The 72,089-nt window shown below is 37.8% G+C and overlaps 1 protein-coding gene across 1 annotated transcript; it reads right to left on the bottom strand.

The window, feature by feature from the left end:
• Positions 1-13,049: 13,049 nt before the first annotated feature.
• LOC125265236 (astrocytic phosphoprotein PEA-15) lies at positions 13,050-71,412 on the bottom strand. The gene is made up of 4 exons (XM_048185346.1): positions 71,166-71,412; positions 24,019-24,193; positions 17,887-18,042; positions 13,050-13,252 (listed from the first exon to the last, which is right to left on the bottom strand). The coding sequence occupies exons 2-4, from the start codon at positions 24,188-24,190 to the stop codon at positions 13,188-13,190; spliced, it is 393 nt and encodes a 130-aa protein (XP_048041303.1). The 5' UTR covers positions 24,191-24,193; positions 71,166-71,412; the 3' UTR covers positions 13,050-13,187.
• Between the last annotated feature and the right edge of the window lie 677 nt (positions 71,413-72,089).

Genomic DNA, 72,089 nt, shown 5'->3' with positions numbered 1-72,089 from the left:
AGACAATGACCCTAAGCACACAGCTAAAATAACGAATGAGTGGCTTCACAACAAATCCGTGACTGTTCTTGAATGGCCCAGCCAGAGCCCTGACTTAAACCCAATTGAGCATCTCTGGAGAGACCTAAAAATGGCTGTCCACCAACGTTTACCATCCAACCTGACAGAACTGGAAAGGATCTGCAAGGCGGAATGGCAGAGGATTCCCAAATCCAGGCGTGAAAAACTTGTTGCATCTTTCCCAAAAAGACTCATGGCTGTAATAGATCAAAAGGGTGCTTCTACTAAATACCGAGCAAAGGGTCTGAATACTTAGGACCATTTGATATTTCAGTTTTTCTTTTTTAATAAATCTGCAAAAATGTCAACAATTCTGTATTTTTCTGTCAATATGGGGTGCTGTGTGTACATTAATGAGAAAAAAAAATGAACTTAAATGATTTTAGCAAATGGCTGCAATATAACAAAGAGTGAACAATTTAAGGGGGTCTGAATACTTTCCGTACCCACTTTATGTTAAATATTGCCGTTTGGATGCTTTCATTGTGATTATACTGGTTGAGTTTAAAAAAGTTTACAAAACTGACAGGATATCTTTACTTGGGACATTTGGAAACAAAGCTTGCCTATTTCCAAATGTAATCGTGTGAATCTCTGATGATTATATTGTCCATGCTTTGAAAAAAATACACTCACTACAGACACACCCCAAAGCGGAGGTGTTATAGCGTTGCCAGCAGCACTGAGCGTTTTCCCACTGTAGTGGACACCTACCGTAAGACTTTTTGCACAGTATAAAGAAGTTTATTTGAAATCTTTGCAAATTTATTAAAAATAAAATAAGGGGAAAAAAATCACATGTAAATAAGTATTCACAGCCTTTGCTCAATACTTTATTGAAGCACCTTTGGCACCAATTACAGTTTCAAGTTTTTTTGATTATGATGCTACAAACTTGGCACACCTATTTTTGGGCAGGTTGGATGGGGAGTGTCGGTGCACAGCCATTTTCAGATCTCTCCAGAGATGTTCAATTGGGTTCAAGTCTGGGCTCTGGCTGGGCCACTCAAGGACATTCACAGAGATGTCCCGTAGCCACTCCATTGTTATCTTGGCTGTGTGCTTAGGGTCGTTGTCCTGTTGGAAGATGAACCTTCACTCCAGTCTGAGTTCCAGAGTGCTCTAGAGCAGCTTTTCATCAAGGATGCCTCTGTACATTGCTGCATTCCTCATTCCTTTGATCCTGACTAGTCTCCCAGTTCCTGCTGCTTTTCACGTGCCTTTTGGCAAACTCCAGGTGGGCTGTCATGTGCTTTTTACTGAGGAGTGGCTTCTGTCTGGCCACTCTATCTTACAGGCCTGATTGGTGGAGTGCTGCAGAGATGTTTGTTCTTCTGGAAGATTCTCCTCTCTCCACAGAGTAACCCTGGAGCTCTGTCAGAGTGACCATCGGGTTCTTAGTCATCTCCCTGACTAAGGCCCTTCTCCCCTGATCGCTCAGTTTGGCTGGGCGGTCTGCTCTAGGAAGAGTCCTGGTGTTTCCAACTTTCTTCCATTTATGGATGATGGAGACCACTGTGCTCAATGGGACCTTCAATGCTGCAGAAATTTTTCTGAACCCTTCCCCCAATCTGTGCCTCGATACAATCCTGTCTCGGAGGTCTACAGACAATCCTGTCTTGGAAGTCTTCATCCATAGACGTAATGGTTTTTATACTGTACAAACTGTATATTCTGTCCCCCTACACTAACCCTACCCCTAAACCTACCCATCACAGAAAACTGTCTGCATTTTTTGAATTTCAAATAAACACTGTTTAGTATGTTTTTAAAGCCATTTGGTTTATGGTTAATGAGGACACAGGAAGTATACAAGAACACACACACACACACACACACACACACACACACACACACACCAAATGTGGGATGTAGATTCGTCTGGTCCTACCTGAAGATGAAGGCAGAGGTGGAGCTTACCCCCCAGAAAGAATTGATACCCACCAGTTGAGGATTTTCTTAATTGGATTACCTAAAATTGAACAACCAAAAGAGTAGTATTAAATTTTATGATAAATTAAGACATTTATAAGTATATAAATATTAAATATTTATAAGCATTGACTGTTAAAGCTATGGCATGAGAGGCCGCATTAAGCCACTTAACACAGAAAGACCACAGAGGTCATGTAATATGAAAAGCCAAGATTGGCCAATTATGTGAAGGGCCACGATAGGTAAAGTTACATAAAACAATAATAGTCAGACTTACCTGATGGCCACGATAGGCTGAGCTATGTGAAGAACCACAGTAGGCCATGCAATGCAGAGTCATGAAAGGCCATGTAATGTGTCCTTCACGTCTATTGCGATCTCAAAATTCAGGCCAGTTGATAATACCTAGAATATCAAAATCAACCGTATATGGTAGATCCTTCTCCTATTTGGCACCTAAACTCTGGAACAATCTTCCTAGCATTGTTCGTGAAGCAGACACACTCTGTCAGTTTAAATCTAGACTAAAAACGCATCTCGTTAACCTGGCATACACATAACACATGATCCATTTATGTTTTCAGATCCATTAAAGGATTATTAGGCTGCATAAATTAGGTCAGCCGGAACCGGGAACACTTCTTATAACACCAGATGTACTCGTTACATCAGAAGAAGAATATTAGTCTCTCTGTTTCTCCCAAGGTTTACCATAGTCAGCCGGATCCGGGCCGTATCCAGGTGAGATCGAGGACCTGCGCCTTGACACAACCACAACGCAGCTCTGAAGTGTCGGCAGAGATTGAGTCAATTAGATCATCCACTGTGAAAGCCTCATCGACACGACAGCCAGTGGCACAATTCCTCAACAAACCGTCTGTACCGCCGTGATGAATACGATCCTCAACTGGATGGAACTGAAATAAATACTATTGGCACAAGGCACAAGACTCAGTACTAGGATTGCTGCTTTTCACTCTGTGCATGCTACCCTTGGGAGATATCATTAGGAAGCATGGCATTAGTTTTCACTATTACGCTGGTGATACTCAGCTCTATATTTCTTCGCGCCCTGACAAAACTTACCAATTCACAAAATTAACAGAATGCATAGCTGATATATAAAAAAAGGATGATCAGTAATTTCCTACTGCTAAATTCAGAAAAAAACAGAGATTCTAATTTTTAGACCAAAAACTTCTTCACGTAATAACCTAGAATACTATCTAACACTTGATGGCTGCTCTGTTAAGTCTTCAGTTAGGAACCTGGGTGTGCTCTTTGATACCAATCTTTCATTTGAATGTTTCTAGAATCTGTAAAACTGCATTCTTCCATCTTAAAAACATATCTAAACTATGACATATGCTCTCAATGAAAAATGCAGAACAGTTAGTTCATGCGTTCATGACCTCAAGGCTATTACTGTAACGCTCTACTGGGTGGTTGTTCCGCTCGCTTGATAAATAAACTACAGCTTGTACAAAATATAGCAGCTAGAGTTCTTACTAGAACTAGGAAGTATGACCATATTAGTAAAAATCATTTAGTGCTTTGTAAGTAATTAGTAAGATTTTAAAATCTATACAAAGCACTAAATGGTTTAGCTCCCCAGTACCTGAGCGAGCTCTTACGTCAGAGGAGAACTGTCCCCCTGACTAAGCCTGGTTTCTCCCATATACATTTTTAACACCTGTTTGCCACCTGATGTCACCTGTTGGAGTTTGGGTTCCTTGCCGCTGTTGCCTGTGGCTTGCTTAGTTGGGGACACTTGACATTTGATATTCAACAGTGTTTTGATTTGCCTGCACTGACACCATTGTATGCGAATTAAACTGAGCTGGATGATGACATCACTGTTTACTCCAGTGCTGATATAGATAAATTAACTAAATTAGTAACTATTGTTTCTTACATCGGAATGAATCTGAATTTACTTAAGATGGACAATGACACCATTTTCTTTAAAAGCTGTTGTGCAGCCAAGATTATATACCAGTTATCACTGTAAAGCTGCTTTGACACAATCTCCATTGTAAAAAGCGCTATATAAATAAAGGTGACTTGACTGACTTGACTAGGATGCAAGCCAAAATAAAATATCCAGTTACACTTTGTTGTTTCTGTCATGTAGTTCTTATCACACTGACATATGTTCAAGTGTTCGTTTTCCAGTAAGTCTGGTTTAAATTAGTACTTGATGCTTTTAAAATGGGATGTAACATCATGATTGACAGCTGTGCTTGCATTTGAGTCTGCGGAAGCAGGAGTATGGGTGGGACCTTGATACCGCGGCTCCACCTCAGGATCACTACTGCGCAGATTAAAAAATTAGATTAAAAGGCTTGTAGCCTGTAAAAAGACCAAGTCATGGGCATCTTTTTACCACCACTTCCAACAGCTTAATCTTTATACATTCCACTACAGATAACTCTTATACAGATAACATGTGCATCTGTTTTTGACATTAATCATTACTGCTTGTAAATGAATTAACAAACATTCCCTTCCCAGCACCCTTAGTAATGAGTGTATGAATTTGTAACTATTTATAAGAATTTTACATTTTGGCGAATTAGTGGCTATGAATTCTTATGATCTGCTTACTCCTTACTGACAGTTATGTTATGACGGATTAATACGAAATTGCCACCTCGTAAAATAGCTATGTTTTCTCATGAGATCATGTTGGAATTTCAGTTCTACCAGAAAGACTCGGGAGGCAACATAACAAAACACTGATAATTATTATTGAACAGCAAGCAGAATATAAAGTTAAATGTTCTTTGGCGTAGGCCCCGTCCGTAGCTCACGTCCTGAGGGTTGCAGCCTTTGCGTTTCCTGCCTGAAGCTGAAGGTCCCCGGGGAGTATGGACAGGGACCATCCTGGTGGTGGTGGGGAGGATGGAGGTGAAAGTTTGCGTCAGCATCTGCGAACTCAAACAAGTGTAAGTACCAATCTTTTATACTCCAAGTGTTAGATAATGATTGGTTAGATCTGAACTAATAAGTGACGTAACATTTGAGTCTTCCCGGCATAACTTGCGCTAGAGCTCCATATCTCTGATTTATTAGACATTCCATTTCTAGTGTCAATATTCATCTCAAAGGCAGATGCCCCAAAGTTTGGAACAATTAAGATCATTTTAATGTTTTAAAAGCTATAAACAGTAACATTGTGAAATATTATTACAATTTAAAATAACTGTTTTCTGTTATATATATTGTAAAATGTAATTGTCAGCGTTTGTGTAATTGTCACTTCGGTCTGTTTATTCTTGGTTTGGTGACAGAGCTCTGACACTCTTCTTGTCTACGTGAGTTGTTTTGTGTGCAGAGTGTGGTGTTCAGATCCTGGCAATGGTCTAGTTTGTTTTCGGTCCTGTGTCAGGATTTGGACATTTATGCTCAGTGCACTCTGTCTTGTGTGACCAGTGTGAACTCTGCATACAATGTTTCCTGTCACACATTATAAACATTAAGAAAATGTCTTTAAGATGTTTTTTTAGAATGTAAAATTACTTTTTCTAAGACATTTATCAGATGTTTGTACACAACAGATGATTTCAGTGGTCCATTCATACCTCGCTTAAAGTTGCAATATGTAAGATTTTCTGTCCGCTAGAGGTCGCTAGAGGCCTATTCAAAACAAAGCGTAGCTTGATGATGCCAAGTTTGAGCACGGAATCTTGGGACATGTGGTCTTCACCTCACAGCCGGTGGAAAAGAATCGGGATAGGACTCGGGAAGAAATCATGTTCATGGATGTGATTATTAACGTTACTGTAGTATGAAGCAGAGCAGGACCGAGTGTTGTGGGAGCTGAACAAGGCCGCTGGAGTGATTGCGCAACACACGCCTCACGAGCAGCGAAACTTTATTATGCCAGTCACCAGCACTGCTTCTGCTTTTCCAGTCATGAATATGAGGTAACACAGCTCTGTTTATCATATTAGATACATTTGAATGTGTTGAAAATTATGTTATAACGTTACTCTGTGCGTTCGCTCGGTGGCTGCTGTGAGGCAGATCGATTTTAGAATATCATATTAAATTCTGGATGGCTTGTGTTGATAAATGGCATGCAATTAATTTTAAAATGTATTGTACGATGAGGCATCTCTGAGGCATGGTAAAGCATGGTACTCACAACAAAAAATTAGATTTAAGCAATAAGACAAAACGTGTTGAGCTATACAAGAATAATTAGTTTTCTGTCTATAAATATATCAAAACAGTTGTTCCCTTGTCTATTAAAACAAGTAAATATTAAAGTGTCTTTGGTGTTTCCATGGTCTCTACAAAATAACCAAGGGTAACATGGGTATGATGCAATTGACAGGCGACTCCTCGCACGTCCCGGAGCATTGGTTAAAATTGCAATTTTCTCACGATTTACAAATAGTTGCAAACATTTGGGATATTGTAAGTACTCAAGTGAACAAAATATATAACACTGGCCTGGATACTTTTTTGATATTTTACTGCAAAATTCTTACATATTGAAACCATGATCAGCAGCAATTGGCTGGCGGCAAGACAACAATGTAATGTCATCATATTAAAAAAGAACATCACACCAGATGAAAAATAGGATTAATATCTAGACCTTTAAGGAAACAGCCAAGCGAACAAAATGACATAATAGTTATAACAGATAAATGAAATGTGTTCTGTTTTCTACATGATTCTGGATTATTTCCATTATTTTGTGATTTCAACATTATTTCAAAGTTGTAATTAGCAATTAATTTAATTTTACATGTGAAGCAGATTTGTTACATAACAGCATTAATTAATGTTCCCTTGCAAAAACGCATGCGTTCTCTCGCAAAGAGCTCAAAAAGTTTTGCGAGAGAATGCAATGTTTCTTGGTGGAAATAAAAACATTTGCGAGGAAAGGCAAAAGCATTGACTTCATATTTTTCCTCTCATCTCATTTTTTCTCCCAACCACCATGTCCCTTTAGAGGCTCTGTAGCCATCTGTGCTCATGGGCATTGCATGGTAACATATTAACATGAATTCTATACATTTGTAATGTTGTGCATTTTACATTATCATAACATTCTGCTGTGGCAAAAACTTTTCATTGTGAACTATATCTGAGTGTGGCAAATAACTGGCATGCGCAGATCTGTAGGTTAGCAAATATATTTTAATAATATAATATTTATATATTCATTTAAGCACAATGACAAAACGGCATCATTTTGGTTTAGCCAAATTTACTCCAATAGAGAAGCCACATTTGTAGGTATATTTAACAACATTTTCATACTGTCCATCACTTTGTTGTTTTCACTGCAATGTAGGAAAAAAGAAAGAAAGCAAAAAGAATATTGAAGAAATGCTAACAGCACACTGCCCATGGAGGTTTAACGTTTAATGTCAGAAGAGAAAAAGGAGATTCAAACACCAGCGATTTGCAAAGCGTTTCAAACCAAAGTGTTTTGTGAAGCGATAACTGGCTATGCTGACTTTGAAAAAGGAAAAACAGACAACTGCAACACATCAATAAATAAATATGCAATGACCAAAAAATGGCAAAACAAAGAAATCCTTCAGCAAGAGTCTAAAACCGACCAAAGTTCATTATCTATTTTCATTTACAAGCAGCTATTCTACCTGACTTCATCACAGCATGACAATCCCACTTCAGTTTACACGCCACTGCATCTCCAAAAGAACCGATCCGAGCACCTAAACACTAAACACAACTGCACAGCAAAACTTCTAGGGTGCAAACACTTCTTAAATTGTATGTAAGCTTCTTATCATGAGATTCCTAAATAATTTTGCATATTAAAGTCTGTGTTTTAAGCTTCTGAACAAACAAGAACTCAGTTGGCACTTTGTCATGGCAATGAGAGCATGCTTTAGTACTCAGTGTAAACGTTACAAGAATAGCTCTAATAGCTCTTATGCGCACAATCATTTTGCATGTGCTCTATATTTTAATGTGTTTCCCTGCTACAAATGTGCATTCTATTATCAATATATGACTCTCTATTTGTCTTTCTTTACACAGTTCCATTTCTGCAGTAACATTAACTTGTTCATCATCAGTTATTCAGCTCAAACATTCTTTACAAGGTCATTTACACTCAGACATTTTAGGAATGTGAAGTCAAGAAAGAAAGAAAAAAATAAAGAAAGTTGCAATGCTTTCACATTTAAACCAACACCACTTAATGAAGCATGTGTGGGTGAATCTCACGAAAACTGCCAAGAATATGTTTTGGGCCATATTTCACCCTAAAATAATAAAAATAAATAACTATTATTATTATTATTATTAATGCTGATTTTAATTCAGAAAATGAATCAATTCTGGTTACATGCATACAATTTTTACAATTTAAAAGAAGTCTTAATGGTCCTAAAATACATTTCATGTTTTTTTTTATAAAAAAAATTATATATTGTTTTTATTTTGGGTTAAAAATGTCTCTGACATTTCTCTGTGAGATCCACCGTAAGTTATATCATCATATTTCTCTTTCATCAGTTCTGTGATGATTAATGTTCCGGCATTCATTAAATCTCTGTACTACAATCCACTCCCTCAAGCTACACCATATTTCAACACCATCAAAATCACCCTCACAATCCTTTGACAATCTCAGTAACAGCATCAAATAAACTAATGATTAGTGTTGCAATCTCTACGCCTGCTCTACACAAACCGATTCCACATTTCTCAAGAGCTCTGTCTCACATTCTGATGAGGAATTAGATACACATGTAAATTAATGAACCTTAAAGGTTTTCTTGCATTTTCAGCCAGTGGCCTCTCATACAAACATTTCACAACATGACAAAGGCATGGCTACTACAACACAGTCAAAATTGTCATATTATGCTGATAGGCATTACAAAGAAAGAGAACAAGCAAGGAACAACACTACAATAAAAATACAAAAAATAAAGATTTGACAAAAATACATGTAAATGATGCTTTAAAGTTATTAAAAGAGAAGATTATAGAAAAGGATCTTGAGCCCAGTGCCCAATGTTAAAACCAACAGAACAGACCTTATCTGAGCCATCACGTACATGTACAATTATGAATAGACATCCCATTTTTGTCCAGTTAGTAAACATACATCAGTACACCAAAACAAGATACAATTGCATTAAATAAATTAATAATAAAACACTTTTATAAATCCACAATATTTTTATATGTACAACTTAAGAACAAAACATCAGTCCAAACATAAAAAAGAAGAAAGAAAATTGTTTTGCTAAAGATAACAAAGCCTATTTTTAGTTTTTTGTTTTTTTTTTAATGGTAAATAAGTACATCCTTCCCCTATTGTCCCCTATTATTGTAATGGAAAATAATAATAATAATAATAATAATAATAATAATAATAATAAAAACTCTATTACAGTAATGAGAAATCGTTCTATCTATACATATTGTGTGCGTGCTTGAAGATGACCAGGTTAAAACAAGAACTGGGAGTTTTAAATGTGCTTTGTTTTTTGTCACAATGTCAAAAATCTTAAAAGCCCTAAAAATAAGCTTTATTTTCTTTATGCAAATTATATTTTTTATTACATTTATTTTTAAGAGTACTTTTCTTGACAGTTCACCCAAAAGGTTTTCAACAAGTTTTATTTTTTTTGTTGTTGTTCATTTTTAGTTTGGCCAGATTTAGTGGCTTATGAGATAATTCTTGTTTTGGACACAATATCTAAAAGTAGGATAAAACACCTTGAGTTGTGTTTCTGTTATGCCAGTAGTGATGAATCTTTAGCATTACAAAGCTTTTGCAGCATTATCAAGGCTGATATGTTTTAATACTGTGACATCCAATTTGACAATCAAATGACATGAATTATGTGCATATGGCTATAGTGGTCTGTTAGTTCTTACAGTATTCTTTCATTTGGCCGTACACATAATACTCTTGAGAACTGCATGTAGTGGTCATTAACAGCATCCAAAATGTGTCTAACGTTGACGTGTGTGCACAGTGCCGAATATATTCTCTGCATAGAGGAAGGAAGTGGCATTAATCTAGAGAAAGACGCTGCAAAGAAAAGAGTTCTTATTCCATTGAGCTCTGCATCGTTTCCTGCTGGCAAAGGAAATTCATCTGAATACGCCTCTATTGTTCAAAAAAGAAACACGGAAGAGCAATAATTAATATGGCTTTTCCAATGTTCTCCAGTTGAGGCGCTGTTTCAAAAAAAACCCACTTGGTAAAATGATTTCAAGCGCAAAGCACAGTGCTTAACAGAGGCCCTTGATATAGACAAGTCTACCAATCAACAAAAGCTAACCTACAGGTACTCAAAGACATGAACACAATATGTGAGCGACAGAACCACATCAAGTGAAAACTGATGAAAACCACTGTAAATGGCGTGAGGACATCTGAAGCCCTTGGTGCTGGTCTAGGGACGTTATAAAAGTCTATGCTTGGTCGGTAAAACTAGCATAAGCATATAGAAAGCTGATCTAGAATCAGATATCACAGAGAATTCAGTCCACAGATGACATGAACGAGGATGCAAACAAACAGAACCAACCAACCACGACATCGCTGAACAACTGAACCAAACGAACGGAAAAACAAATCAATTCAAAGACTGATCATGGCGTGTCCAGTGAGACTGATTTGAGTGTTTGGCCGTGTCTGAGACACTAGATAGGGAGCATCACGCTAGTCACAATGTCACATACTGCAAAATTCACAAGATGACATTTGTACACAATTGAGAAACATCAATACAACAACAACAATAACAACATAAAAAAAATCTAATAAATAGAATGTACAATCTGTTTTTGACAGGATTTTTTGTGACTCGTCGCATAAATCAGGATTTTACACTTTGAAAAATGACAGAAATTAACATTCTGTCATTTACTCACCCTCAAATCTGTCTTTTATTATTTCTTGGAACAAAAAAGGAGAACTGTTGCATACAATGAAACACATCATGCCAGGTTTGAAGTCATTGATACTAAATGCTATTGGCTCTTGTACATCTGCAGACAGAATGCAAATGAGAGTTTTAGAAGACCACACACACACACACACACACACACACACACACATATTATATACACATATATATATATATATATATATATATATGGTAAGTGGAAGTGGACATTCTACTAAATATCTCTTTTTGAGTAAAACCATGGGGTTGGAACAAATATACAGGCTGGGTAAGTAATTTTTTTGGGTGGCAGCAACATAAACTTAACAGGACATTCTTTACAGTCCTCAGAAATGCACAGTAACCATTTCAAGTTTAAAAGGCCACAAATGTTTATGGCCGGTTGTGTTCTATCTTTTCAAACTGTTCTAGTCTTTAACAAATATGTAGTTCCAGATTCGATTTAAGGTTTTGCTGAGGTCTTAACTGGTTTTCTTCGATTCATTGAAATCACATAACAGAATAATAGAGAGTTGCAGAAACAGCCTGTAACTGCACGATGCATCCTGCCCTCATGCGTGGGTGGAAATGCAGACGCATAAAAACACACATGGCATGTCCTCAATAACTGTTCCGACTTTATAATATGAAAACAACAGTCTGCAGGGGCTAAGCAACAACACAGTGATCAAGCAAATTTAGAGTCGTGTTTGAACAGTCTTTCAGCAGATGGTGTTAATAAAAGGCGTAATCTCACAACCAACACAAAGAATCTCACAATCATAATCATGATATTAATATTTGTAAACGCAGCATGATCTTATTATGCTGTGTCAAAATGATTGGCAGAGATATGTATATTTCCAATAAATGTCTTATTAAAATATAGGCTACTTTTGTGAAACAAAAGAAAAGTTACAAATAGAAGAAAAAAGCTAAAAATGATGGGCTGTTTGGATACCCAATGTGATCCATATAGACTTTTGGCCACATAGAGTGCTGCAATTTATGGATATTTATTTACCATTTCATTAATATATATATTTATCTATTTTTACCAAATCCTTGACATAAATATCCCTGTTTTAGTCGCAGCTGTTTCTTACTCTCTATCAGTTTACAAATTATAAACAGAAAATATGTGATATCATCCTAATGTTTCACATAATGGTATACTGAGGCATCTGAATAAATAATTCACAGTAGAAGTAGTCAAATTTAAAGTTTTAACAAAAATATATGCCTTCTATTTCCTGATGCAAATACTGCAGAAATTGAGCTAAAATGTTACTAAACACACATTTTTAATATATATTTTTTCATCAGTTTTGTGTTCTACCATGTTCTGTTTTGATGGACTCTTCCTGTTTTTATGCCCGTTATACATTTAATAATATAGGAGATAAATGTCTAATTATGTCTCCCATATGTACTAGAACACTATTATAACAAACTCCATTTATGTTGATATATAAGACTGCTGTTGTTTGATAATAAACAATGGTTATTATTATATAACTGATGATTTAATAAACTACAATTCCTAGAAGTATGATATACAGAAATATAAAAAGCAATATTAATTCTCTACTAGGTAACTGCATACCCTGCAATAATGCATTAAATTTCTAAAGAAGGCAAATATTGGCTTTCTAAGTGGCAATCACACAAATTCAGAGATGAATTCTCTGTAACACTTTTAAATGTAGATATGAGTTTTGTTTTTAAAGGGAATGTACCAACCTCAAGTCTACCCACATTACAAACTAGGGAATAAATGTGTCTAAAGGAAAAGTGATCCAGTGGCTAAACCTGTTTCACAACTAGATTCACACCTTAGGCCAGTGGCACATTAAGACATCAACTGCAAACTCCCTATTATGTTGGTCTGGCCAACTTCTGACAATCCCACTTAATGCTATCAAGGGTTCAAATAAACTCTCTCACACATACAAAATTCCACACAAGCGTCAGCAAACACAGAATGATTGTTTTTCATTCTGACACACAACCTGACCTATGACCCATTCACGGTACAATTGTAATCGGACTACAAGTCTTTTGGTCGCTGTCTTTTTGTCCATTTATTTATCTTCCATCCTAGTTTTCCATGTGTTCCATGCCTCCGTGGCGTGGGCGTGGCTGTAAAGCATCTTGGCAATCTGATTGGCTGCTTGGCTTCTGTTCGGTGGGAGGTGAAGTGGGCGGGATGGTGGGCATGGTTGGTGACGATGATGGGCAAGATGAAGTGCCGGGGATGAGGAGCAGAGGTCATGAACTTTGACCTCATGCTTTTTTAGGGGGAGGGGCCAGTTTGATAATCTCATCTTCTGACGGTTGGCGAATGATATCTACAACATAGAAGAGAGACACAAAGAGAACTCTGTTACAGACAACATTACGCATGACAAATTATAAGTAGTAACCTAATCCACATAACGTTATTAACCCTGTAAATCCAGACATATGAAATAAGTCTGGAAAAATGTAAGAAAAAAATATAAAATTAAAAAAGAAACAGTTTATTGAACCTTTAGATAAAATATTAAAGGCTTTTATGCCTAGTGGGTGCTGCATCTGGTATTGGCGCTATGGGGAATGCCATCAGTGTAAACAGTGTCTAAGGGATGTGTAAACAAAAGCCAATAATCATTGGCAGATAGCAGTCCATGACTTCACATGCAAAAGGGTGTTTGAGTTCACATCATCAACTCTATGGTCTGAGGGAGATACGCAGGCAGGCCTGAGGTGTGTCAATGAGATGCAGCATCTTGTTTCCCTCTCAGGGAACCGGGCTGCATACGCACTCAAAGACATTTTCTTTCAAATTGGAATGTAAAGAAACAGGTCAATTTAGCTCAAAAGGAATTATTAATTCATTTTATATGGAATTTTGAAAGAATCACTTATTTTACGGCCGAACAAATGAATCATCCCGCGCTCAAATACCTAACACATAAACACACGCACACACACATTCGCACGAGTTGCAGAAAGAAAGAAAGTGAGGAAAGATTGAGTTTGAAATACTGAGAGTGAAAGAGAGTGAAATACTGAAATCCCAAATTTCTAGCAATATATGCACTTTATAAGACCTGACCTGAACAAACCATAAATCATTAGGTGGGGTTCAGATTCAGTAAAATTAGTGAATTTAATTAAAAAGTCTAATAATATTTCAATTATACAAAAAATAAAATAAGAAATATATTATAAAATAAAATAATTATTTTAAAAAAAGTCGATTTCTGTTTTGGGCCAAGTGTATCAAGAATTTTCGGTTTTCAGTGCATCCCTAATAATAAGAATACAATACATTTCACACAGATTTAATCCATAATTCAAGAAATGAGAAATCATTCACACACATATTAAACAAGACACACCTCCAATAAAGCATTAAATAGTTATAACAATTGCATGAATTATGTGTGATCTAAGCATAATAATCACATAGGCTGTAGACATGATATAGAATTATGCAGTTTAACAATGTTTGACTATAAGTCCGTCTAGCATTATTTTGGGATGATCTGATGCATTTTGATATTTAAAGATAGTCTCTGTGGATTTAGAGAGGATTTCAGTCCTGTGTTTTAGAGATCAAACAGAGGTCTTCATAAAGAAGGTCTGTTCTAGATCTCTTTCTTGGGAATCAGCCCTCTTTGGCATTAACTCATGGTTTTCCTTGTGAAACTCAAGATGCGCCATCTCTGAACCCATCTGTCTTGTTAAACTGCCTGACCATCGACATGTTAATGGTTCTCTCTCTTGTTGCTATGGAGGAGTTTAGTTAGTCTGGCACCACATATGGCAGGATATTCTGATCCTGAGTGTTGATTTGGAATTCGGCTCTTTTTACAGTTTTAAGGAGTAATTTCTGTCTGATTCGCTCTGTTCCTACAGGAACTTTGATGCTGCTCCTGGTATTGATGCTATTGGGAACCAATACCCACTGTCATACTGAGGGAATGCCTGCCTTACTAGAATGTGAATATGAACAAACATAGTGGATATAACATAAATTAACTACCCAGTCGTAGTCAGAAGCGTGTCAACCTCATGGGCGCATCCCAAGTGACTCATTTTAGTGGCACTACTACTCCCTAAGCCAATATACTACGAATGATCTATGCTCTACAGCAGAAGCTATTACACCTTCCACTCTCCTTGGCAGAACAGGGCTCAGCATGTCAGGCATATCTCACCAGTATTTGACAATTTAGGGAGCAGTCTATCACAGGGTAGCTTCTACTCCATTTTAACAACCCCAGAGTGATTAGGGGAGAGTAGCTCATACCATGACATGAGTAAAGGCACTTATCTGGAACTATAGTGAATGGCTAAACTACATAATGATACAATAATAAGGAAGGATGCCATCATCTATCCTCCTCTACTCATCAGTTTGTGACACTGATCATTCCTATAGAAGCACCCCACCAAAGGGGAGCATATATCTCTTCTTCCAGACCCAACAAAAGTTGGTGAGGGAGGTAAATGAAACAGGGCGACACTTGTAAATTGCCCATCATAGTTTCTTTCACCTTGCTCTACCCTAAGGGGCCTACCAAAAAGCAGCCTACCAAAGGGAGCATGCAATGTGTTAAAAATATACTAAACCCTACTTTAAGACTTCAATGTAACTGGGGCAGCCAATAACCTGCCTTGAGTCAATGCACTATACCTAAAACCCAATATAGCTAGTGCTTCGTCTTTTTCTTTAGCACTAACCTATAGTAAGCGACAGATAATACAGACGTCCCACAAGCAAACTTTCTCTACTTATTAGCATTGTCGAACCAGGGCTATAGTAAAGCACCCATCCAAAGGTGAGCATACATCCCTACTTCAAAACCAAACTGTAGTTGGGGAGGGAGGTAAGCGAAATAAAGGGAATCTATACTGCCCCACACAACTCCGTTCACCCTTCATCAACCCTCATGGAATCCCAGAAAGGAATATATCTCCAGAAAGCTGCTGACTTAGACCGTGGCAACTATAGCAACTACAGAATGGCCGATGCACTGGTCGTGTGCTTAGTGGCACAGATGGCTAGATCTGTGGCTTGCACAGCTTTTTTTTTGACTGTCTTAGGTGATATTACCACTAAATGGATGGGTCTGGAGTAAGATGTAAGATGTTCGATGAAATTATTGGGTTTCAAATATTAAGCATTACAACATAACAGTAGCTACATATAATACATATTACTAGTACCATGAATGTGGACGAATACTCTGAAGTGACACTGATTGATCATTTGTGCGTATACTTGATGCGTTCACTCTAGCTAGAACTAGCAAAGCAGCACAAACAGATACAGGATGCATTCACTCTAGAGAGAACGCAAGAAAGATAACAAATAAATAGGAAAGAAAGGCTGTTTTAACTTGACACTGCACATTAAAAACACGACGCTGAGTGAATTACTCCCGTCAAATCAAAATAGTGACAAAAATAGTCTGTGTGCTTATTATGATAAAAGGCAGTGCAAAAAGGCAGGCTTTGACGTGTTTTCCATTCGGCAAATCTGAAATATAGACCCACTTTTCATTTTCTTCTTAAGAAAAAGGTTAAGATGTTCTAAAACAAATATTTGAGAACTTCTTAAGAATTTTTCAAGTATTGCACTTAGGAACATTCTTACAAACTTCTTAGAATTTATCTTAAGAATTTTCTTAACGTCTTTCTTAAGAATAATTTCATGAATTCAGCAACAAGAAAAAAGCCAAGCAAGAGGGAGGTCCCTCACTGCAGCGGCTCATCTTCAAGAGCTGAACGCGCTCACTCCATTGGCAAGGCAGGAGCCTTCAAAGAGGATGCAGCACCAGGGGAGAGATAGCTAGTAAGCTGCTCTTCAACTGGGGCATCCTCACATATCGTTGCTCACACAAGTCTCTCCACATACAAATAATTTGAATACAAGGGAGAGACTATATGAGCTGAAGATAAACTCCTCCATTATCTTATATGCGGGGCAGCGGAGGAGGCGGATTATTAATAACACCCACCTCAACTCTCTCTGTATCTAATTCCTCAGAATTAGACACATCACAATAATCGGTCAAGTTGAAGGCAGCGACAGAGTATCTTCCTGAACCAACACGAAAACAACATAGTGTTCCCCATAGCGCCAATACCAGACACAGCATTGAAGTTCCAATTTGGGAAGCGAAATGTAATTTGGTGCAGATCCTGACATTTATAAGGTTAAAAAGTAAGATGAAATTCTGAAAGCATGTAATGTAAATCAATGAGATCTTCATAACAGTATAGCAGACTACTTAAATAAAATTCATATAAATATCAGTTGTCACTCTATATCTCCTCTATAATTTTAAAACATATAATGCAATGCAATACAATGATGACTGAGAGATGAACAAATGATGTTCCTCAAAAGCCAGATGGATCATATTTGATACTCACATTTTAACATGACTTTCCTAAAAAATGATGTATGGATAATCAAGTAAACTTCAGTTGCTTCAGTCCAGTCAAGTGTTCAACTTGAAATATTGCTAATATAAAAGTTATTCTTACATTTATTTTATAAAAATTAGTTAAGATTTCACAGCAAAAACACACAACCTGAAGGTGGAAATTTTTATAATTATACTAATAAGCCTTTTACTTGCTAAAAAACTAAACGTATCAATCAGACCAGAAAAGGCATGAAGTAGATTGTGTACAACAGGTTTTTCAGCTAAGTTTTGATAAATTTGATAATGTAGAGGCCTTAAACATTTTTTATCAAATATGATACAGTAGGCTTTATATGATTAAAGTAATGCAATCTGAGGTTCCTTTTGAGTAAATTACTGCCTACGAAGGCATACTATGTAGGCAGTAAGACTGTCAATCCTTCAGAAGTAAATAGGATGAAACAGGGAAACGTCAGAAATAATGCTGTACTCTGTTGATTGTGTTTATATTTATGATGAAAAAAAGACAGAGACTGTTAAAGGGAAGTGATTTGTACCCTTGTATTTCTTTGCAGAGGGGATGCGTGTGAGTTTGGTGTCGATTTCATCGTCTTCAGAGATCTTTAGCACGGTTGTGCGGTACTCAATGACCCGGGTCAAGAGGTCAGGTCGCCGTGAGATTTCAAAGATGTGCTCAATGTAGGATAGGTCATCTGTGCAAGACAGACAAATCACAGAGATGTAATATAAAAAAGAACAAAAGCATGAACATTTATCTGTACAAGAAATTCAATCATTATTTAATGGAATGAAAAAGTCTGTCATCAATCACTCAAACAATGTTTTTTTGTTTTGTTTTGTTTTTTGAACATAGAATGATTGAGTTTATTCAAACATGTTGACTCAAAAAGGTGCCACACCCTTGTGAAAAAGAAGTGTACTTGTATTAATTGTATTGAATGTGTACTTGTAGTGTAGTCAAATCTTAAAACTATATATAAAAAAAAAATCAGCACTTGCAGATAATATAACATTAATTTAAATAAATAAAATAAATAAATTAAATAAGTAAGTAAGTAAATTGTATTTATAAAGCACATTTAAACATAGCAGAGCTATCCAGTGCTGAACAGAGTGAGGAAACATAAAATGAAATTAAAACAGAAATAAAACAGAGCAAAAAAAAAAAAAACCCAAACAAAACAGACAATGAACAGAAGCAAAATAATATTAAAATATTAAAATGCTAGGGAGTAGAGATATGTTTTCAATTTTGATTTAAAAATGGTAAACGAAGGTGCAAGGCAGATGTCCAAAGGCAATTGGTTCCATAGACGGGGGGGCGGCTCTCCCTTAGTTTTTAGACGGGTGTGAGGAATAGATAATAGAGCCCTGTCTGAAGATCTTAAAAGTCTGGAGGATGAAAGAGGTAAAAAAAGATCTTTATGATAAAATGGGGCTTGATCATTAAGAGCTTTAAAAACAAACAACAGAATTTTAAACTGAATTCTAAAATGGACTGGGAGAAAATGAAGCGAAGCAAAAATTGGGGTGACATGATCATATTTCTTTGTCCCGGTCAACAACCTTGCAGCTGTATTTTGTACCATCTGGAGGCGTGCAAGTGATGACTGAGGAAGATCCAGATACAATGAGTTACAGTAATCTATGTGTGAGGTAATAAAAGCATGAATTACCTTCTCCAAGTCTTAGAATGACAAAAATTATTTAAGTTTGGAAATAGTCCGATTGATAAAAACTGTTCTTAAAAACTGAATTAATTTGTTTGGATAAACATAATTCTGAGTCCAGGATGACACCAAGGTTCCTAACCTGGGAGGAAACTGAGGGGAAATGATTACCCAGCTCCTTTATTAGACAACTCCTTATTTTTGTGGTTCCAAAAACAATCAATTTCGTTTTGTCCTCATTAAGTTGGAGAAAGTTATTTGATAGCCAGATCTTAATGTCCTGGATACATTCCAATAAAGGTTGTATAGAGTCGCCAGATTTCAAAGGCAAGTACAGCTGTGTATCATCAGCATAAAAATGAAATGAAACATTATGTTTCTTAATGATGTCACCCATTGGTCGCATATACAAGTTAAAAAGAAGTGGACCTAAAATAGAGCCTTGAGGTACTCCACTAATAATAGGAGCAGAAGATGAACTTACCTAACTCTACAGAAAAAGACATGTCTTTAAGATATGAATTAACAAGGCAGACTCTGTGCTATGTTGGGCAGTGAAACCAGATTGAAAAGGTTCTAATATTGCATTTAAAAACAGGATTAACTGAGACTGCACAACTTTTTCTAAAAGTTTAGATAAAAATGATATCTTATAAACAGGCCAATAATTATTACAACAACCCTCATCCAAACCTTGTTTTTTAAGGGCTGAACAACCGCATGCTTAAAACTATTCGGGACCACCCCAGTGTCCAGAAATTAATGAATTAACTCTCGGACACTGGGGCCAATTATAGAAAAGGTTGCTTTTATAGTCTCTTTGGGAATAACATTGAGTGAGTTGGTAGTTGTCTTCAGCTTGTTAACCAGATCAGAGAGTTCCATTAATGCCCACTGAGCTATGCCAGATCTGTCCTGTCCTAGTGTGAAACTGTCCAGGCACAGCTTAGGATGAGAGGTCCTGTGCGCCTGGCGTGGAAGGAAGATGCAGACTACAAAATCTAATGAACGTATGCGAAGTAGCCCAGCCCACTGCGTCACATATTTCTTGCAGGGATACCCGAGAGCAGAGCTTTAGAAGACGCCATGCTTCTAGTTGAATGAGCACCTGGTAGTCCAAAGAAATTGCCTCGACAATTCAATTGCTGATTGTTTGCTTGGAGGCAGGGGAGACTTCTGAACATACAATTGTAAGGCCCTAACAGGGCAGAATAAGTCTCTCCTCATCCACGACACATGCAGTGGAGGATGGAAGGCCTGAAGAATGGTAGACCTAGCCACATTAGACCTAGACATCTTAGATCTAGGGTGTAAGATAGCTTTCACCCTCCCAGGAGTAAATTCCAAGCAGGGAGGGGAAATAGAAACTCTCTTGAGGAACGTAATGGCCAGCAGAAAAGCTATCTTTAACATGAGAATTTTCTCGGATGCTGACTCAAGCGGTTTGAAAGGGGCCAGGGATTACCCTTTGAGAACCACGGCCAGATCCCAGGCTGGGACTTTGGTATGAGTCGCAGGCCTCATCCACCATGTCCCACGAAGAAACCGTACGACCAACTGGTGCCTCCCCAGAGGTCCATCACTTAACAGAGCATGGAAAGCTGCAATTGCTGTACACCTTAAGCATGGACGGGGTAAGACCAGCAGAGCAGCGATCCTGGAGGAACTCCAGCACTGAAGCCAGTGGACAGTTAACTGGGTCCATCCCACGCTCTCTACACCAAGAGGTGAAAACATTCCATTTTAGGCCATACTGTTTCCTCATGGATGGAGCTCTAAAGTTGAGTATAGTCTCGACCACTCCGGCTGAGGGACCAGCTTCTAGGTAATGGGCCCACTCTAAGGACCAGACCCACAGTTTCCACAGCTCTGGATGGGTTGATAAATTGTGTGGAGGGACCTGGGAAAGCAGGTCCCTCCTGATGGGAATCTCCCACGGAGGACCTGCCAGGAGTGACACGATGTCCGAGAACCATAGTTGGGCTGGCCAGAATGGGGCTACAAAGAGGAGACTGACCCCATCCCGACGGACCCTTTCTAGAACTGTCGGGAGCAGAACGATCGGGGGAAATGCATACAGACGTAGCCTCGGCCACATCTGCACCATGGCGTCCAGCCCCAGAGGAGCTGGAGGCGTGAGAGAGAACCACAGTGGACAGTGAGTCATCTCTTGAGATGCAAATAGATCCACTTCTGCTGGGCCAAACCTCTCTCATATCTACTCCACCACCTCAGGGTAGAGTCTCCATTCCCTGGTCCTCAGCCCCTGCCTCAACAGGATGTCTGCTCCCAAAGTCTGGTTCCCGGGGACATACATTGCACTGAGAGACAACCGTTTCCCCTGTGACCACAGAAAGATCTGGTGCGCCAGTCTGCAAAAAGGGCATGACCTCAGACCCCCATGATGATTTATATAAGCGATCACCGACGTGTTGTCTGAACCAACTAGAACGTGGTGGCCCTTAATACAGGGCCCTTTAATAGCTCTGAATACAGCCAGCATCTCCAATCAATATATGTGCCATGAAAGATGATGGTCATCATCAAATTGGCCATCCATGACCATGCCCCAGCCTGTGAGGGATGCGTCTGTCGAGATGATTTTCTGGTGACATAGCGCTCCCAACCTTGGGCCTTGGGACAGAAACCAAGGCTTTTTCCATATCGCCAGGGAAAGAAGACATCTGCGAGTAACCCTGATCGTACGGAACGGATTTCCCCTTGAGGAAATCCAATTTTCAACCACCACTGCAGGGGTCTCATGTGCAGGAGGCCAAAAGGTATAACGTTGGATGCAGCTGCCATGAGCCCCAGTAGCCTCTGAAAATGCTTTACAGTGATGGCTTGGCCTAGCTTTATAATGAACACTGTGGCCAGTGGAAGTCCAGTGGACTACGGAATTCCAGACCACCCCATTGAATTTTGGGAGGGTGAGACCTGAACTGTAGTCTGCAGCCTTTTTCTACAATAAGCAGGACCCACAGACATTTGGAAGACCTTTCCATGCTTCGAGAAAATCTACTAGGGGAATCAGCCTCTCGAGGCCAATTTCAGGTGTTTTGTTTATGTTGATTTTAGCATTCTGAAGCGAGTAACCGGCAGGAAATAATCGACTTTCAATGTGCAGACGCGAGACCTGCATGGACGCAAATATTTCGGGCAGGCACTGCAGCATGTGTTCGCTGGAAACCAATGTGTCCCGAAGCGTACTGGACGGCGGGGTACAAACATCAATTTCCTGAGGGCAATGCAGAGGTCTGATGCTGGTGTCAGGACCTCTTTCCCTAAACTTTCTTCAACAGAAGAACGGTCCTCAGATCTGTTTTCTGTGGCAGAGGCTTTGGGCGAGAGTGCTGCTTAGGGCCACGAGATCTTTGCGGCGGGGCTCGCTTAGCAACACTCTTGTCGTTGCTGGTGATACGAGGAGCTCGATGACGGCTGGGGCTGCTCTCTGGCAGCAGCCCCTTGGGACCCAGACCGGTGAGACAAATATTTTTTTAAATAAGGCTGATTGCTTCTAAGCCTCCTGGAAACTCTCAACGACCAAATTGACAGCGTCGCCAAAAAGCCCAGAAGGCAAGAGCAGGACATTGAGGAGAAAAGCTTTCTCCTTCTCCCCAATGCCCAAGAGATTCAGCCACAGATGTCTCTATGTAGTCACTAATGCTGCCATGGAGTGGCCAATGGTGCAGAGGGTCTCCTTAGTGACACGGAGAGACAGGTCTGCCTGACACAGCTCTTGAATATCATCGGGCTTGAGCCTCTACTCTCTCACATCTTGGTCCTTTAACAGGTCGCCCTGGTACGCCTACATGATGGCCATAGTGTGCAGGCATGCATCAGCCCGACCTGCCACCATATATGCCTTTCCCACCAAAGCAGATGTTGTGCGGCAGGGTTTGGTGGGAAGGGCCAGGGCTTTCAGGGATGACGCAATGTCTCTTCAACCTGCGGCATCGTCCCATAACTGTTCTCTCTAGCTCACTCCCTTGAGAGCTTCCCATGCATGCTCCACGCCCAAGAAGTGAACACAAAGCTTGTGTGCTTGTGTGTGTCCCCACTCGTGATGTAATGAGGGCAGGGATGCACACACCACTTAAGCTCCTTGCTTGCCACAATTTACATGCCACATCACTGAGTATGTCATAAAACAGCACCAATCAGGATGCAGTGTGAGTTCCCTCGAAACGGAACATTACTGGTGTCCATCTTGAGACAAAACAATGGCTCTAACATATTTTAAGATATATCAGTGCAAGTTGCTTTCAGTTAATACAACTCAATCATGCATTTTAGTCTGGCAGTAGGCTTAAGTCTTGTCTGTGGAACCGGGGATAAGTGTACATAAAGAAAATACACTTTCATGATTATGTTTCTTAAAGGTGCAATATGTAATATTTTTGCAGTAAAATATTTAAAAATCACTAGGCCAGTGTTATATATTTTGTTCCCTTGAGTACTTACAATATCCCTAATGTTTCCAACTATTTGTAAATCGTGAGAAAATTGCAATTTTAACCAAGGCTCCGGGACGTGCAAGTCGCCGCCTGTCAATTGCGTTATACCCGCGTTACCCTCAGTTTCCAGTTGTATTTTGTAGAAACTATGGAAACACCAATGACGCTTTAATATGTTACACATTTTAATAAACAAGGGAACATCTGTTTTTATATTTATAGACAGAAAACGAATTGTTGTTAAATAGCTCAACACGTTTAGTTTTATTGTTTAAATCAATTTTCTTGATTTTTTTGTGAGGACCATGCTTTACCATGCCTAAGAGAAAAACACTATTTTGTCAAGTAGCTAACATAGCATAATCAGATGCAGCTTTATTTTTTTTAGTAACAGTAATTCATAATTTTCTCCATCATACAATAAGTTTTAAAATGAATTGCATGCCATTTATCATTTTTAGATGAAACTTAAGGTTTGATTACTTCATTCAGTCTATTGATTGAAACTGAAGAGGCCACTGTCTTTTGCTCTCTGTCTCACCTTGTGCCAGTTTGTCATTCTTCTCCAAGTAGCTGAACCACTCTTTGGAGGAGGTGATGGAGTTACTCTGATCTTCAGGGATGTCCTCCTTACAGGCCGACTTCAGCTGCTCAAGGTCTTCATTAGTGATGTTCTCAGACAGATCACTCAACAACGAGCTGTATTCAGACATTCTCTGGGAAAGATAGACAGAAGCAACAGATAAGCACAAAAAAATGTATATTTAAGCTCTGCTTCATATATTAGAATTGTGTGATATCAGAATACCCAAAGAATAACTTTCGGCAATACAAACAGTATTACCACAAAGATTAGAAATCACACTTGTCATGTTTGGTTTGATTAAAACAAACCCTGGTGCGATTGCTCTGTTAGTGTGGTTCATTTGAACGTGTGAACGCTGCCATCCGAACCCTGTTGCACACCAAACAAGTGGGCCGAAACCGCTGAAAAGATGGGTCTTGGTCCAGACCAAGGTGCGGTTCGAATAATATATGAACGCAACACGGACCAAAGGCATGCAAACAAACCAAAAACAGGAAGACAAGACCCTATAAAGGATAGAATCCTCACGCATATCTTTTTTTCTCATCATAGTTGTGAGTTTGCCCATCACAGGCATCAGACCTGCAGATTGTTTGTGTGTGTGTGAGACGGAGGGATTCCCGCTGCTGTTTTGACTCCTTTACACATTTTATGAGCTCTTCACGAGTTCCCATCATATGCAGACTACAAACACACAAGTGCATTTATCTAAGCATTGTTTTGGATGTTTGGTAAGTTCTGTCTCAAAATAGGCAATATATCATAAAATCTGACCAATCAGGTTGTGAACGTATCCCTATGCCTTTAGGTTCTGTATCTTTTGGTTTGGTGATAAAATTGCTAATCATGAACGCTAAATCGGACCAGGACTAAATGTTTTTTTTTTTTTTTTTTTTTTTTTTGGTCTGGACCAAACAAACCAAACTACAAACTACAACTACAAGTGTGAATGCACCCTCAATGTCATACATTGACTTTTTTGTACCTTGTCAAGGCTACACGCAACTGTTTAAAATTTAATTTTTTTATATTTAAATTATTGATATCTGTATTTTTAAATTAATGTGTAATCAAGGTAGGAGCAGAAGAGATGGCAGAGGAGCAGATCTAAATGAAAGGGGTTTTTCGAGGAACACAAAAGCAAAACAAGAACTGGGAAACAAGGGACGTGGGGAACAGGAACACAGACCATCTACAGTCATCCACAGCAAACATTGACTAACAAGGTACAAGAGAAATGTATAACCGGCTATATGTACACAGGGGGCTAACTGGCTTAACATGACACAACTGGGAACAATGAGACTAATCGACATGAAAATTACAAAGAACTACCTAACATGGTACTTGGGAGAGGAAGTAACAGAAAAGTCTAACAACACACAGGCAACATATAACGTAATGAGTGTGTTCATTAGCATATTTGGTTTTGATGTGCTTTCAAAATTGCTATATATAATGAAATTTCACTGATAATGTAATTGAAACTTTTGGAAGTGTGAACAGGGAGTAAAGGATCCAGAAACAAAAAGGTCAATGAAAACATCTCCGGTTACTGATGTAACTTTGGTTCCCTGAGAGGGGAACGAGACATTGAAATGTTTTACTTTACATGTAGGGAATCTAGAATATATGAAAGTTTCATTTTTAAAAATAATTTACAATAAAAAAAAATAACTTTTTGATGATATTCTAATTATATGACCAGCACCTGTATAGGGTGGCACTGAGTGACACTAGTCAGAATCTTTCGAGGGGTCTAGTGCCTCTAAGCAGTCATGGGGATGTCAATCATAGTTGAAGTGGCTGCATGTCAAACATTCCCAATCGACATACCGCATCAATACTGCGGGAGAGGTTTCAGCATGGCTTGGTCTGACAGCTCACTGCTGAGTGTCGTAGAACTGTGTGAGACATGAGTGAGAGTAAGAGAGGGAAGAGGAGAAAAGCTCTTTTTGTGAGGTTGTTTGGATTTCTTGGATGTTCCATACAGCTTGCTACCTCTATGGGGAAACACCGTTCTCCTAGAAATACTGAAGCCTGGTTCGCTTAACGCCATTGTCAATAATAGCGCTCAAGCGCTCAAAGAGGTAAGAGGAGAAAGCTCTTTTTGTGAGGTTGTTTGGATTTTATTCCACATAAATGTGGAACAATCACACAACAACATTCTTTGTTCTCGTCCTTTGCAACAGGCAGGGAGGCAAGGGGAACAGGCAGAGCAGCATCCAAACGTGCAGCCTTTGCTGCCGGACCATCCCTGCTGAAAAATCCAGCTAAAACCAGCCTAAATTGGTTGGTTGGTCTTAGCTGGTTTAAGCTGGAAGTAGCTGGTTTTAGCTGGTCTCCCATCCTGGCTTAGCTGGTCAAGCTGGTCTCCCAGCCTGGGTTAGCTGGTGTTCAGCTGGTTTAAGCTGATCTCTCAGCCTCCCAGTCTCCTAGCTAACCAAAACCCCTCTAAAACCAGCTATGACCAAGCTGGTTTTAGCTGGATTTTTCAGCAGGGATCTCTGGTATCGAGCTTCAGACTCCTCTTCTTTTAGGGCCCTGCAGGAACGAGACTGAGTATCCTGAGCTGGTTTGCCTGACGGGTGGGTTCCCTGACGCTTAAGATTATAAAATGCGATCTCACATGATGGCGAGGGCTGCACCGAGGCACTGGCTGAGATCGAGGTTTAGGAGTGGGCATTCCCCACAGTCTAAAGGAAGAGCACTGGGCAGACAAAGAGTATGAGAGAGTTTAATGGCCCTTGACTGTTTCTGTGTTTTGGTGAATTGTTTTGTGAGGGTGTAACGAAGTATGTTGTTATGGGAAGAAGGAGGCGGGAACCAGTGAACTTTCAACATAACTTTAAAGGTGCCCTAGAACGTTTTTTACAAGATGTAATATAAGTCTAAGGTGTCCCCTGTATGTGTCTGTGAAGTTTCAGCTCAAAATACCCTATAGATTTTTTTTTTATTAATTTTTTTAACTGCATATTTTGGGGCATCATTAGAAATGCGCAGATTCAGGCCCCTTTAATTGCTCGCGCTCACCGCCCCCAAGCTCTTGACACTATCATTGCATAAACAAAGTTCACACAGCTAATATAACCCTCAAAATGGATCTTTTCAAAGTGTTCGTCATGCATCCTGCATGCTGATCATGTGAGTATAGTATTTATTTGGATGTTTACATTTGATTCTGAACGAGTTTGATAGTGCTCCATGGCTAATGGGCTAAAGCTAACATTGCACACTGTTGGAGAGATTTATAAAGAACGAAGTTGTGTTTATGAATTATACAGACTGCAAGTGTTTAAAAATTAAAATATTGACGGCTCTTGTCTCCGTGAATACAGTAATAAACGATGGTAACTTTAACCACATTTAACAGTACATTAGCAACATGCTAACGAAACATTTAGAAAGACAATTTACAAATATCACTAAAAATATCATGTTATCATGGATCATGTCAGTTATTATTACTCCATCTGCCATTTTTCACTATTGTCTTTGCTTACTTACCTAGTCTGATTATTCTGCTGTGCACATCCAGACATCCTGCCCATGTCTAATGCCTTGAACATGGGCTGGCATATGCAAATATTGGGGGCGTACATATTAACCCTCAGGGGTCTGAGGATTTTTGGGGCCCTGGAGAAGTTTTGACATGCCCTGACATTTGTGCTTTTTTCAGTTGTTCATAAACATATTAATGGAAAAGTGTCATTACATTGTTTTCAGCACAAACTAGGCTACAATAATATGTGAGGAACATGTATGTACATGTCTGTATTTTTGAAGGAATAACGCTTATGCGTGGTTATTGAAAAAACAAAAAACTTAAGCCACTGAAATAATGCCAAAAAATATATATTAAATCTGTGTTCACAAGACTTCTGGGTATTGGAGGTTGTAGACTAGAGTTTTTGCTTCAAAATGAGGTAAAATTATGCTGCCTGCTTGTTCATATAAAACAATAGAGAGATTTAAATTGTCTAAAACATCTTTGGTCAAGAAACACAGTATGCATGGAGGCGTGAATCATCATGGATAATGGGTGATTCTCACCTGTGAAGACAAAAGAATCGCATAAAGAGCTCTAATGACCTGCATAAATAATGAGCTCTTTCAGACAGGTAGGCTGTGAAAAAACCCTATATTGATCATGTCTCAAGCTCATCATATGGTGTATATCAAACTTACAATAAAAACAGCAATACTGTGAAATATTATTACAATTTAAAATAATGGGATTTTATTATATTCTTCAAAATATAATGCATTTCTGTGATGCAAAGTGTCTGAACAGTTATGTTACCTCTATGGCATTTCATATAGGATTTTAGCTTAAAAGCATGCACATTTGGAGAAATATTGATTGATTCTCATATGTTTATGTCAATTTTCTATACAGAGGAGTAATATTTATTCAATATTTATTGTCATCACTATGAACGCTGGATACTGTTTTCAATTCATACTTGCAGCCGGAGGGCGCTCTGTTTACCTTTAGGCCACAAATCCTTCCATGAAGAACAGGAACCAGGAACTAATGGCATGTCTTCTAGAGATCGCTAACCATGGCTTTAACATCCAGATAAACTATTTTCAAGACAATAAATACACGATTGAGACGATGCATGCATGTATTGACTCAGAATTTGCCTCTGAATAGCGCTGGCTCCGTGGGCGTGGCCGCATTAGCGGATAATGAGCTGAATCACGGACTTCTGACATGGCTCTCTTTTCATACAGATTACATAAACACAGAATGTTTGTTTTCGATTTGACTCACACGATTTAAAACCTGACATTTCAAAATTTTTTTTAGACAGTCAAATTTTTTTGTGATTAGTATTCACTAAGTTACAGTTCATTTTCTGAGAACTATCAGATTGGACTTCATTCAAAGGGAGACGAGAGATCACGCATCATGTTAGTTTTCTTTATTTTGCAAAAAGCACAACATTTTGTTTTTACTCTGAGTGTACACAAATAAAAGAAGATATTCCACAGATTAAAATGGTGTATAGCTCTTAATTGTATGTGCAACATTGACAGAGTATTTTGAGTCTCTTTCACACTGGTTAGACAAAAACCGTGGTGGTCACGCTGGCGTGACGCCGACCCGAGGGAGTTAATGATCCCAACTGTTGCGTAACAGTCGGTGTTATGTTGAGATTCGCCTGTTCTTCAGAGGTCTTTTAAACAAATGAGATTTACATAAGGAGGAAACAATGGTGTTTGAGACTCACTGTATGTCATTTCCATGTACTGAACTCTTGTTATTCAACTATGCCAAGGTAAATTCAATTTTCCATTCGATGGCACCTTTAATAATTCCAAAATAAACCAACAACAAAACAAAAGTAATGGTGGCAGTCCCTCACGGATGACTGCCGCACACACAAACATAATAAAACGAAATAAGTCCAGGCCTGGTCCTCTCTCCTCCTTCACTGTCGTCGCTCCTTCTTTTATGCTTCCGGAGATCTTCCATAACTGATACGCAACTGTTGCCAAACGCAGGTGACGCTCCTTAGCAATCACACCACTGGCCTCGCGCAGTTCCTTCATGTCTCTCGCACCGCCCTGCTTGTCACAGTGGGATTCAACCAAGTTGCCAAATAGCCCAGCGGGGCTGAAAGAGGTGTTCAGGAGGGCATCTCTGTGTCCTTCATATCCGTCATATCATCTTCGTGGTTCGCAGGGCGAGGTTGGTGGCACTGCGAAGCTCCTTGAAGATTTCTGGATCAGGGCTCTGCTCATTCAGGTACTTGAGCATCTTTGCCTGGAAGACTTGCAGGACAGCCATAGAGTTGGAGGACTGATGCTGCCTGGCCTTGCTGCCATGAACCCTTTCCCAGAGATGTTAGTGGTGGTGCGACACGGCTTGTTAGAGTGCACAATTGTGGACTTTACCCTCAGCGACGCAGAGGGGCAAAGATGGGCAGCGACGGATATTCAATGCACTTATAACATGTCTGTTTATCAGCCCCTATGTAACAGATGACACAATTTAATTGCAGTGCTTGAAATTAAGTGATAAAAAGAAGTTGCAAATGTATTATTTGGCATACATACTCATATCTGCACCAATAAAATGTGTCACTTACATTATTTTCAACATATACTAATACATTTTTAAAATAAAAAGACTGTCTGTTAATATTATTTAATGGACCTAAACTAACATGAACTAACTATTTTGTACTTTTATTAACAAACGTTTGCAAATATTTACAAATACTGTAACAAATGTATTGCTCATTGTCATGTCGTTACAGTATGTTATGTCATTACAGTATGTAAAGATGACTAATTTAACTGCAAATAATCTGTTATTTTGTATATGATTTTATTTACTGATTGGTCATATTGCACATTGGTCAACAATTGTTGTTTTTAATGGTGCAATACAAATAAAGTTGACACTAACCATAGTATGTAATTAATTTAACTCATTGAAAAGTTTTCCTGAATTTCGGAGCATGTGAGATAAAAATGATAAATGCTGGGATAGTCTTGTGCACTTATTTTCTGAGGTGCTCTCAATGACATAATGACGTAAGCTCCAAATGACATAATTGCCAACGACTGAAATTGTGGGTTTTTTTTTTTTTTTTTTTTTAACAGTCTATAGGACAGACCCTGAGAATTATAGGTCAAAGTTTCCCTTGTCACTGCTATCTGTCTCCCTCTAGTGGAGCTCATGACCATCACAATTAACAAAAGCAAGATCTTCCCACTTCCTCAGAAATTTCTGCCTGACAAACAGTGCTGTTATCATCAGCACCTTCATGCTGTCAAAATACCAAGAAGTGGTACGATATACCGTGAGCTCCATGTGGCCACATTTACTGTGATGGCAAACAAATCAATCTGAACGCTTTGGCTGTTGGCAGCCCACACAAGGACAGAGGTCTGAGGAAACTGTGCAGGATTCAGAGCCAAGATGGACGCCTCTGTTATTTTACAATGTATTGTTTGTGCTGTGTGGCAGCCGGTTTAACAGTGCAGACATTCTACATTCATCACCCTCAATGTCACTGCTATAATACAGTGTGTGTGAGTGATGGAAGAAATAGAAAGAGTGGGAAACATACAAAGGCATCCCCCCCCACGCACACACACTTTATACAAATTGCATATACGTACAAACACTGTTGAGATGCTGCTGTTTATCTGCTACTCTCTGTGACAGTGTCTGTAAACCACACTGATCTGCTGGTGACCTAAATACAGCACTGCATTTACACAATCCACCAGCAGAGTGAGATAAGACAAAGATAAGGCGATACAGAGAGAGAGAGAGAGAGTCAGAGAGAAAGAGAGAATAATAATGTATAAAGTCCATGCATATGTAGTTTGACACATCTCATGTTTCACTTATGCAACAGTCTAAAATAGAGTTGCATTTTCTGAAAGAAACATCAGACCTATGCATAGAATAGTGTTAAAGTTTCACGTATGTGCTGTTTTTGCAAAGGTTTTGCTGTTATCATGACACTCAACTAGGGGTGCAACGATATATTGCAGTACGATATTTCGCAATGCAAAAATGTTATGATATGTATCGTAGAGTGATGGCGATACTTTTACGATGTGATGGCAGTCTAATCTTATTGGTTAAGCTGCTGACGTGACGTGCTCTGCAACAGCATTGCGTGTCCTTTCATCGCAGTTGCAGAAATCCGACAGAAGTCCGACGTCTGGGCTCCTCATAGTGCTGCTGTTGTTATTGACAACGCACACAGTGGCAGTGAGAGAAGCCAGGTTGGCACCACACATTAAGGGTTTGTCTCAATCAGCTCCTAGTTCAGTAAGTGTTTTGCGCACACATCGGATCTTGCAAGCAGGTTTAAACATTTCTCGCGTCACTATTTTGCTTGGTCGCGTGAGAAAAGTCGTGGCTTTCTTTCATCGCAGTGCCACAGCTGTGCTTACAGAAAAGCAAAAGATGCTTGCGTTGCTTTGCTTTAAGAAGTTCTGTCTTAGGGGCCTTTCACATATTGCGTCTTTTCCGCGTGCAAGTCAGTTGATGTAGCGCACGGCAGGCGCGCTCATAATGGAAGCAACGCGGTCGCGACGCACATGCGGTGTGTTTTCCAGACACATTGAGATGAAAAATTCTCAACTTTTCAGAATGTCGCAAGCGCACCGCAGATCATGTGACAAGAACCGACTGACCAGCTGTGGCCTTTCCGTAACAAAACATCAAAATCTCAGCCGAACAGCTGATCATAGCTGTACAGGGTGTTTTTTTATATCTTATCTCCATAAATATATCTAGTAGTAAAGCTAATGCAAGGTCTAGAAATCAATTAATCCTTTGCTGAAACTTCCTACTCCTCATGGAGAGCACAGTTCATGGTTGCATAGCAACGACAGACGCCACGGGAGCGCAAGCGCTTTGGAAAGAAGGAGAAGCTGTACGGCCATGCCTTTGTACGCGTTTTTAGACGCGATATGTAAATGGTCCCTTAGGATTCTTTTTCAGTGACAGACAGACTTATTCAGCTGTTAATTTGAATACAGAAGGTTTTTATTAAACCTTGAAATGTGATCTTGTATGTACAACAAAGAAAGTTATTGAAATTTGTTAATATTTTTTAAATAAATCTGTTATTTGAATTTCAGTTTCATTTTGTTCAAAATATTGTGATATGTATCGTATCGTGAACCCAGTATCGAGATACGTACCGTATAGTGACCTAAGCATATCGTTACACCCCTACACTCAACACATCTCTCGTTTTTGTTAAAACTGTACAAAAATAAAAATTAATGTGCAGCATATAAATGCCGAAGAACAAGTACAATTACAATTCAGTAAGCAAATAGATCTATAGGAAAGAAGACAAGATAAAATGCAAATATTATGATTACATCATAAATCAGCTAGATCAGTAATTGTATTAAAATACAGTCTACTGTTGCTAAACTGCAGGACTTACTCGATAATAAAAAGGGTTAAAAAAAACTGCATTAAGCAGCAAAATTGATACTGTTCTCCCCAAGCAGCTTTCTGAGAACGCGCTCCGAGACGGAGTGGAACACGGACGAGCAAAGTGAACTTTAAGCTTTGGGGTCACGCCTAAACGGTTAAATACATACAGAAATATGTCAAAATGCCTGGCTTGGTGAGTATTCACTTAAACACCATCGGTTATATCACGAGTGAACATAAACAGTTAAGGGAAACAAGTCACGTGTAATAGTATATTGGATCTGTGCATTCAGTCTTTAAGTGACAGCAGCCAAATATTCCTGCTGCCGTCTGTGCCCTTAATGTTAATCAAACAACAAAAGACAGATAGAATTACTCACTGCTCTTTAGTATATTTAGTAAGATTATTATATTTTTAATAGGGGGTAACGGTACATGTATTTGTCCCGAACCGTCATGGTACGGACGTCACAGTTCAGTAGTGATGGGAGAAACAAAGCTTTTCAAAGCTGTCAGTCAATTGAACCAATTGATTCGCAGAATGATTCGCTGTTTTAAACCATTTGAAATGCCACACGCTAGTGACCCCTGCTGGTCAGAACAGTGTAAATACAACAAAAACATGCATAACACCCATTTACAAACCCATTACAAATGTTTTACTGAAAGCGAAATCTATCAAATGTAATTATGTATAATATGTGTTATTTTATCAATTTTCAGGGCTCGTTTTGTTTGTTCCATAGATGACTCAGCTAAACAGGCCAACAAGAAACTATTAACAACTAAGATTAATTTTAATTATACTAATTTCTCATTAAAATGTCTACAAATGTATAGAACTGATCTGAGCTCAGGTAAAAAACACTAGTTCAATGGTTTGCCTCTGGGGGGCAATCTTGGAGAATCCGCATGATTCACAAGTTCACAGAAATCATCGCCCACCAGTGGTAAACCATTGAAATTTTGAAACATTTCAAAACAGTTATGATGTAACAAAGCCTGAAATCATGTCACTTTGGCAGTTTGATGTGTGTTCCGAACCACTGATTTGAAACAAAAGATTTGTAAAGGTTTCGAAGCTTCATGAAGCAGTGTTTCGAAACCGCCCATCATTACGGTTCGGTGTATACAGTCAGACAACAAATACAGTAATAGTACTGTGCAAGAAAGGGCTCCCTGTATGTATTTTTTATTTTTTTTATCCTTAAGAAAATGTTAAGTGTACTTGAATTAATTTATAGAGACACAATTTGTTCAATAAACCACTGTTTAATGAAAAAGAGGGAAAAAAGAAGCAATTTTATGCTTAGTTTTCTCGCCCCTGCTGTACCGAACCCGTACCGAACCGTGACTTCAATATTGAGAGTACATACCCAACCATCATGTTTGTGTACCATTAGCCCTAATATTTAATTTATACAGTGAAGGCTATGCAGTGTTGTTTACATCTGATTACTTTCTGTTGATAAAGAATGTTCTGTTTTTTACATTTATTATTTATGTCACACGAATTCTATATTTGTTAAGCTCTGATCTGATCCTCATCACCTCTAAGAGAGGGAATGTAATATGCTGCACATGATGCTTGCCAATAAATAAAGAGTTGTCAATTCATGATACTCTCTTATCTCTTAATTGTTTAATACTTAAAATGCATTGTTGTTAAGAATATTTTTATTTTTATTTTGGTAAATTATTTTGCCATTGATTCAGTACATTGAACGGTGCATTGAACAACAGTCATGGGAAATCCCCTTAAACGTTGAAAGGATACTATGACAAAGATATCATTATCTAATTATTATATTCATCTTCTGACAACTGATGGCAAACTGATTTTTTCAAAAATATATGACTTGACCTGAAGAAGGACAAATGCAGGTAATCACACATGCTCCGTTTCCCTGTTGCTCTCTCTCTCTCTCTCTCTCTGTGTGTGTGTGTGTGTGTGTGTGTGTGTGTGTGTGTGTGTGTGTGTGTGTGTGTGTGTGTGTGTGTGTGTGTGTGTGTGTGTGTGGAGGAGCTGCCTGAGCCCCGCGGTTCGGGAAGACCGAGAGAAGATGACAGAGATGACAGAGGCAGTTAATCAGGTTTGTTGTATTAAATTATTTAGCCACTGTTCCTCCACATGATCTTTCTTTAGAACATGACAGGTGTCACACTTAATCTGTCTATGTCATCTTAGTTTCACTTTCACAGACTTTTAGTTAGTTTTCCTTGTCTCCTGTTTTACTAATATGATTTGCTATCACATTCAGCTGTGTTCCTTATATAAGTTCCTGTGTTCTCAGTGTTCATTGTCCAGTCTCAGTAATGTTACGTGGTGTTTGTTTGTCTGCCTGCCGAGATACCTTTGAAATTAATTAAAGACAGTTTGTACCTGAATCATCATCTTTGCTTGTCTTCCTGCTACATTCTGTGACAGAAGACCGGAACAAGAATGGATTTAGCAGCGCAATTCGCTATTGGCCAGGAAGAGTCTCAATTTCATGGAGTGCACTGTGGAGCTCTGCCATCTTGCTGTCCTCTATGATGACGAGACCCTCAGATCACTATTTTGGATCAGGGCCAACAACTACCACCTAGTAGACCTTCCAGATACCCGAGGACTTCCCTGGAAGTATGCCATGCTCAAGTGTCTGGAGGGTACGTACCCGCGATGCAGCTGAAGAGTCTAACCAGGGGTGTCGGCGTCACCATCCATCACCGTGGGAGTCCTCATCGAGTTTGAGGGGATGGAAGCAGGGCCCCACACCCCCCCTGGATCTCATGGACAGTTTTGAACAGTGTGGAGAGATAAATTCCCAGTTCCCCCTTGATATCATCAGAAATTCTAGGCTTGTTCGACTTGATGCAGCGCCGCAAAGACCGATCGGCGGCTGACTTGAAGCAGTGCATGCCGGTAAGAAATGTTGTCTGACTTGAGACAGCGCTGACGTCATGTGACTGTGACGTATGGCTTTAAAGTACCACGAGAGCGATTCAAGATCAGCCACCTGAGTTAGCCAGTGCAGTTTCTCAAGAGGAGCTGCACGAGCGCTGATGACGACACAGCTGTTTAATGATTGGCCGGATTCACCGCATGACAACGTTCACGTGTGTTTCGTGTTTATTGTCACGCCTTCAGCTCCACTAATGCTCAAAAATCTGTGTTTTTATAACAGTTAAAGCTCTTTTCATGTAGTCGCGATGTTGTATTGTGTCATGTTTATCAAAATAAAACGGATAAAAAAATGTAGATCCCACTACATTGTTATTTAAATAACATATGCTTATGTTGAACTTTATTCTTGTAAAAACAGACGCTGTAAGCAGTAAAGTTTTGAATGAAAAGGTCTCTGAAACATTATTGCATTTATTTCACTTCAGCTGTGATAAAGTATGCAAACCGATGCAAACGCAGCGCGAGCGTCACTACGGGAAGCAGAAAGTGTCCGACTTCATGTCTCCGTTTTCAGCTCCTCCCCGCCTGCACGCGGCTAATCTCGCCGATCGGTTACAGCCGATGTCGAACACACCTAACGTCTTCAGTCTTGTTAGCCCCACCCAGCCTCCCTCTCCCACTACCACTTCAAACTGCCAAAGAGAATGCTCTGTTTTTCATCGGATTTTATTTGGTTCTCCTGTTTCCTCTGCAGTCCTCAGTCAATCAGTCCACCCAGTCATCCTCTTCCCCCATTGGTCCCACGGTACAACATCTTCCTACTCTCAGTGGTGTGGCAACACCGCAGACCATCTGGGAACCTCCTCCGCCTGGGTGTCATGAGCCTGGGGCTCCGCCTTCAGCCTCGGAGCGTGCTGGGCCACCTCGACTGGCTATACAGACTCCTACGCTTACGCTCCTCACCCCTCAACTCCAGCTTGGACCATCGGCCCTTCGGCCTTGCCGGGCTCCCTCGGCACATCAGCTCCACCTGCGTCACACCTTGTCATGCCTTCGCTGCAGACTTGCAGGCCGTTCGCTGCTCTCTGGCCCTCCAAACCTTCGGCTCCAGCAAGTTCTGCCTTCCCTCAGGCTCCACCTCTGCCCTCGGTCACACTGTCTCCTCCTCAGCCCTCAGGATCCCCACTTACATCTCGGGAGATTGTCACTGCAACTTCATCGCGGCTGTCTTGGTCATCAGCTTCCCAACGTTCACTCTGATTTCCGTATGCGCTTGGGTCTCCACTCTCCAAGGCATCGCCGCTGTCGATCATCACCCTGGTGTCGCCAGCAGCGATTCCTCCATGGCTCCTCCCTCCATACACTCGGCCTTGGACCATCGTCCTGCAAATCACCTAGCTCCTTCCTTTATCCAAACCGTGGTTTCAGCCTCCATCTTCACAATCTGCCTGCCCTCTCTGGCCCTTCGCCTGCCCCTTTCACCATCCCTATGCCATCTCTGCATCCGCCTCCCAAACATCCACCCATCTCCCTCATCGCTGCACTTCTGTCATGGCGTGAGGTCGCACCTACCAGGAAGGGGCATAATGTCACACCTAGTCTGTCTATGTCATCTTAGTTTCACTTACACATACTTTTAGTTAGTATTCATTGTCTCCTATTTTCCTTTGTTCAGTTTTCCCACTACTCCATTGTTGTCATGGTTACTAATATGATTTGCTATCACATACAGCTGTGTTCACCTTATTATCGTCTGTATATAAGTTCCTGTGTTCTCAGTGTTCATTGTCCGGTCTAGTTACGTTTTTTTTTTTTTTTTTTTTTATTGCTATGGTGCAATTTTTGTAAGTAATTGGTACATTTTCAAAACTCTTAGTACTAATATCACAACATATCATCAAAAGTGCACTTTTTTCAAACATTTCAGCATATTTTCAATTGTGTTAGTACAATACACAAAATCACAAAGTATCCTTATCATTACACAAAATAAGTCTTTCATCTATATAAATGTTTCATTCACAGTAACTGCCTTTCATAATGCTATTACTGTCAAACTTTTGATTTGCATCTCTTTTCGTTCTGTTAAATATATTGGTCTATTATTTGATCAAAGATGCATCAGAAGAAGGGAGATAGATGACATTGTTTTACATTACAGTATTCCATGTGATACTGTAAACAGAGGCATTACCATGGTAGAGACTGCCACATTACCGTATCTCACCCTTATAAATGTAAACTACAGTATAGATGCAGTCATATTGTACATTCAGAACATGTGCGGCACTATATCTATATATATATATATTTTTTTTTTTTTTTTTTTTTTTTTTTGTAAAAACTGATATATAAAGAAAACATATATGTTCCTAATTCTGAGTATGAGAATTTTTGTGTAGTCCACTGTTAATGTACAAGGGAATTTGCTTCAAATCTGCTTAACTCTTTCCCCACCATTGACAGAATTTTCCATCATTTATGGCACAATGCTTCACCGCCATTAACAGAAATTTCCGGCATGTTTTCAATGCTATACTGTAGGGGGTGCTATAACACATCTTCTGTAAGAGTAGAGATCTCCAGATCAAAACACAGGCAAAAAAATTGATGTCCATTGATATATGTTGGAAAAACATCAAGACCTTTAAGGGCTCGAGAAAGTGAACAGAAAACAGCCATTCACAGACATGACGAAACCTCTCCGATCGCTAGACATTTCATTGAATATAATCTTATTGAACAACTTAAATGCATAGGCTTTGAGAAAGTAATGAATTCCCACTGTGATGGTGACATTGACAACACTCTTAAGAAGAGAAGCAATAGGCAATTTGGGGGTTTAATTTAAAAATCATGTCTCCTTTGGGTTTAAATATAGATTATGATCTTTCTTGTTTTTTGTTTTTGTTTTGGTACAATGTTTATGAACGGCATTTTTGCCTGATGTGTTATTGTTCCCATCATTTTTATTAATTTGTTGTTCTAGATGGAGCTATACTGGAGTCCTATGAATTAATTATTTATCTATTTTTAAGATTTCTACCTTTCATGTATTATCCTTTTGTCTTCAAAGCATAAAACTGCCAAGAGATGAACCTTGAAGCTCACTTAGTCAGACCTTTTTCAAAAGAAAAAAAAAAAAGCATAAAAGACATACAAACCCAGACAATCAAACAAAATATAACTCAAGGAAAAAAAAAATCACTTATTATTGGACAGCACTCCCCAAATCCCAAATAAAGCTTGAAATGTACTTCAACATAAACAGACGACAAACTGGCAACCTCAATAACCAATCCAAAAGAAAAGAAAACTAGAAAAATACATACTGAGAAAGCACAGGTACAGGTGTATTTCTCAACAGAAAACACAAAATATGAATTGAGCAGTTATATTCCTTTGAACATTGTGCCTAAATTCCAGAATTTGGGAATTTGGTATATTTGTTTGAATATAATGGGGGGGGGAAATGACAGAAATAGAGAGAGACTTACATGGAAATTATGCTGTGGTAAGATCTTTGTCTATCATACATCAGTCATAAATTTTGTCAGATATGGATTACAAATACATTGAGAATACACACACACACACACACACACACACACACACACACACACACACACACACACTCAATGTTTATAATGCTATGCTATTACTTAACTCTGCATGGAATTAACTATTTTATAGTTGCCGTGGAGACAGATTTGCTTGAATCATACAAATTTCTTGATGGAGTAAAACTAAATGCTTTCCAATTAACAGTGATAATACTGAATTATTATTTTTAGAAAAGTCTCCAACTTTTACTGAAGAAAAAATATGAAGGTTTTGTTGCGTTAATCATTTCATTTACATACTGAAATAATCAATAACGTATGTAACAGAAGTTGAAAACTAAATTATGCCACAAGTTACACGTGCTGGCTTCACTATTATGTTGTAAATTTGCTTCTTTGTTTCATATGTGTACGCCGTCTGCTTTCCGCTGAAATTAGAAGCATGGCTGTATTGTGGGAAAGGTTTAAAAGGGTTATGCTTAATGATAGAGGAAACTAATGCAGTTAAAGCACTCTGTCCTCCACACTGAGACTGAGTAATTGCTTTCAATAGCATCAAAACACAGCGGTGTTAATATAAGCTACTGTAGTAAGCACTCTGAGAGTGCTAATAACTAAATCACTCACTTTCTATCCTATTTTTGAATGAAAGACAGAAAGAAATATGACAAATTAGTATTAAACAACTTTAGAAAACAACTTTCAAAAAATCATTTTCTTAAGCCCTATTCAGTTTGAACTAGTTTTCCATGAAGAGGACAGGGAAATTAATGTTACAGACTTTGTGATTTAAATTAAATCCAGATCAAACATGGATTTAGATCTTTTTGCTAATGCTCTGAATTAACAGTCATTAATATGAGTTGTTGTTTCAAGTTGTACTGGCAACTGATGGAAAAAGAAAACTACTCAACAATCAATAATGATCACAAGCACAAAATTATATATCAAAAAAATTTATAAAAACATAAGTTTCAACATAAATCGGTATGAACTGTAATTGCCCATTTTTAAGAATTGCCAGCAAAGAGAATTAGATTTGATTACAAAACTTTCTTTATCCTCCAATTTGAAAATTCACAGCAGCAGCAGCAGCAGCAGCAGCACATAAATATATTTATGAATATATAAAGTCATAAAAAAATGACATTTGCAATCCAAGCATTTGCAATCCAAGCACATCTCAAACACTATTTCACAGTATACAACAAGTCATGATTGAAGTTAAACATGCAAACTCCACACAGAAATGCCTCCTTTCCTTTCCAAATAAAATGTTCAGAAATAAAGATACTAAGATTATGTAAACAGCTTCTAACACATTAGCACATCTCTCTACCACAGATCCATTACTCACATATTGAGACAGAAAGTCATTAATATAACCTTGTTATTTTGTATAGAATGGTTGCATAGTAACTACAGTATGTTGTTTATTAGCTTTTTTAAAGCATTTGTCAGCATGTATGCAGTCAGAAGCTTTGATCAGATGTGTGTGTGTGCTGTGTGTGCTTGTTTTATATGATTTATGAGGACACAAATTTGTATAATGACATGGGTATTACACTGGTATTACGACGTTAACAGCCGTAAGCATTTGTCTCTTCATCTGATGATGTTAGATCATCACGCCAGCTAAATTATTATTCATAATCCGGCCCGCTAAATTATTATTATTATTCTCTAGTTGTCTCATACCATATTCCATATGCTAAGAAAAAGTTGCCATTCTAAGGGGCCATTCACATATCGCGCCGTGTCGCTTTCTCCTCCTTTCCAAACCGCTTTCGCCCCCGTGACATCCGTCGTTGCTATACAACCATCAGCTGGGCTCTCCATGATGACAAGGAAGTTTCAGCAAAAGAAACATTTATTTCTAGTCCTTGCATTAGCTCTACTACTCGATATATTTATGGAGATGAGAAATAAAAACCCGCCCTGTACAGCTATGATCAGCTGTTTGGCTGAGCTTTCGATGTTGTTAAGGAAAGGCCGAAGCTCATCGGTTGGTTCTTGTCACATGAAAAGTTAAGATGTTTTCATCTCGCTGCGGCATAGGCGCACCTGGATAAACGAGCATGCCGCACCGCATGCACGTCGCTTCTATTATGAGCGCGCTTGCCTAAATTACAGTAAAAGCACTCGCACAAGTTGCGAGCGTCAATTTAAACCACCGAAACGCGTCCGATGCTACCAATAAATGATACCGATGCTCAAACGGCATCTTGGACAAATGTGGCTCAGCTGTGTGAGCAGAGGCATTGCCAGGTATCTGGCAAGAAATAGAATAGTGTACAAATGTATTCATGGATTGCATTTGTTCAGTACAGTGTTGTTCAGTGCAAGATTCTGATGTTATTTAAGCTAAAATGGAGTAAGGGAAAATATTTGGACTAACTGTTAAAAACTAATACTGTATGTAACAATGATAGAGACACTGCAGTTTACATTTTTTGTTAAGTATGGCAAAAATATTTTATTAATGACATTTGAAGTAAATGAGAAATAATGCAAAGGGGAACATAACAGAACATGACAGAAGTGCATAAATAGGAAATATTCAGAAATTGTGTGCTTTCTTGTGCATAGATGTTAAAATGGTCCTCCAATGATGTGTCAATCACAGCAACGGCTCCCAGCCAATGTGAGTTTGAGACCCCTGATTTAATGAATGTTCAAGGAAACATTTTAAATTTACTAATAAAAATCACTCTTTCAATCCATTTCAGATTCAGTACTGGGATGCATATTAAATATCCTAAAAATGCTGAGCCATGTTGAGATATAATAATGTAGTAAACTATATCGTCCAGTCCTAGTGAAGGTCAGGGCCAGTGCAATGTGTGTGCGAATGTATCGACGTGTTTATAAGTGAGCGTGATGTTTTTCCAGAAACAGCCCCATCAAGCAGAAGAGGACAATTTAAACAGACAAAGAAATGGAAAGAAGAAAAAGACGAATGAGAGAAAGTAAAAGACACCCGAGTTCTCTACCTCTAAACAATTTTAACATTAGTTCAGTTGTATTCTTCTCAATCCAGCCATCTGTTACGCTCCTAACTCTGTTGCCAGCCATTTGTCATTTATGCAAAAAAGTGCTTATTAATACACACATTTCTACACAAAACACTCGCATACCTCCAAGTCGTGATCATGAGACACATACTTATAGAAGAATATCTACAATAAATAGTGACAAAATCACTGAAATGAAATGCCAGCTCCCAAATCTCTTCCTCATTTGTCTACATTGAAATTAGACTTGCCACAATATCATAATGTCCATTTTCAAACCGGTTATACTGGTATTAGTATTGGTTGGATGCAGGTGGTGCTATGCAATTATCCAGCTAAATCCAGGGGTTTTGCATGCATTTTCCTGCAACTCTATGTGTGCTAACTGGGTCTGTACTTCATATGAAATGCATTTAACTGTAAACAGAAGGAATAGTGATTGTTGGTAGAAGAAAGAGGGGAAAAGGAGTAGTTTATGTCTTGCTTCCGTATCCAGCTGCTGTTTTTTTCTGCTGCCCTCTGAGCCCAGCGAGGAAGTGAAACCACAGTAACAGCAGGAAGTGAAGGCCGGCTGGCCACTCACAGCTGGGTCTCCATGGCAACCACACCTTTTCCATTTTCAGTGAATAGGAAGAATGGCGAGGGATGGGAGAATGAGTGGTGCGCTGTTTACGGACGGAGGATATCCTCCTCCTCTTCCGTCACTGCGGGAATGTATCTACAGTGTTCGTTTTCCGTATTTGACCTTTGACCTCTTCGAGTAATGCAAGCGCCCATATGCATGCATGCACTCAGCAGGGAGTGAATAAATTCTGCTTTGTCCTACGGCCTGGCCTCACGCCGATGCAGAGCACAGGAATGCGATGAATGCCAGATGTGCGATGCATCACTACAACACACAAACACTGACTGGATTTACCGCGTCCTCAGCCAGAGAGCAAGGACGAGATACAGATTTGTGTGAATCATGACTCAGGATTTCTGATTGTAAACTGTCTAGAACACACACCTTGCATAGATGCAGTTGTTTCATACCTGTGTGAATTACGTGGAATATCATGGAATTTGGCAAATTTTAGATGAAATCAAAGTAGGGCTGTTCATTTAATCAAATGGAGGAATGGACTAGTGTGTGTGAATATTAAAGACTGCTATTGAAATCTGAAGTCTGCATATTGTGTTGGTGTACTACACAAACGCAAGCATGTGTGATGGTTGTGGGTTTTTCAGAGTCTGCCATCTCACTGTATGAGAACACATGAACTTCATCTTCACTTCACCAGCATTTCACCATGTCATTCAAGAAATCTATCATCCGACACACACAGAAACTCAAAGTTCTTCACTACAACCCACCAATATAAAAGTTAATTTTAACTTGATGAAATTATGACAGAAATATATTACTATTGTACAGTAGAATGTACTATCAAAGTAGTAGTAGTGGTAGTACTAGCATTAGTACTACTACTACTAATAATAAAACAATAAAATTATTAAAACTTTAAGGAATACTTTTATATAAGGAATACTTTTTATACTTTTTTTCTTCCATGTTTTAATTTTACCAGGAAACTTTTGTTGTGCAGCACTTTTTTGTCCAAATAAAAGAATAAATAAATAAAAGGAATTGTTCCATTTTCAGTTGATTACATTATAATATTGTATGCCTTAAAGCTGCAGTCCGGCATTTTTCCTCTTTGTCGCCATCTCTGTTTGAAACCTGCATATGCGGAATTGTTATCGTTACGGCACTGTATTCGTTATCGGCACTGTATTTGTTATCGGCACGGCTCAGCGCGGATGAATCTAATGTTTGCTGTCAGTCACCACGGTGTGGATACTGTACTTCAGAATCACAGATTCTATGTCTTTAAAGTATGACCAATATAAGAATTTTCACCTGAAAATATCATCTGAACAAGTAAGTAACATTTCTGCCACTTTTGTTCTGACGAACTGAGCATTAGGCCTGCAATAAATCGCACTATCAATGATGATTAACTCCCTGAGGTCTGAAAACGCGCCAGCGCGTTTTGCAGGATTTTTTTCACATTGCAGCAAAACAGACTTAAAATACGTCATTTCTTGTCATAGAGACATAAGTAAAATATCAATTTAAACTATAGAATGTCTTCTTTTATTTGTGTACACTCAGAGTAAAAACACAATGTTGTGCTTTTTGTAAAATAAAGAAAACTAACATGATGCGTGATCTCTCCTCTCCCTCTGAACAAAGTCCAATCTGATAGTTCTCAGAAAATGAACTGTAACTTATGAATACTAATGACACTTATGTCTAAAGAAACGTTGAAATGTCAGGTTTTAAATCGTGCAAGTCAAATCGAAAACAAACATTCTGTGTTTATGTTATCTGTATGAAAAGAGAGCCATGTCAGAAGTCTGTGATTCAGCTCATTACCCGCTAATGCGGCCACGCCCACGGAGCCAGCACTATTCAGACGCAAATTCAGTCAATACATGCATACATCGTCTCAATCGTGTATTTATTGTCTTGAAAAGTGTTTATTTGGATGTTAAAGCCATGGTTAGCGATCTGTAGAAGACATTAGTTCCTAGTTCCTTTTCTTCTTTATATGAATTTGTGGCCTAAAGGTGTACAGAGAGCGCCCTCCGGCTGCAAGTATGAATTAAAAAAACCATTCCTGAAATGTCCTCTTCTTCTTTAGAATAATTTGTGGACTAAATGTGCACAGAGAGCGCCCTCCGGCTGCAAGTATGAATTGAAAACACAGTATCCAGCACTCATATTGATGACAATAAATATTACTTCTCAGTATAGAAAATTGACATAAATATATAAGAATCCATCAATATTTCTCCAAATGTGCATGCTTTTAAGCTAAAAGCCTATATGAAATGCCATAGAGGTAACATTCAGACACTTTGCATCACACAAATACATAATATTTTAAAGAATATAATAGAATACCATTATTTTAAATTGTAATAATATTTCACAGTATTGCTGTTTATGATGAGCTGAGACATTATTACAGAGGGTTTTTTTCACAGCCTACCTGACTGAAAGGCCTCATTAATATGCAAGTCATTTCAGGTCATTATTATGTGATTTTTTTTGTCTTCTCAGGTGTAAATGGCCCATTATTCATGATCATTCAAGCCTCCATGCATACTGTGTTTCTTGACAAAAAGTGTCTTACAAAAACTAAATCAATATATTGTTTTATATGAAGGAGTAGGCAGCATAATTTTTACATAATTCTGAAGCAAAAACTCTAGTCTACAACCTCCAATACCCAAAAGTCTTGTGAACACAGATTTAATATACTTTTTTTGGCCTTATTTCAGTGACTTAAGTTTTTTGTTTTTTCAATAACCACGCATAAACATTATTCTTTCAAAAATACAAACATGTACATACATGTTCCTCACATATTATTGCAGCCTAGTTTGTGCTGAATACAGTGTAATGACACTTTTGTCATTTATATGTTTATGAACAACTGAAAAAAGCACAAATGTCAGGGCATGCCAAAACTTCCCCAAGCCCCAAATCAGCCTCAGACTCCAGAGGGTTAAATCTAACAATTGCTTAGCTCGGATCACGCCAAACCGTGCAAATTATTACTACTGTTATACTTTATTCTCAAATTGTTAATGTTAACAACATCAGCATTGCATGACTGTGTATTTAGTGTATATTAATGTTACTGTAGATTTAAATTTCTGTAACCACTTTGCCGTCTGAAGTCTTTTGCTTTTGACTACGGGTGAATCTCCAGTTGTCACTGATGATTGTCAGTGTCAGATTGACGTTTAATTATTTCAGCTCCTGTGAGAACAGACTATAAATGATCCGCTACCAGCAGCATCCTCACATGATAAAACCGACTGGACTCCTTTTTTATGTTTACAGGCGTGACGTAATGATTTAAAGACAAACCTCTGCATGCTTGAATTTCCCGCGAAAATCCACCATGTCGCTCTTATTATAAAACATTATTACAAGCTTACCTTTGTGAACTGGGCTAAGATAAGGAGATAGTTTTGAACACTGGCTGGATATGTACTTGCTCAAAAATTGATTTTGGATCAATTTTAACCAAAAAAAAAGTTATGGACAGCAGCTTTAATTTGATTACCAGTATTTTTGATAATTCATTTGTATTAAATCATAAATCCAGAAAAAAAATTTAAACAGACAACAGCATTTCTGAATAAAATACTTCATGGGGCCTTATCATTGTAAACATTTGAATAAATGTATGGTTTATGAATTCAATTAATTAGACATGCATTTGATTACTAAAATCTAATTACACAATAAAAATTGAATACAGAAAATGTTAAATTGAAAAAAAAAAAATGGAAAAATTGGAAAAAATAAAACAGTATTTGGGGGGAAATGTCATAGGACCCTATGCCAAACTAAATGAAATTTGCTAAATGATATTTGCTATTCCCCCCAGTACCTTAACAGAAACATGCTGCCATCTGACACTCAATTTGGTTCATTAATGAGAATTTAAAAATTGAGATACGCCTTACAAGTAACTGTTGCACAGGTTTTACTCTATTTTTGAGGACATTTTGGCTAGTGATGAAATTTTGGGCAAAACCTGCACACGCATGTGCAGTTTATGTGCCTTTCTGTGGTTTGTATATATATATATATATATATATATATATATATATATATATATATATATATATATGTATATATATATGGACATATTTTGGTTGCTCCTTGACTAATGGAGCATTTAACTTGATTTAACTTGATGCTGACAGGAAGTGAACCGTTGACCTTTTCAGCATTTGAATGAAAAGGCTGTGTGTTTATTGCATGTGTGTAACAGGAAAAGATTAGCAAAAATAGAAGCAAGTGGGATTTTTTTTTTTTTTTTCAATAATCTTTGTTCGTTCACACAGATCTTCTAAATTCCAATCAGTCACAACCTTCTAATTCCATTCTGGCTATATCCACATCAAGAGCTCTTTATGTAAAAACAACACATGAAAAATACAAATTCAACTTCAGTGTTTTCACACTGATTCACTTAAAACTGAAAACTGTGCGTGGGGGGTCTGAAGAGGGTCCCTCTTCTGCTATGTACTCGTTCTATCTCTCAGTTCAAATCCTTCTTTCCCGCTCTCCCTGAAAGCTGCAGTAATTTACTGACAGAAATCATAAAATTATCATAATAAGCCATAAATTGCCGAAAAGCCCATGATGACTACTGTCAGAGGTAATTTGAATTATTTTGATAGTGCAAACGATTGAACAGTTACCGTAACATGAATACAGCTTGGTTGGATGTGGCGGCGACGACACACACGGTTTAAAAGGGTTAAATTGTTATATCTCTTACATTTGATAAAATAAATGATGTGTATTTTGACAGTCTTAACAAGCCTGCAAAGTTTCATCTTCGTAAAATAAAATTTTATGTATCTGTTCCGGGTCGAGACGGACCCAAATGCAATAGTAATTTATTGTAATTTATTACAAGTAATACAAGTATACAAGTAATTTATTAAAGCTGCATTACTGGAACAAAAATTCTACAGAAATCATTCCAATAAGCAAGTAGATCACTGAAGCAAATTCTGTGGCTTACAAGGAACATTATCTTCCTTCGCCCTTAATCATCGGAGCCCATTCTACTAGGAGTTGACTTCCTCTAAGGCATTGTTGTCAAGGGTTTCCCTTCAAGATGTTTGTGATGCGGCAGACTGTTCCTCTCCACACTTCATCAGGTTCTATAGCCTGGATATGGAATCTACCCCAGGCTCTCAAGTCCTTGTGACTTAAGTTTTATGCTTGTTGTGATTCACATCTTTTGTTCAGGCATTTGTTCCGTATGGCATAGTAGGTATGACGATTCCCATAGTGTCAGCATTCTGACGCAGCGTTTCCATCGAAAGGAAACATGTTTGTTACAACTGTTACCCTGGTTACCCAAGAAGGGAACAAGATACTCTGCATCACTTTGCCATACTTTCTGCATGCCTGAGAGCAACTTACATAAAAAGGTGCTCTATGTAAGAATGACAGGTTGAAATGGGTACTGCAGCCCAAATTCAAAATATTGTTTGCCCCGCCCCCTCCTCCTCAGACTAGACGCTCTTGCGGGTTGCCAGTTTGAAGACACGCAACAGGAGTGAGCTCAATTGACATTGGAAGGCGAGGAGACTTACACACTGTAAAATAATTAGTTGATTTATTCATTCATGATGAGTTGATATCACGTTTTAATATGCTCCCGTTCATAGAGATATTTAGATGTATGCTGAGGCTTATTAGGTCGGAGAATCTGCAATCTCTGACCCAGTTTGTTCGCTGGCTTCCATGGCCAGCCAACTGGCAACCCATAGGTGGTGAAATACTATTGGGTAAATTGGCAACGAATAAGGGTCTTATCTAGCGAAACGATTGGTCATTTAAAAAAAAAAAAAAAAAGTTTAAGTTATATAAGCACAAATGCTGGCCTTGCTCTTTTCTCCGATGCGCATTCGTGACGTCACGTAATACGCAATTACGTTGAAAAGGTCACGGTTGACGTAGGTGGAAGTATCGAGTCAGTGTTTACATTACAAATGTGCGGAAGGAGGATCATATACACATATTCAAATGTCTTTGTGTCAGTTTATTGTTTAACCCTTTGAGCGGTACGTTCCCACATATGGGATGTTTATTTCTGTGCCCTTGAGCGTACGGTTCCACATATGGGATTTAGAATGTTCAGCGACGTCACATAACTGCTGCGACGTTCAAACTGTGCTTTCGTGCTCTGGCTGCGAGACGGACGTGCGCTCTCGTCATCACAGCTATGCAGTGTTTTTAGCCACATAATGTTTCTTTTAAGGTTTCAGACATTTAAATACGCATAAGCACCATTAAACAATACATTTGGAGTTTATAAAATACACACTGATGTCAGACATCAGTGGAAGCATCAATAAACAGTGAATTCAAATATAATTTGCTGACATTTATTCATATCAGACACACATAATGGGTCTAAGTAACTATAAAGTTTACTCTCCAATTCTTCCAGTTCACCAGCCACTTACTCACATATATTTCATTTACATTTACATTTTACATTTATTCATTTGGCAGACGCTTTTATCCAAAGCGACTTACAAGTGAGGAATACAACAAGCGAGTCGTCATGACGAGGCAAATAGACAAGAAGTGCTCATAATACAAGTTATAGGCAGTGCTCAGATTATCCTAAGCTACAATAGAGAGGAAGTGAAAGGATAGGTATAAGAATTTTTTTTTTTTTTTTTAAGATGAGGTTAAGTGCTCACGAAAGAGATGGGTTTTCAGCTGTCTTTTGAATATTGGCAGGGATTCCGCATTCCGGATGAAGGCAGGAAGATCATTCCACCAGCAAGGGACAGTGAATGAGAATGTTCTGGAAAGTGATTTCGTGCCTCTCTGTGATGGTACCACAAGCCTTCGCTCCTTTAATGAGTGCAGGTTTCTGGTAGGAGTGTAGACTCGTAAGAGTGAGTGGAAGTAGGAGGGTACTGAGCCTGTGGTGGATCTGTAAGCAAGCGTCAACGCCTTGAATTTGATGCGAGCAGCAAGTGGTAGCCAGTGAAGAGAGATGAAGAGAGGCGTGACGTGGGCTCTTTTGGGCTCGTTGAAGACGAGACGTGCTGCTGCATTCTGAATCATTTGTAGAGGCTTGATTGTGCATGATGGCAATCCAGCCAGAAGAGCATTGCAGTAATCAAGCCTAGAAATGACCAGAGCCTGGACCAGAAGTTGTGTTGCATGTTCTGTTAGAAAGGGCCTGATTTTCCTGATGTTGTAAAGTGCATTTCAGAGGAAACTGATGTATTCACCTGCTGTAAATCAGACTGACAGAACTCTGTGAACTGCAGTGCAAACTAAGATGGCGGCGCCCATCTCGCATTATAGATCAAGATAAAGATCATTTATAAAGGTTTGTAAACGACAAAACACACTCACTCACACACACATATTTGAGAATCGGAATATCATATAGTTGAAGACATGTAAGCAAGTTTGCGAATATTTTAAATAAAAAAGGAAAAACAAAATAATAGTGATCCATCTCTCATACAGTGTTATTGTGGCTACGTTCAGCGCTCGTGACACGCACGCGTCGCCATGGAAACAATAAGGGCAAACGTTCTAAAATAAGGGTCGCCTTAAAAAAAAAACTCACTCTGGCGGTCAGTTAGAATATTTTAAACTCACGCTTGAAAGGTGTGCGTATCCTGGGTGTTTTAATATTAGAAAGCCTAAAAGAAATTTTTTGTCAGGACAGAAATTTGTGACTTTTCAGAGATTTCCTATACACAATCCTGAGCGAATGAAACTGTTGTTGCTACGCCTACGTCAACCGTGACTTTTTCAACATAATTGCGTATTACGTGACGTCACGAACGCGCATCGGAGAAAAGAGCAAAGCCAGCATTTGTGCTTATAAAACTTAAACTTTTTAATTTTTTAAAAAAATGACTGATCGTTTCGCTAGATAAGACCCTTATTCATCGTCTGGTGTCGTTTAAAGCCCTTTGAAGCTGCACTGAAGCTGCCATTTGGACCTTCGCTTCAACCGTTTGGTGCCCATTGAAATGAATGATATGGAGAAAAATCCTAGAATGTTTACATCAAAAACCTTCATTTCTTTTCGACTGAAGAAAGAAAGACATGGACATCTTGGATGACATGGGGGTGAGTAAATTATCAGCAAAAGTTTATTTAAAAGTGAACTAATCCTTTAATGCATTACAATTTAACTAAATTAGATTTTAGTCTACTAAATCAACTGTAGAATTAGTCAACTAGAATCTTATGATATTTAGTCAACTAAAACTAGACTAAAACTAAAACAATTTCCGATGACTAAAATATGATAAATAAATCTAAATTGGTGGGTGGAGCTAGTGTAAATAGCGTTTGCCAACAAGGGATGCTATTTGCACATAGTGTAAATAGACACACCGAATAAGAATTTTCACCGGGAAATGTAATCTGAACAAATAAGTAACATGTCTGTCACTTTTGTTCTGACCATGTATTTGTATTTAGTGTGTATTAGCGTTACCTGTAGATTTCAATTTATGTGTCCACTCCACAGTCCGAAGTCTTTTGCTTTTGACTACAGCTGAATTTCCAGTTGTCACTGATGATTGTCATTTGGACATTTCTTGATTATAATTCACCATCAAAATGTTTAATTATTCCAGATGCTGTGAGAAAAGGCTATAAAAGATCCGCCACCTGTAGCATCCTCCACATGCCATATAGCCTACTAGCTGGGACTCCTTTATGTAAACAGACGTGATGTAATGACGCAAAGACGAATGGCTGCATGCTCGAATTTCCAGTGGAAACCCACTAGTACCGAGTACCGATTTTATTATAAAACATTATTACAAGCTTACTGTTGTGAATCGGGCTAAGGTAAGGAGATAGTTTTGAACACTGGCCGGTTATGTACTTTCTCAAAAATTGAATTTGGATAATTTTTAGCCAAAAAAAAAACAAAAAATTACAGACTGCAGCTTTAATGTGTCCTTGCTGAATAAAGGTATTAATTTCTTCAAAAAAAAAAAAAAAAAAAAAAACAGATCCATAACATTTGATACATATTGATTTCAAGAAAATAATACTGAAATCCTAATCCTGCTTTCCCTTTATAAAATTATTTTGACTTTAACCTTGTCTGGAAAAATATGTGTATGTTTTTAATGATCTTTTAAAGGCAGTGGCACCTTTTAGAGTAATTCATCAAATGTTGATGAAAGAAATATGCAGAAAACATTAATTATTTTTATTTCTATTTTAACAATTAATAATTAATTTATCTCTAGAAAATACCATTATAATAAATTCTAATAATCATTATTGTTGCATTGTCTTCTGAAACTCTAAATCTGAGATGACTGGGGTCTTTTCCCTCTCAAGAAAAATCTGAGAAGCAGAATAGCTCTCCATTCAGTCTTATTGGTGTCCAAGAGAAACAACTGACTTATTAAAGAGATCTCATTGGTGGGAGCGTCAATGCGGTGGGGGGTGGGGGTGGGGTAAAACTCCTGCTTGTTGCTAGGTTACGGTCTCCAGGCTGAAAGGCAAGCGGGAACGGTTGTTATGGGGACATCAGCCATGTGGAGGGTGAATGAATTTTGGACACACACACACACATTCACGGCTCTCTGTCCTTGAAGAACACATCATCACCGGCTGAAGGTACAGTCGTCATGACGATACGTGACAGGCAGCAGCAAACAATATGATAGAGACTGTGGGAATGTATGAGATGAATGGGAGAGTTTGACACCAGTGCTACCTTCATGTAATTGAGATACTATTATAGCTTTTATTAATATTTTGAATTAAATATATATATATATATATATATATATATATATATATATATATATATATATATATATATATTCTGTTTTCATTTTAATTTTAGTAAATGTGTTGATTTTAGTCATTTTTAATGTCTATATAGTTTTTATTCCCCCCAGTTTTAGTTATTTTTGTACATCAACTAGAACTAAATGAAAATGAGCAATGTTGTACTTTTTTAAACTTGCAGGGACATTTTTTGTCTCCATGAGGAAAACAGCTTAAAAATCATTATGTCTATGGAAGGTCGCCATAAAACATGGAAACAGTTTTGTGTGTGTGTGCGTGTGGATTGGGGCCCTGTGGAGGGGGAGGGGTGTTAAGAATTTAGTCACGGGCAGAGGAGACAAAACGCATGTGAAGAAAATGTGAAGAAGCTGCCCAGACACACATGGGATCCTCACATTCTGTGCATAGACAGCCACTGTTTAACACACACACACACAAAATAAGGAACAGCAGACAAAAGCAGGCTGTGTGTTTCAATGTGTGTGTGTGTGTGTGTGTGTGTGTCTGTGTGATGGTAGTAACAGGCTGTTCTAAGAGGACAGAAGAGTTCATATGTGTATGTGTCAGACAACAGGAAAACAAATGACTTGCAGGTTTTATATCTGTTACAGTATGATACATCAGCTTATGTCAATAGAGATGTGCTATAGAAATGTATTCATGTCACCTCTGTAAGTTTACAACATTCGTATCTTTGTCAAACCTGTAAATCAAGTTAAAAACACTTAATTTTACGGATACTTTGATGTGACCATTTTTATGTCAGATTTGAACAGTTAATGTTAAGCAGACAACTACAGTGTAAAAAGGAGTAACAATTTTTACCAAGCTACTTCTACCTGATTTAAGAATTTTGTAGCTATAATTTAATGTATTTATGTTGATTCAGTAATGGTAAACAACATTTTGGCTTGAATAAAACCAGTTCATTTAGATATTATCATTGGTAGGTAACTTTTCTTTCCTTTTTTTTTACTATACATATTTCTGTTTCATTTTATTGTAGCCAGTGCAACCATTTAAGAGAATACAGAGATATTTAGTTGTTAGCTACAATAAAATTGCTCATGAATCCATTTAAGTATTATGATCATTGTCATGTAAAATAAACATCATTTCAATCTATAGATGTAAACAGTTTAGAGTAAAATTATGGATGTGAATGTTTTGCCTATAAAAAATAAAGATGCTTTATTTAAATCTTATTTTAAATAAAGGTTCTTTATTTATTAATTTAACCCTTGTGCATAAATAAAAAAAATAAATAAAAAAAAAGAGCATGGACTAAAGTTTGGTCTCATTTTAAAGAATACTTAGATTATTGTTGAAAGATTATTGTTAAGTGAAAAAAAAAAAAAAAAAAAAAAAAAAAAATAATAAAAAACATCGGATCATGAGGAGCATTCCCATTGTGTCAACTCCATGATGTAGTGTAGAGTTCTACATAGAAAGGGAACTTTTAATTTGGCATTATTACAAGGTGCACTATATAAAAATGTAATTAAGTGTGTAAAGAATGAAGTCTTCATTAAGAAATAAGTATTTAAATCTTACTATCTTTATGTACACTTAAGTTGCCTTTTATTTCAATGTAATACTATCTAACTACAGTTTTTTTAATCTTTTAATATTTGTAAATGAGTGCACATTCAATATAATTAAGCACTCTTTTCCTGATGTTGTTTTTTGTCTTTTTTCAAACATCAGCTACATTGCCAAAAAACCTAGCTTAAATCACAGGCATCTCTACGATAATGTCTGTTCTCATTCTCCACTCACATGGCTCATTCAAAGCTCTGCTGAGTCACTGAACAGATGTCTTCTTTATTTTCCACATTTTTTTTTTTTAGTAAATTGTGGCAGCTGGGGTTCATAAGCAGAATTAAATAAACTTACCGAGTATCCCTAGCTGAGGTTGTTTTATGAATGTCATTACTTATGTTTTGTGATATTTTGTGAAGTAAAAATGGCTCAAATTCATCAAGCCATTTCTGTCCATGTGACATGGAGAGAGATCCGGCATATTTCAGAAAAAAGCTTTTACTTCATTAACACTGAAAATATCACACCGCCTCAGGGAGAACAAGACAGACATTTGCTCGGTGTGTGTGGGGGAGACAGAAAGACAGTTCAAAAGACAAAGAAATGAGAAATGAGTGCCAGTGAATGTGTGTGTGCAGCAATTAGACACCTCAGGTGAGTGTGAACCTCTCGTCACATCTGTCTAGCTGCTTCCTGTCTATATGTGGGTTATAAAGAGACTAAATAAGACCAGATTTACGTCTCAGTGTAGATAGTGAGATCATCTCTTTTCAGGTATCCAGTAAACACATCAACAACATGGTACTTCAACAGAAGTAGGAATGGGTTAAGATGGTCGACTTATGCAACAACCAACTAGTCAATTAGTGGGGACTAGTTATCTCAGTATTTTTGTTGTTCGTTTGTTTGTTCTACAAAAAAACACCCCTGATCACACAGAATTTGTTCTGACAAACCTGGTGAAAAAGAAGTGCGCTTAACTGTATTGAATGTGAACTTGTTAAAATCTGAACTTGCAGATAATATAATATTAATTAAATAAAATGCCACTTAAGTGCACTTAAAGGGTTAGTTCACCCACAAATGAAAATTCTGTCATCATTTACTCACTCATGGAAGAACCATGGAAGTCAACTATTTGGTTACTGACATTCTCCAAAATATCTTCTTTTGTGTTCAGCAAAAGAAAGGCATTCAAACAGGTTTGGAACAACTTGAGGGTGAGTAAATGACTTAAATTTTTTGGGTGAACTATTCCTTTAAAGAGAGTACACTTTTCCCAAATGGCGCACTTCATGTGGACTTTCGGTCTTGTGGACTTAAAGTGCGCGTGCTTGCCGAGTCTACGAGTCCGTAGGCCGGCCCATTCAGCATTTTAATGCTCTGAAGTGTGCTCAGCAGCGCCCCCTTTGTACCCTTGAAGCGGTCTTCCGCGAAGCCCGCATAGATGCAGGCTCCGCACACTTTAACTACCCAGGAATCCTTGTGAAATGCCAATCAGACAACGGATGAGAGGAGATTTCGCTCAAGAACAAAAGATGACATGGCTGAGAAGAAAATATTTAAGTGTAGGTATCATTACGGTTTTTATGACCTAGGTGTACATTTTACCAGTTGTTACCTACAGTTTATACAAACATTATGGTCATCAACCAGTGGTTGATATCTCAAACATAATAATAGCGCGTTGAATAATACGATTGCATTATGATTCATTAAATAAATAGAACCGAATGTCAGGGCTTTACTGAGTCATATGTAAACCTAGTATTTATATTTAAACCTGTAAATTCATCTGAAACTCACGCACATGTTTATTATGTGTTAAAATTGTAATCTTAGTTCAAATGGAACATTATGTATTATTACAACTGTATACATTATTTAAATAAGCATGTATATATTGTCTAATGCCCAGGTGGCATAAGCAAAAGCAGGCTGTGTAGTTGACATGGAAATAATATTTTGCAAAAGAAAAGAAACCTGTTCTTGATGCTAAATATTATACCTGAACCTGCAGCTCCTGTCAAAAAACAACCAGACCGTTATTTCCAGCGTGAAGATCGAGTCTGTCCCAAAAATACCTCTCAATGCGCCCTCGTGGACTCGCGCCAAGGGCCCTATAGGTCTGCACTACATGAAATCACCAAAGTGTGGACTCTGAGGAAGTCCACAAGTCCGGAGTGTGTCATTTGGGACAGGGCCTTACTTATAAAAGTGCACATTGTAATAGTCAAAAGTAAAGTAAAAATAAAAGTTTTATTTCAACATACATTTTAAATCATAATGTTTAAATGATTGCTTTAAAGAAGTACACTTTTGATGTTTTGAGTTTTGGAGCTCCGTCAAGTTGATTCTCAATCCTCCATTTTCTTTTTAAAATCGATTTATAACCTATCTTTTCTTTTCCTTTCTACAGAGGGTGAACATATCCCTGATAGTATTCTATATCAAAAACAATCAGAATGTTTTGATATCACTAGCTTTATCTGATTTTCCAAACATCCACTGCTAGCTTTAGCCTGTTAGCATCTATAGTGAGTTCCTGGCTACAGCGTGTCTTGTGTACACTTTTCTTACTAAATTACCGTTTATCTGTTCTAATGGCGAATATGTTTTGGATGTATCATACCACCAGTGAAGGCATGAGCCAGGCCCCGAGCAGGGATCTCTCCCCCTCAGCTACCCCTGGTCTTCAAGATTTCCACCCAGAACCACTTCCCAGTAGGGCTGCATGATATATCGTTTTAGCATCGCTATCTCAATGTGAGCAGCTGCGATGTCACATCGCAGGATGTACAATGTCAAGTCACCAGAAACACTAGCAATTCTCAGATTAATTGCAAAGTTTAACCATCACAGAGTAAAAGATTATTTGCAAATGTTTCAGGTCCTGTCAGTTTAAACATTCAAGCGATTTTAAACCATTCGAGCACAAGACGCTGTGAAAGAGAACTCAATTCAGAATTTGTGCACTCTATAATAAAATATAATTATATTTAATTTATACAGTAAAGTACACTTTACATTTGATTATTCAATTTCTTTCCTGAATACTGTTAAACTTCCCTGAAAACAAAGCATTATTTTTTGTATCATTGTTCTATTGTTTTAATCTATGCTTGTAATTTGTTTATTATTTGCTATGCAGATTATAGAAAATAATATCCATTCTATAGAGATTGTGTCTGTGAGATCAAATAATAAATCTACTATAGGATCTAGAAAATATCTGATTGTGGTTAAACCAGAAAATCTCCAAATAAGTGAACAAAAACAATTTCTAAACCTTGGGCTCCTAGATATTAGATTGTTCACAACTAAGACAGTTATTGAAAATGAAATGATCACATATAATAGTTTTAATGTACTCTGCTTTACTGAAACCTGGCTTAAAATCAAATTATTATTTCGGTCTTAAGTCTACTCCACCAGTCTACTGTTATAAGCACGAGCCTCGTCTAAATGGTTGTGGCGACAGTGTTGGAGCGATCTATAGAGATATTCTTAATGTCACTCAGAAAACAGGAAACAGGTTTAATTCATTAAACTTTCAGATATAAGAAAATAAATCCTGCTATCTCTTGCTCTGGCTTCCATGTATAGACCTCCATGGCATTTTCTAAACAAAATTTGCTGATTTTCAGTCAGACCTACTGGTCAACGTTGATAAAGTGCTGATTGTTGGAGATTGTAACATTCACATATATAATACAAATGATGTGTTAGGAGTTGCTTTTACAGACTTACTAAACTCCTTTGGGGTCAAGCAAAACGTCACCAGACCCAATCATCGTTTTGATCATTCACTAGATTTAATTACATTACATGGAACCAATCTTACTGATATAGATATTCTACTGCAAAGTGATGATGTCATTGATCACTACCGTGTAACATGCATACTGCGTACTGCTGATTTATTGACCAAGCAGAACAATTATCCCAATTCTCATCCACTAAAGTTAGGCTCTAAAAGCTGCCAGGGTTGAACATCTCCACAAACTCATAAAAAAAAAAAAAAAAAAAATCCAAAACAATCCAAGTTTTTTATTTAGCACAGTGGCTAGATTAAAATATAAACATATGTCACCTGAACTGAATATTGCATCACAGGTAATGACTTTATGAATTTATTCACTGAGAAAATCAAAAGCATCAGAAATACACTTAAATGTACAACCTTTGACAGCGTTTTATGATTTAGCCTCAATTATCGTCTCTTGAAAAAAAATTGCAGTGCTTCACAACTATAGGACAGTAAGAGCTAAATAAACTTATTGCACCAACAACATGTTTATTTGATCCAATTCCCACTAAAACACTGAAAGAGGTTGTTACCTGCAGCAGAAGAGCCTCTTCTCAATGTTATTAACTCCTCTCTATCTCTAGGTCACGTCCCAAGACCGTTCAAGCTGGCAGTTATTAAGCCTCTCATTAAGAAACTTCAACTAGATCCATATGAACTGGCAAAATCTTCCATTTATGTCTAAAATACTAGAAAAAGTTGTGTACGCTTAAATGTGCTCCTTATTGCAAAAAAAGTATATCTATGACAAATTTCAGTCAGGATTCAGGCCCCATCATAATACAGAAATTGCGCTTGATAAAATTCTAAATATATGTTTATGTAACAATGATCTCATTAAAGCAATTATTACAAATTGTGATCATGATTACAATATTTAGAAAATTTGGCAGTGGTGAATGTTGATTCAGAGTTGGCATCATCTGAAGTCCTTGCAGGGGTTGACGTCATCTCATCACAGGTGTTGGGGCATCCAGAGGCTAGATCTAAACTGGAGCTATATATATATATTCTATGCCAGCTCCGGTTTAGATCTAGCCTCTGGATGCCCCAACATCGCCACTTGAAATTATATGTATTGTGAAAACAGCTATACAAATAAATGTGACTTAAATTGAATTGAACTGACATACTAAGGCACATGTAAAGTTCATGATTATAATTTTAACTGTAGTGTTTATTCAGTATTACATTGATTTAAAGGATTAGTTCACTTCTGAATTAAAATTCCCTGATAATTTACTCACCCCTATGTCATCCAAGATGTTCATGTCTTTCTTTCTTCAGTCAAAAAGAAATTAAGGTTTTTGAGGAAAACATTCCAGGATTGTTCTCCATATAGTGGACTTTAGTGAGGTTCACTGGGTGGAAGGTCTAAATTACAGTTTCAGTGCAGCTTCAAAGTACTCTACACGATCCCAGACGAGGAATAAGGGTCTTATCTAGCAAAAATATGGGTCATTTTCTAAAAAAAATAAAAATGTATATACTTTTTAACCACAAATGCTCATCTTGCACTAGCTCTGCGATCCACACGCATGATGATGTAATCACGTTACAAAGGTCATTCGTGACGTAGGTGGATGTACAGATTCAGCGAATGTGCAAAGATTAAGCCAAATGCCCTTTACAAAAAAAAATAAAAATAAAACAATGATATCAGACTATTTTGAAGTTGGAGGAGAAAATTAGATGAAGTTTTTCGCCCTACCGCGGTACTTCCCCCTACAGGTCACGCGTGACCTTTCAACGTAAGGCGTGGCGCATCGCAGAGCAGTGCAAGACAAGCATTTGTGGTAGGGGTGTAACGATACGCTCAGGTCACGATACGGTACGTATCTCGATACGGAGTTCACGATACGATACGTATCACGATATTTTGAACAAAATGAAACTGAAATTCAAACAAGATTTATTCAAAAAACATGAACAAATTTCAATAATTTTCCTTGTTGTACATACAAGATCACATTTCAATAAAATAAATAAATAAATAAAATTTCGATAAAATAAAATAAAAATAAAATTGTAATAAAAGCCTTCTGTATTCAAATTAACAGTTGAATAGGGCTGTCTGTCACTGAAAAAAAAAATGTTAAATTTAACATGAACTTAGAATTATGAATAGGGGCCGTTCACATATCGCGTCTAAAAACGCGTGGAAGGCGCGGCCGCACCGCTTCTCCTTCTTTCCAAAGCGCTTGCGCTCCCGTGGCGTCGGTCGTTGCTATGCACCCATGAACTGAGCTCTCCAAGAGGATCAGGATGTTTCTGCAAAGGATAAATGATTTCTAGCCCTTGCATTAGTTTTACTACGAGATATATTGATGGAGATAAGATATAAAAACCACCATGTACAGCTATGATCAGCTGTTCAGCTGAGCTTTTGATGTTTTGTTACGGAAAGGCCATAGCTGAACGGTTGATTCTTGTCACACGACCTGCGGTGCGCTTGCGGCATTCTGAAAAGTTGAGAATTGCATGCGCGTCGCGACCGCGTTGATCCCATTATGAGCGCGCCTGCCGCACGGCTACATTTGAAAAAAATAACTGACTTGCACACGGAAAAGACGCAATATGTGAACGGCCCCACAGAACTTCTTAAAGCAAAGCATCGCAAGCATCTTGCTTTTCTGTGAGCACAGCTATTGCTGTGCACTGCGGTGAAAGAAAGCCACGACTTTTCTCACGCGACCATGCAAGAGACTGACGTGAGAAACGTTTAAACCTGCTTGCAAGATTCAATGTGTGCCCGAAACACTTACTGAACTAGAGAGCTGATTGAGACACACCATTTATATGCGGTGACAACCGGCTTCTCTCACTGCCACCTTGCAGAGTAGGTTACGTCGGTAGCTCAACCAATAAGAATAAACTGCCGTCATATCGTAAAAGTATTGCCATCACTCTATGATGCATATCGTAACATGTTTGCATCGCGAAATATCGTACTACGATAAATCGTTACACCCCTAATTTGTGGTTAAAAAGTATATACATTTTTATTTATTTTTTTAAAAATGTCTGATAATTTCGCTAGATAAGACCCTTATTCCTCATCTAGGATCGTGTAGAGCCCTTTGAAGCTGCACTGAAACTGCAATTTGGACCTTCCACCCCTGGAATCCTGGAATGTTTTCCTCAAGAATCTTAATTTCTTTTCGACTGAAGAAAGAAAGACATGAACATCTTGGATGACATGGGGTTAAGTAAATTTCCATTCAGAAGTGAACTAATCCTTTAAAGTTAAATTTTAAATGTACTAAATAGAAATTACATAAGTGTATTTTAGTTTACTATAAATACTTGTCAGTATTATTATTTTTATTTTTGTTGTTGTTATATTACACACATTCGTATTTCATTTTTTTTATAGAAGACAGTATGCAGTAAATAATGTGCTATACTGTGCTAGCATTTCATTCTGGAAAGTAATCTTTAAAGACAAATTTCCTTATTGTCTTTTTTCACTAATCTCTGGTGTTTCTCCAGTCTAGGCCTTCGTCTTCTGTTCCATCTCCTTCTCTCTCTGTCCCTCCTCCACAATGGCAGCAGATATTTTGGAAGCAGTTGCAGAGTTTCGCTGTATTCTCATATACACTCCCACACACACCCGCACACATACAGAAGTCAATTTTATGATTGATTTTTTTTTTTCCCTCGTTAGAACGCTGCTGCATTTTATCTGATGGTACATATTGTGTCTTCAGCCAATAACACCTACCCACGGCCTACAAAGTTAAACTCACATACACAGTCACATCTGCGCAGAAACAGCAAATAGTGCTAGAATAGGCATTGGGTGCTAATTCTTAAAATCAATTAAATTTGTTTAATTTGTCTTTAAATCAATGGGGAATTGACTGGAGGGTTGGATGGTTGTGGTCTACTATAAGTCGAATCTCATGTGAGTGACAGGTTGTCCCGCCCTCACGCCAGTAAACACATCATCAAAAAAGAGATGTTGCTGCAAGAGGGAGGGGAAGTTATTTTGATTAAAGATTATGAGGCACAATGAATCACAAAAATAATAATTATGTGCACGGATAAATCATGTATAATAAATACTGCGCTATTCCATAAAAAATTAGAATTGTCCATTTTGATTTCACGGTGACTTTAAATCAAAAAATAGTATGTTGGCTTTCTCATGACATGCATGATGCATCTCCAACTGTTTATGTGTTTCAGAGTAATTCTGCCAATGTGAAGTGTAAAATCTGAATGATTTCAGGCCAGATCCCGTAGAGGACACTACTGTGTGTCCTGATGGCACTCTCTCTCTGACTCAGTGACACACAGGGGATTGTGGTTAATGTAGTTTGCGTGGGAGTCGTGTGCCGTTCAGTCAGATGGTTTGTAGGCTGTCAGTTTCACACAGCTCAGGGTTCGTGCTGAGATATCAGGGAGTGAGATGTCATACTGCTTTATAGGTTAGACAGGTTAGAAAGTGTGTGTCAGGGCAGTGACAGTCATTACACATAACCATGAGGTATTTTAATCTACAAACACTTACAGCAGAGAATGACATACCCACACACACAATATGAATGTGTCATTCATAATCTTCTAGTTCATTTCATTTTTTTTCCAGTCTATTAGTCAAAGGCGTTCTTTTCTATTTAGAGTGTAAATTTGCTCTGACAACCATTACCATATAATTTATCATTCTTTACTTTTGCTCAAAATTAAACTATTCTTGTATGATTTTAATACTTTACAATAAGGTTTAATTTGTTAACATCAGTACTATCAGTATGAACAACTTCTTCTTTTAATTTATAAAGCACATTTAAAAAACAACCATAGGTTGACCAAACTGCTGTATATAAAATTAAAGCATAGAAGACGTATAAATTTGACTAACAATGAAAAATACTTCTACAGCATTAATTAATATTAGTCAAATGTATAAAATATTTATTACATTTTTAAAACAACAAAAGCTGAATTTGTTAACATTTGTTAATGCACTGTAAACTAACCTGAACAACGAACAATTTGATTTGTACTAACGTTAACAAAGATTAATAAATGCTTTAAAAAATATTTTGCTCATTATTTCATGTAGATTGGTATCTTTAGTAACACTCATTCCCAGTCAGAATTAATGTGGTTCTGTCCTTTTAAAAGTGATGCTGTGCCTTCAGACTAAAGATCAATTCATCCACACATCATCAGAATATGACATCATCAAGGGTATAGGAAAGCCGTTGCCATGACATCCCCCATCCGCTTCAGCTGAACACAGTCGTGTTGAAAAAATGAAAGCTGCTGTGATTTACACTATAGCTTAAAGTATCAGGTCATTTGATCAAAGCCTAAAGGTAGAGTTCACAAATAATAATAATAATAATAATAATAATTATTATTATTATTATTATTATTATTATTCATCTGGAACACAAAAGAAGATTACTTTTTTTTGACCCCACTTAATATTATAGTATGGATAAAAAAAACATCTAACAAAAAATATCTTCTTTTGTGTTCCACAGTAGAAAGAAAGTCATACATCTACAAGTGTGGAATGACATGTGGGTGAGTAAATTACTTAATTTCCATCTTTGGCTAAAATATCATTTTAAAAATTCTTCTTCTTCTATTAAGAGCAGTTTGTTTAAAAAAATATATACTTTATACATTTGTTCAATTCCACATTTTGTATTAACATTTCAGTGTTATTTTAGTATCAATGAGATATTATTATAGTTTTTAAAATATTTTAATATTTCATATTTTTTTAAATATTTTAAATATTTATTATTAAGTTTTAGCTCTTGGTAATCAAGTTAAAACTAAATGAAATATAAACTGAAATAAAAATGTATTTCAGTTTATTTTATTTCAAGCTTTGGTGTTACTCTCATCTTGTCTGGCTATCACCAGACCAAGCTCAATTTAAAATTGAACATTGGTCTGGGGAGTCTGTATGTATTTTCTACTGGACAAGAGGCGTGATCAACGAGCATTATTCACGCAATTGGATAGTCCTTCAACCAATCAGATCAACGATCCGGGTGACGTGAAAACTCCAGACAGGTTTAGTTTGTATTGGTTTGTAGCATTGATCAGCGGTTTGCAGAAGCAGCAATGACATCGAGCGATTTTTGCAGGTTGTGCAAAAAAAAAAACATGAAAGTGAGTGGTATTTACACCCACTCGAGCGATTTGTTTGCTAAACTAAAGAAGTCATTCAGCATCGTCGAGAGGTTAAAAGGAATAGGATTGATGGTCGTGCGAGAGATGGGTAGATCAGATAGAGTTTGCAATCGGTGTGTAACAATCATATCGCACTTGGAACACGATCTGCTTGCCGTCGCTTCTCTATCGTCATCATGTTATACCCGCCAATAGTGAGCAAGGTGGATAAGCCAGTCTGTGATTGGTTCCCGCAAAAGTGTAACAGAAACAGTAGAAATGAATGTAGGCTACGAGTTTCCAGACTGAGTTTCCGGGCGAAATCAAATCGCCGGCAGATCAGGCTGGGTTTACTCTCATCTAAAAAAAATTAAAAAATTCAGCAAAACTGGCAGACAAAAAACTGTATTCCATTAACCAACAGAAAGATCAGAGCACCATATTTTGTAAACTAACGAATGAATGATCAGTTCACAGTATTCTGTATACAATTTAACAGAAAGATTGGTTCAGTTTTCTCGTGTAAATTAACAAATGGAAAGATTAGTTAACAGTGTGTTGTTCAAGTCATGCTCACACTATCTATAAGATAATAAATAGACACTTATATATTTATTTGTTTCCCAATAAATCAGCAGGCGGTGCATCATGTAGCCTTTACTTAATAACTCCCACTTCAACACCCACCATCGCTCAAACACACACACACACACACACACACACACACACACACACACACACACACACACACACACACACACACACACACACACACACACACACACACAGTGCTTTGGTCCTTGGCAGATGCTTTCAGTAGCAGCACAATTTGAGTGCAGAAGTCTGAACTGAATCAGGTCTTATCAAATCCAATTATTCCCAGCGAGACATTTCATTTGGCTGAAGAGGCAGTGAATTATGAGGGTGCTGTGTGCATGTGTTTGTGAGTGTGTACCTGTGAGCATCTCAGTATGTGAATGTGAGAGAAACTGCAGAGGGCAGATTGGTTGGCCACTCAGCAACTGCTAGTCGACAGAATTTTATTTTTATTTTTTTTCATAATCCTTTGATGAGTTTGCAGTCTAAACTATTCCTAAAGATGTTCTACAATGCACATTTACTATAGCTATGTTTCCATCTAAAGTTGAAATTTAACTTGTGCTTAAAGCATTAGTTCGCTTTAAAATGAAAATTACTCCAAGATTTACTCACCCTTAAGCCATCCTAGGTGTATATGACTTTCTTCTTTCTGATGTACACAATCAGAGTTATATTAATAAAAATACATTTGCAAATGTAAAAGTAACTACTCTGAGTTGGTTTTAAGAAGAGTACTTAAAGGGGTCATGAACTGCATTGTTTTATTGTTTTATAATGTTTCCTGGGATGGACTCATAAATGTTAGTATGCTTTTTACATCAAAAATTGTCATAATATTAGAAAAAGAAAATGTACTGTAAATACTTTTTTTAGCAACAAACTCAAATTTAGCAACAGTCTCACAGAGGTGAAGCATGCAGCATAAGTTTCGTTTTGTGTGAAAAAAGGGCGGAAGGCAGTTAGGTTTTACAACCTTTACAATTGAGTGCTGAGGGAAATTATATGAATGAATGTATGAGTGAATTAATTATATCTGTATTTCTGAAGGGAACGGCTGTCATAAGAAAAGTTTCAGATGACATTTTCTTTTCATCTTAAATGCATGTAATGCCTAATAAAGTGTTTATTAGTGCAGCTGCATAGAGTACCTCAGGGATGACGTGTTTTTGTAGGCCAACCTGGAAGTTAGCGGCGCACGGGTTCCCTCGATCAAAAGCCTATGCATTTTTCCCATAGACTTTTGGAAGATTGCAAAAAATAAGCTCTGTGTTTAACAAAGGGTTATGACACTTACATGTTTAGTCTATCATGATAATCTGTACAAGTTAACACAACATTTATACATTTTGAAGCCTAAATAAAGTCGTCAGATATAAAAAGCTAACAGTAGGCTATAAAGGGACTACAGCACACCATGGTCGCAGATCAACGTCACCACCACCAATCTTCCTCAAACTTTATTTAGAAAACAACTTTATTTAAAAACATGCTCGATGATTATGATCTGTGCTGTGTATGAATACTTATCCACTTTTTCATGAGAAATGCTGTCCAAATTTCCTGTTTGTCATGATGATGTCTAAAGTCCCCGCCAAAGGAAGTAGTCCCTTTTAGCAACTTGTTAGCAACCGCCGTTTTTAGGACACAATAAAGGTTTAAAAAAATCACAAGCGGGTTATAACTGGTGTGTTTTATGTCATAGGTCAAAACATGAAAATATTTAGAGGCTTTGTTAACCACAGACCTTATTTCAGGCAATTTAGCAAAAACCCATTCAAAAAACCCATAGACTTTATGGTGATGGAACCGGAAGTCCTAAAATGCTAACTCGCTTCCGGGTTTTGCCTACAAAAACACGTCATCCCTGAGGTACTCTATTGTGTACAGCCGTTACCAGGGAAACAGCTCTATTTCTGCTGTTCCATAAGCGCCATCTACAGTCAGAGAGTGGATTTACCTGTCTGTCTGTTTTTTTTTTTTCCCCAGACCAATGAGAAAATATATATATTTTTTTTTTGTGATAACAATATTTGAACATGTAGTATGTTCATGTTAGTCAATATGTTATGTCATAAGTCACATGGTCTTATTTAATAGAAAACCTTTCAAATTTAGAAGTAGGTAAACTTTGATCATGTTTGGAGTTTCTTGTGTTACAGTGTTACACTACTGCTGAGAAAACCCCAGAAAATGTAATGTAATCTTATACATTTCGTTATTATTCATGTTTGACATGATGACTATTAGAAAGTACACATGACAGGTCATAAAATTTAGGCTTGTTCACAATCATGTCAACTGCATTTGGGCCAAATTTTGTGTGGATATCTCAAAGCAATCAAAAGTTATGGCATTTGGAACCATGGTAGCCTTTTTTCAAAAGTCCAAAAAACAATCCAAACAAGTGATCTGAATGTTTTACTGAAGATAAGAACTACTTAAATGTGTAAATGCCACAAAGCATAAAAATAATAATAATAATTGCAAAGAATAAGTACCAAGTAATAACATCCTGGTGGATGAATGATCCATCTCTGTTTCAGCTGTGCGGTCCTATTCTATGGCGCATGATAAATCAAGACCTGTCAATCTGAGCGATCAATCCAATCCAAGTGTGCTCCAGCTGTAAACACGGTCATCAGACAACTTACATCACTTACATAAAGCTTAATGATCAGTATCGGCCGATCATGATGACAAGAAATCAGTGGCCCGTATTGGCCGCAAAAACGCTGATGCCTACCAGTGAGTTTTAAAAAAGCATTGCTACAGAACAGAGGTGCTGTGAACCTTCGACTGTTTAAATGACACTCAACAGAGGATAGACTCAGCTCGACCTTGTAAGTGAGACTGGACCGGACCGGATGTAAAATTGCATGGTCATTATATCACTCAGGAGATTGAACAGCAGGACTAAGATTTAGAGAGAACCAAACACACACACACACACAGAGAGAGAGAGAGAGAGAGAGTGATATTTACAGCAAACCTGAAACCCCAAATGGACCTTATGTAACAGTACTCAAGAGAGACTTGCATGGTACTAGAGCACTCCTCATCAAATGCTTTTGTTTGAAATCCAGTGTCATTCAGTATTATGCCAAAATATATAACATTTCCAGAATTCCAACAAAAACATACAGGAACAAAAACAACAGTGACAGCCTTCCTAAAAGCCTCAGTGTAAAAGCCTACATAGAAAGTTGAATTTGAGTGAATTGAGATCAGTTCATTTGCTTTATCCAAAATGTTGGATAATAAAGAGAACACTATAGACCAATTTGGTGTTTGCAAACAGCGATGACGTTTTTTATGGGCGGAGCATACCTGGTTGCAGAAAATGACAGTTGAGCAGTAGCAGTCTATGGAAGCCACGAAATAAAAGAATTAAAAAAAAGTTAATTTCGAGTTTATGTCTTGCAATTCTGACTTTTATTTCTCGCAAACCTGAGTTTATATCTCACATTTCTTACAAAGAAAAACAGAATTGTGAGATATAGCCTACTCGTTATCCTGTCTTTTCTGAATTGCAATTTATCCCGCAATTCTGACTTTTTTCCCCTCAGAATTGTGAAATAAACTCACAATTGCGAGTTATAAAGGCCGAACTGGGAGTCATAAACACGCAAATGCAAGAAAAAAAGTCAGAATTGTGAAAAAAAAAATTTATAGACTATGTTTAAAAGTTATCTATGTAAAATGTTATAGGTTTAAATATTATTTCATGCTGTAACTGCTATGTATGTATGTCCTCTGAACTGCATATGTGAATATTATGTAGACTTACTGTTTACATCAAATTCCTGCTTTAATAGTAGACTAATCCTTGCAGGTGTCATCAGTCCAGTCTGTGAAACGTCTCCGTTTAGCTTCAAAGGACGTTTTCAACGATGGTTTTCTTTAAAAATGAAGACTATATTTTTTGCATTCCGATTCCAACATCCAGAGGCACAACAAAACGTTTTTCTCTTATTCTGTGGATTTTGCACATTTTCCTCCAATTGCTACCGCTATTTTTCTGCAACCACTATGCGCGCGCAGCTGCAAGTGACGTAATTGTGACGTCTGCTCCAAAGAGGTCTATAGGAGGGAAATGACGTTCATAATGACGAATGCATAAACTGATAAAATGTACACCTCGAAAAGCAAGTCCACAGCTTTGAATAAAAACATCTACCAAAATGTATAAATGTAAATGAAAGTAAATGCCAGCACTCCTGTCAGATATCAAAGAAAAGGCCAGAGACAGCAGTGAATATAAATGGTGAAAGACTTGCGAAAACAGGTTTCTGCCAGACAAAATAAGCACAAGTGAACAAAATTCAGATCAATGGTTCTCAACATGGTACCAAAATTGTTCATCATACAAGAAAAGCCTACCTAATTCAACTAGATTTTACCAAGTGTAAGTGAAGAAAAAGTGTTACTTAACGTACAAAAATAGCAAAAGATATAGAAGGCATTTTGATTCTCCTTGATAAGTACTATGCGAGATTGTTGGGATAGCAAGATTATGCAAGATTAGTTGCATTTTATTATTTTGCATTCAACATTTATTTATTGGTAACACTTTACAATAAGTAAACACATGAGAATGAACCTCACTGGTTACGCAGCACATTTAAGCTTCCGGAAGAGTTTTTTTTCTTGCGCGTGTAGCAATTCTGGTTGAGCTTTATAATCGCTTCTCTTCAGAAAATTTGGACTAAACCACTCAATTCATATGGATTAGTTTTCCGATCTCTTTATGAAGTTTTTTAAGCATCAAAGTGGTAGTTGCAAAGGCAGTCTATGGAAGGAAATCTGACAGCATTCTGTCATCAAAATATCTTAATTTGTCTTTCGAAGAAGAACAAACGTCTTATGGGTGGAACATCATGAGGGTGAGTAATTTGTTTTTGTTTTTTTGTTTAAGTCAAAACAGTTAACAACTAATGCTTTATATTATCTGTCATTTTTCTGTTTTGCCTATCTGTTAGGGGGAAAGCGAGACTAAAGACTGCCAGGACTGGAAGAAAATAGTAAAGCTGGTTGTTTGGCTTGGGATTGGTCTAAAGTTTCTGTTAAACAAGGTTTCCAGCATCTTTTTTGGCCAGCAAACAATCCCAGCCTGAAACGCACTTTACACACACACACACACACACACACACACAAGGACAATGAGGGAGGTGCATTTCTGCTGAGCTGCCTCCTTCCCTTACCACAGGCAAAACACAAATCAATATATGAGATAGGACAGAAACCATTCGCCAGGTGCAGGAAACTCGCACACCTGTATGACTGCCAAATACCGCATCTGGTCAGTCTTGCACACTCGGATCTGATTTTACTTTGTTCAAGCAAGAAAAAAAAAAAAGAAAAAACAAACGGGCTGTGAAAGGAACAGGGAAGCACTAGACTCCAAGAGGAAGAGGGTTTGTGTCATGACTGAGGTTGCATTATGAGTTAGTCCAGACTGCTTCCAAAGCAGTTTTACTGAGCTCCTTAAGCTAATAAATCCGAATGTTCAATGACTGCCAGATTTGGTTAGTGACAAAACTAAAGGGTTGGTGATGAAAGCAGACAATGTACAGTGATTTCAATTCATTCCAGATTTTTTTTTTTTTTTTTTTTTTAATCGCTTATACATTATACAACAACCCCAAAGCTGAATAAAAAAAAAAAAAAAAAAAAAAAAATGATTATGATTTTTAAACGTCACTCTGAACAACCAATTAAGTAACATTTTAGTTAAAAAATCAGGAATTTAGTCATCACTGAGTCATTGACAATTGGAAAGGCATTCGGATTCTGTTTCGTCGACACAACTGTAATTAAATTAATTTTAATAAGCCGCACATTCCGCCGAGGAATCAGCCGGGCTGGATCGAACCCATTAAAGTGGTCTGGTTGCGTGACTGACTGTGCGCCCTCGACCGTTATGACTTGAATCGAGAAAAAAAAAACGCTGATTAAAATGTGACCAAATTAATTAACACACCACAGCACAAAATAACAGGATAGATAGATAGATAGATAGATAGATAGATAGATAGATAGATAGATAGATAGATAGATAGATAGATAGATAGATAGATAGATAGATAGATAGATAGATAGAATACACGTAGCTGTTTGAATGATGGCCAAGGTATGTGCTTCAGTAGGTAGCCTACTTCAAAGAATGCCATACTACCATAGAATGTTTTATTAAATAGATGAGTGACTTACTTCCTGCGCTCGGAGATCCAGCGATGATGATGATGATAATGATGTGCTCGGTGTGGTGATGGATGAGATCCGCTGTGCGCTTTGGCCACCCAAATAAAATGTCCAGGTCACCACAAACGCAGTTCAGTCAAAACATCAGCGAAAAGCATCAAAACTAGAGTGCGAATATATATGAAGTTAGTGTGATTATAAACGAAGACGCCACGGAAACTTTAAGCGTCCGTTCACTCGATCGTGCTCACGCGTTTCTTACCGTCTCGCCGGTTGAGAATGGAAACGCCTTTTCCTCCCTATAACCCCCTCCTCCTTCTCTCTCTCTCTCTCTTTTCCCAGTCACACTGTCTGAATCTGCAGCCTCAAACACACACATACACACATTTTTCGGGCCTGATGTCACTTTGCTATCCGGTCAGATAATCCCTCCTCCTTTTTATTCCACACAGTCCCACATCCTCATGCTCGCTCTTTCTATCGCTGCGATAAATCTGCTGACAAAACGTTATATAGAGCCACCTTACCGATCTTTAAAAGACAGATAATTACAGTTATAATATGACAACAATTGTTAAACAAATTTAAAGAGAATTCCAGTGGTTTACATTTGGGAGGAGAATTGAATGTTCTGCGCCCTGCGGTACTGCATCTGCCCACAGGGGGTAGTATTGTCAACAAAAGAAATGTGCGATTGTCAACGTGAAAATATCTATCTATCTATCTATCTATCTATCTATCTATCTATCTATCTATCTATAGGCTATGAGTATGTCTGTCCGTTTATCTTTTCTGAGCATGCTTGTTTGTTGGAGTTTTTTTTTTTCACCACATGTACAATACTTGATCTTACAATGTTATATGGACATGATTAAACTGTACAGATATTGAGACTATAAGTCTACCACAAAATACACATTCACATTCAAAATT

This window comes from Megalobrama amblycephala, linkage group LG3, assembly GCF_018812025.1.
Source record: "Megalobrama amblycephala isolate DHTTF-2021 linkage group LG3, ASM1881202v1, whole genome shotgun sequence".
Lineage (NCBI taxonomy): Eukaryota > Metazoa > Chordata > Actinopteri > Cypriniformes > Xenocyprididae > Megalobrama > Megalobrama amblycephala.
The sequence above is the reverse complement of the archived record's forward strand: the minus strand, read 5'-3'. Positions and strand labels throughout refer to the sequence as shown.

What these genes read in the sequence shown, in the direction of transcription:
- LOC125265236 (XM_048185346.1), bottom strand. Translation starts at nt 24,190, where the DNA reads ATGTCTGAATACAGCTCGTTGTTGAGTGATCTGTCTGAGAACATCACT. An exon ending in GAATGACAAACTGGCACAAG is followed by an intron (nt 18,043 to 24,018) that starts GTGAGACAGAGA and finishes TGTCTTGCACAG; the next exon opens with ATGACCTATCCTACATTGAG. An exon ending in CTCTGCAAAGAAATACAAGG is followed by an intron (nt 13,253 to 17,886) that starts GTACAAATCACT and finishes TCTATGTTGTAG; the next exon opens with ATATCATTCGCCAACCGTCA.